Source organism: Gorilla gorilla, chromosome 3 (assembly GCF_029281585.2).
Source record: "Gorilla gorilla gorilla isolate KB3781 chromosome 3, NHGRI_mGorGor1-v2.1_pri, whole genome shotgun sequence".
Taxonomy (NCBI): domain Eukaryota; kingdom Metazoa; phylum Chordata; class Mammalia; order Primates; family Hominidae; genus Gorilla; species Gorilla gorilla.
The window spans coordinates 92,038,247-92,110,335 of NC_073227.2; positions in this window are offsets into that span (position 1 = coordinate 92,038,247).

A 72,089-nucleotide genomic window follows, 5' to 3' on the forward strand; every position below is an offset into this window, starting at 1 on the left:
ATACCATCTTACTCCTGTAAGAATAGCCATTATCAAAAAATCAAAAAACAGTAGATGTTTGTATGGATGTGACGATCAGGGAACACTTCTACACCCCTGGTGGAAATGTAAACTAGTACGGCTGCTATGGAAAAGAGTGTGGAGATTCCTCAAAGAACTAAAAGTAGAACTACCACTTGATCCAGCAATCCCACTGCTGGGTATCTACCCAGAGGAAAAGAAGTCATTATTTGAAAAAGATACTTGCACATGCATATTTATAGCAGCACAATTCACAATTGCAAAATCATGGAACCAACCCAAATGTCCACCATCAAAGAGTGGATAAAGAAACTGTGGTGTACATATATATATATACACATATATATATACACATATACACAATGAAATACTACTCAGCCATAAAAAGGAATGAATTAACAGCATTTGCAATGACCTGGATAGGACTGGAGACTATTATTCTAAGTGAAGTAACTCAGGAATGAAAAACCAAACATTGTATGTTCTCACTGATATGTGGGAGCTAAGCTATGAGGACACAAAGGCATAAGAATGATACAATGGACTTTGGGGACTTGAGGGGGATAGTGGGAGGGGGCAAGGGATGAAAGACAACAAATACGGTGCAGTGTATACTGCTTGGGTGATGGGTGCAACAGGATCTCACAAATCACCACTAAAGAACTTACTCATGTAACCAAATACCACCTGTGCCCCAATAACTTATGGAAAAAATGGATGCATATTTTAGGAAAATCTTGGGCCAAGTGTCAGGGGAATCTCTTTTCTATTCGTTGTTTTCATAAGGCACAATCTATATTTTTAGGAGATTCAAAACTCTAAAAGCCAGATATCTGCCAGATGTGTTTGTAACGGTGCTTTTATTTTCTATTCAACATAGCATTAAATAATTATCCAATATTACTTCCATTGGGCTCTCAGAGCTCTGTTGTAAACTCTCTGAGGAAAGAGATTGTCATGCTTATAATAGAGGAGATAAAAAGGGATGCCAATAGGTAATTCACCCTCAGAATCTGGGATATTATCAAATTATATGGGATACCTGACTTGTGGGGTTCAGTTCTGTGCTTTTATTCAGCATCACAGGGAGGTAGTAGAACCTCGGAGGGCATTGAAAGCTGCTTACCAGGGACCTGACTCCACTACTTGGCAAAGATGGTGCCTAAAATGCCCAACTAAACAGAAGCACTCCCTGCTTTACAGTGACCATAGAGGTGGTCAAATGTAAATTGATGAGAAATCCTTGTAAATGTTTTGGAATAAATAAGCCCCTGAAGCTCTTACATAACATTAGAGAAGGTCCCTCCAGGGGAAAATAAACTGAATTTTGTGCTGGTCAATGGTGTAGAGATTCAGAACAGATTTAAATAGATTTAGATAAATAAGTATATCAGCTCTTGGTTCTGAGAGTTGAGAAATAAATTGCATAACTGCTATGTTTGAAAAAAATGAGTGTAGCAAACATGTCAATAAATAGCTGAATATACACTCAGAAGCTACGACACAAGTAAAACAAATGGGCTTAACTAGACCATAGCTAATTGATCAGGCTTTGCACAACCTCTGGTGAAGAGAATAGTGCCCAGCACACAGATTATATGTTTAATAAAAGCCATCAGCAAGTCCTGTAATTTCTGCTTCCAAGGTGGTCATTATAATAACAATGGCAGTAGATAGCATTTATTGGTCTCTTTCTCTGTGCCAAGGATGCTTATAATCATCTTACATGTGTTATTACCTAATTTAATCCTCACAGATACCCACAAAGCAAAAGGTGTCTGAGACAGGTCTCAATGAATTTAAAAGTTTATTTTGCAAAGGTTAAGGATCATGATACATGACCACAGCCTTGAGCACACATGCCCAAGGTAGTTGGGTTACAGCTTGGTTTTATGTGTTTTAGGGAGACATAAGACATATCAATATGTGAGATATGCATTGGTTCAGTCCAGAAAGGTGGGGCAACTGCAAGTGGGGGAACTTACAAGTCATGGGTGGATTCAAAGATTTCCTGATTGGCAATTGGTTGAAAGGGTTAAGCTCTGCCTGAAGAGTTGAAATCAGCTTGAGATAAGGTAAGGGGGTTGTTGTGGAAGCCAAGATTCTTGTCACGTAGATGAATCCTCCAGGTAGTTGTCTTCAGAGAGAATAGATGTGACTATCTCTTATTGAAGGTGTCAGACTGCTAGAGAGACCTAGTAAAGGAAGGAGATTCTTTACAGAATGCAAAATTTCACCTCCAAGAGACAGCTTTGCAGGACCATTTCAAAATATATGTTTCTTTAAGTATCCTGCTATCTGTCATGTTATGCTATACCAGAGTCAGGTTGGAATTTGGTATCTTATGGTTATAGAGTCTCTTCTGTCTGTCTTAGAATCTCTATTTTAATGTTAATGGTGGTCAGTAGTATGCCTGAACTCCAAAGAGAGGTGAGTATAATGAGGTGCGTATAATGAGTATAATGAGTCTCATTGTTGGCTCCTCTTGGCGTGTCAGTTGGGGGGCTTAGAATTTTATTTTTGGTTAATATATGTTTTAAGGAAGAGTGTATTAATATCTCAATCTTACAGCAGAGAAAATTGAGACTCTGAGAGGATAAGAAACTTGCCCATTTCAAATCCATTCACTCTCCTCCATATCCTTTGTCCCCACCTTAATATGTGCCCAGTCATTTCTTACTTTGATTCCTGCAGTAGCCTCCTAATGGATTCCCTGTATACCCTCTTGCCTCCTTCTCTGCCTGTTTCCAACAGGATATCCAGAGTGAATTTATATTAAGTACAATGGACTCTATCCCCTTCCCAGTCCTTCTGGGATTTCTCATTCCCTTCTTATCTTAGCGGTCAGGATTCTAGTTATAATCTCCAGTGTCATGGCATTCTTCCCCTGTTTGCTAATTTTAAACTGCAATGGTCTTTTGATTCTAGAAACATTGCCTTAGGACCTTTGCATATACTATTGCCTCATTTTATCCTCCTATTCTGGTTAGAATTAGATTCAATGGCAATTGGCAAAAAACTCCAACTAACAGTAGCTTAAACTCGATAGAAGTTTATTTTTCTCACATGAAATTTCTAGTAGATTGTCAATGGCTCTATGATGTCAGGGTCTGGGTTATTCTGCTGTTTGTGGCCTCCTTCATAATCCAAGTTGGCATCATTTCTCTTTCCGGTAGTAAGATGAATGAAGGGACAGAGGAAGCTCATTTAAGGAAGGTTCTAGGTATTGCCAAAGGATATTTCAGCTTGCAACCTATCAGCTGCTGGAGCTAATGGCTTAGTAGCCCTGCTAAGCTGTGAGGGAGGTAATTTTCCTTTATTGTAGTCCATAAAGCACTTGGCTTATCATTTAACAAAAAGAAAATATGGAATTATGGTTACACTTAAATGATGACTATTTTCTTTACTACTTCGAATGTGTTCCTTGCAGCTTTATTTCCATGCTTTTTGGCCTATACAATAACTTCTCACTTCAAAGATAATTCAAGTGTGTTAGTGTATTCTTATAAAAAAGGCACTTTACATAGCAATTAAGTAGAACATGTATTAGCACTACACATGATTCAACTGGCATAATGGCAGTGTGAACAGATATGACCAAGTTGGCATATGTGCAGGCAATGACAACTACCTCATTCCTGTTGCCTGGCTAATAATCAGGATTATTACAGCCATGCCATCCCAATTTTAAAAATATTAAAATGTGAAAAACAAGATATTTAGTTGTTTATTGCCTTTCATTCCTTAGAATAATGCAAACTTCTTAAACACAAAGGCTTTGCTTTATTCACTATTTTATCTCTAGTACCTGGACAGTTGTCTAGAGCATTTATATTCAATAAATATGCCAGACTTGTTGAAAGACTGAATGAAAGACTCCATTATTCCCTACGATAATCTAAGTTTTCTCAGATGAGGGCTCAGAATCTTAATCTAATCAAGGAGCAGCTGTAGATAACACCAACTGAAGTGTAAGTAGACTTTCTGTATCCACAGGTTCTGCCTCTGGAGATGTAACGAACTGTAAATAGAAAATATCTAAGAAAAAAATAAAAAGCTAACAATACAGTAATAAACATATTACAAATAAAACCATACAGTATAACAATTACATAGCAATTACATTGTATTAAGTATTATCAATAATCTAGAGATGATTGAAAGTATACAGGAATGTGTAGGATATATGCAAATACTAGGCTTTGAGCATCCTTGAATGTTGGTATTCTTGGGGGTCCTGGAGCCAATCCCCTGAATATACTGAGGGATGACTTTGTATTCTTAGTTAGCAGCCAGACCTCTAATGAGAGCCAGCGACTCATGTAGCATAAGAGCTCTTGAAATAAACTCTTGCCCCTACTCACAGGGCAGCTCCCCTGACTATGGCTGGGTACAGGAGGCACCACAAGGGGACTGATGTGGGGAAACTGACTAAAAACAAAATCTTCTCCCAACCCAGAAAAACCTCTCCCCAAAGGCAGAAGAGAAAGAAAACAATTTTATTATGAAATAACCAGAATTATTAATAAGCCAGAATATAACATACATCATGCAATTCATTTAAGTGATCAAGAAGACAGAAAGAAATCTCAGCCCCTTCTCCGGCCAAGTAGATACAGCCCATTACATACATGTTCTCAAGATAAACAATAACTAGTCCTCAAGTAAGAGGACTTCAGAGCACCATTTGTCACATATGGTTCATTTGAACTTTATCTGGTAGAGTGAACATCTGCATTAGCTTATTAATTTTGCTTAAAGGAAAAAAACTCATATTTTTCTGAAAGGAGGTAGTTTTGGAGCAAGGCAGCCAATGAAGTTAGGTTTATAATGTGTCACAAAAACTGGAAGATAGGAGTGCTAGCTTTTTGGATAATTGCATTTCAAAGAGATGGTTCTCAGGTTCTTGAGAAATACATTCCTGTGTTGTAAAGCAGGCAAGAGGTTAATTTAACTTTTGAAAGAGACTTACATTTCAAAGAGACAAAGAGAGAATGTACAAGTTTTGTAAAGGAAGTATCCTAAGAAAACGGTGGGGGTTTGTTCTCTTTCTTTATTTTCAACAGGGAGCATTAAACTTCTTACTTTTATATTGTATTTTCCCTTATAGTACTTGAAGGCAAACAGACTAACATCTTAGTTAAACCATGGACCTTTCATTGATCAATCTGACATTGAGCCAAAATGGAATGTTTACCATGTGCCCAGCCTATGGAGTGAAAGTTTAGTAAAAAGTTTTAGGGCAAGAATGAAGGGAAGTAAAGTACACTTGAAAGAAGGCCAAGCAAGCAACTTGAGAGAATCAAGTGTATGGTTTGAGCCTTTTGACTTGGGGAATATGTTGGCATGCTTTCAGGCGGTTATGTCTCTTCTCCCCTGATTCTCTCCTTGGGGTGAGCTGTCTGCATGCAGAGTGGTCTGCCAGCAGTTGGGAGGGGCTGCAGGCACAGTGTGTTTACTGGAGTTGTACACATGCTCAATTGAGGCATTCTTCCCTTACCAGTTGAGTGTTCCTATAAGGTCATATACCAGTTGAACTCCACCATTTTGCCTCTTAGGTGCACATGCTTGAGCCCACTCACCCAACTCCTGAGATCTTATAAGGAAGCTGATTACCAGTTTCTGGTTTTTCTATCTATAGAGAGACTGCCTTTCCCTGGTGCTGGGTGTGACCAATTACTATTGTAGAGAGATACCTTAACAACTGCCTGATCATCACCTGATGGTCACCTGATGGTCACCTGATGTTCCTGGTGCCAGTGGAGGGGGAGCTCTCCTGCTCCTGCCCTGCTCATGTCTACCTGACTACCTACTATAACAGTTTAACTTTAAAACAAAGATAATAACCTCTCTTTCCCAAACAAAACTCCTTCTTGCCTGGGGATAATACTGCCTTTGTAAGACACAAATTAGGCATAAGATTAGATATTATGGTTTAGGAGTTATGCAGTCAGAGACTGCAACACTCCAAACCTCTCCAATTACTCCTACAGATAACATCACTATTATAAAACCTAATATTGGTGCTGGAGATATTTTTCAGACTCTATACTTGATGGATCAGCTGGCATCACCCAGACTGGTAAACTGGCTCAACTAGTTCTACTCTCCTACCTAGGAATAGAAGACAGCAAGAAAAACCCACTTCTGCCCCCTATGATTTCATCTCTGACATGACCAATCAGCACTCTCCACTCCCTTGCCTCCTACCCATCAAATTATATTTAGGAATTATACTCTGAATTTTGGGGGAGGCTGATTTGAATAATAATAAAACTCTAATCTCCCATTCAGCCAGCTCTGCATGAATTGAACTCTTTCTCTATCTAAATTTCCCTGTCTTGATAAATTGGGTCTGTCTGGGCAGTGGGCAAGGAGAAACTATTGGGCAGTTATAGTTCTATTTGAATTCTATATTAACAATCCTAAATCCAATGCACCTTTTAAATTTATACATTCTGGCTTCTGCTTCCCTAGCACTTCTTAAAATTCTTCATTATTAGGAATAGACTTTAATGTTTAATGTTGATTATTAGGAATTGACTTTATCCTAATGCAGGCATTTGGTTTATTTGTGGTACCCTATTTAGGCCTAATGAAAGGAGCTTAAAGCCTTTTTGTTTCAACGGAAATTATTTGTATTTAATTTTATATAGTTCTCCATTTTCCTGGAATCAAAATAAAACTTAAGTATGAGGATCAATTTATAGAATTACTAGAATTATTAGAATTACTTATTTTCTGTGATAATTATAAATGGGCCATAAAAACACCACTACTACAGACTGTTGCATTATTGTTGGGTATATTTATTATTTGTAAATATAAATGTCAGAGGCAGTTAAGAATCTCTTACTTGGATAACTCTGTTTTTAGATATCACTCGGTTATAGGCTCTGGAGCCAAGTGAGCACATGGGCAAGGATCTGAAGATTTATTCTTCTGTCAAAATATATTTCAAAGGGTAAGAGAAGTAAGAATAAGGGTAAATACCAATGACTGGCAAAAGTCCAAGTCTAAAAATACAATGCATGAGCAGAGTCTTTGGAGAACTGGGGCAGTGATTCTCACTGTTGGCTGCACAGTAGAATCAATCATTCCTGTGTCTTACCCCAGATCATTAAATTAGTCTCCCAGGAGTGGGATCCAAGCATTGGTGTTTTCTTTTTCTCTTCTCTCCTCCTGTCCACTGCCCTCCTTTCCCTTCTTTGGGATAAAATTTTCCACATGAGTCTAAGATGCAGCAGAGTTGAGAAACACTCAGCTAGGCTGGAGAAACAGAAAATTGATGTTCATGTAGAGCAAATATTAAAGAAGAATAGAAACAAGCAATGTCTGAGAATAGATAGAAATTGAAATGTTGTTCTTCTAAAACATTCATGAGTCCTTATAGCTTAAGGAAGTGTTCATGACAAAAAAAGTAATGAAATGATTGACCATATTCAGGGAACACATGAAAACCCTTTTTCAGTGTTAAACTACAGCCTCAAGGGATTTTTTGATAGGACCCTTAAAATTGGTTGGAATATGAAAACAATAGCAAACATAGTAAAACTACTACACAAGGACCAGAATGAGAATATTTACTCAATGTGTAATCAGTGCAGAAGTTGTACTCTATTAGAACTTTTTTCTATCTTGATTACTTATGTTCTATTTCTTATAACTCTTGTAACAGAAACTGTTACAGGACCTAATACACTCTCCTTAAAACAACAAGAACTGAATTGACTGCCCAGGGAATCTAATTATTATCAAGTTTATAAGAGAAAGAAAACACCAAAAATATATGCAATATCTACATTGCATTACATTTCCATGAGGTTTTATGGGAAAAGCATAAGTAGCAAATACTAACTTTAGCGTTTAAAAACACTCCGGCTGTCAAGTCCATTAGATGTGACAACTCATGGTAGTGAAAACTTCAGCCCCTTGTCATTACCAGCCTCTAGTCATCCCAGTCAACTGAGAAGAGTTTCTTTTTCTCAGTCTGTCCTAAAGAGAAAAATGGGGAGGAAAGCAAGTTTGATGATTTGTCACTATTGTGAGAAATCCTGTCACCATCATGATAGTTCATTACATGGGGTATTGTAGACAGCTTTGGTTATCTTACCAGCTTCCATTTCAGTGCCCCATTCATTGTACAACAACCATGATATTCAGATAAGATTGGTCCCATGTCTAAACCCTGCCTGGTAACAGCCTATTAGTATAATGAATCCTCTTTTTGCCAGAGTTTAAAATGATCTCCTGCCCACAGTGATTGTTTCAGGAAAGGGTAGGTAACCTAAGTTGAACCAATCAGAGTGAAGGCCCTGATGAGACAGCACTAAGAGATGGTTTATGGGTTGACACATCTCATATTTGATAACAGGCAGAACCAAGAAAATCACAGAGAAAATGGACCTGGAACTCTGATTTTAAAATGTGCGTGACGCCTGTTTACTCTGTATTTTTAGTAATGTGTACTAATAAATTTCTTTTGTTGTTGAAACCAGTTTGAGCTGAGTTTTTGATTAGTTGCAACCAAAAGTATCCTCCCTGATAAAATAGCTACCATTGAATGTGCTAGGCATCGTGTAAAACATCACTTCCTTATGTCACTTAATTTACTTTTCAGAAGCTAATCCCTGCACCGATATTCCATTTCTTTCTGCTTTATCACAATTCTGCAGGAGTTACATCCATTCTTTCTTACAGATTCATTCTTACCCCCTTAACTGTGTTTATCCCAATGCTTCTTACATGGTCAAGTATCTCCCATTAAAAACAAAACACATTAGCTGGGCATGGTGGTGCATGCCTGTAGTTATAGATACTCACTTGGGAGGCTGAAATGGGAGGATCTCTTGAGCCCAGGAGATTGAGGCTGCAGTGAGCTATGATTATGCCACTGCATTACCTGAATGACAGAATAAGACCTTGTCTCTTAAAAAAACAAAAATAAAAACTTCAGCCAACCTCTTATTGTTCATCAGTTGTTACCTTTACTCTCTTTCTCTCTGAAAGTCAATTTTTTTTCCAGGGAATATCTATGTGTGCTATATTCATTTCTTTACCTCCTACTCTTTCCTAGCCAATGATTTTCTTGTTTCTAAAACCAACAAGCATTTTTGCATTGTTTATGTTACTTGACTTTTTAGGAGCAGTTAGCTCTTTTGGTAAATCTCTTCTTCCCAAAATACTGTTCTCAACAGATTTTCATGGCACTACAGTGCTTAATTTCATCTGTTGCTCTCACATTCTATTTATTTATTTATTTTTTGAGATGGAGTCTCGCTCTGTCACCCAGGCTGGAGTGCAGTGGCGCAATCTCTGCTCACTGCAAGCTCCGCCTCCTGGGTTCACGCCATTCTCCTGCCTCAGCCTCCCGAGTAGCTGGGACTACAGGCACCCACCACCATGCCCAGCTAATTGTTTGTATTTTTAGTAGAGACGAGGTTTCACTGTATTAGCCAGGATGTGACATTCTTTTTTGACATTTTTGTAGGCTTATCCTCTTCCATCAGGTTATTAAATATTAGAATTACTTAAATCTCAGTCTTGGCCCTCTGTATTCTAACTCCAGATTATCTGTGGGCGTGGCTTCAGTCATGCTCAATGCTTCTTTTATTCTTTTAAAGAACACAGTACACATGTACCACCCAAGACTTTCTATAGCCAACCAACTCCAGCTTGATATAAACAATTGTCTAATCAACATGTTTGAATTTAACAAAGGAATCTCAAACTTAACCTATCAAAGCTCATAATCTTCTTGTCTCCTAACCTGGCCTTTTGTAGTATCTCTGTGTCACAGATATAGTCAGAATCTAAGTAGCTAGCCAGAATGTTGGAGTTTGCTGTCTCATACTCTCTGTCAAGGCTATCATAAGGTTCTTTCCATTTTACCTCCTAAATACCTCTCCAGTTCATCTGCATTCTCTATCTTTGCCAAAACCGTGCTAGTACAAGTTTCCATTATTTCTTGAGTAGATTTCTGCTGTGGCCTCCCAACACATCTATTCAAGTCTAGCCTGGATACTCTTCAACCTATTTTCCACGTTACTAACAGAATAATCTTTCCTCGTTAATGGCTTTCCATTCCATTTAGCATAACACTTCTTGGTAAGGCGTAAAAGGCCCTTTTTGGTAAGGCTTTAACTATGAGCCTCATTTCACACTATACTCTCTCTTACTTCCTTTACTTCAAGTACCTTGTCTTTCTTCTACGTCTAACATCCTTCTAAGTGCCTCCCTGCCACAGGGCTTTTACACATCCTGTTTCCTCCTAGCGCCTGTATTGTTAAGGCCTACTCATACAAATTAGCTCAAACATCACTTCTTTAGGGGATCCTCATTAGGTAAAAGCCATCTAATACAGGGTGTCATAACACTCACCAACTTTATAGTTTTATATTTTCTTGTACAACCATTTCCCTAATGTCTGACCCTCCTTCTAGATTTCAGGCTTCAAGAAGTCAGGGATTCTCTTTAGGTATGTTAGCTGTTGTACACACAGCTCCTTGCACCATGTCTGGAACACAGAAGTGCTCAATAAATATTTGTTGTGCAAAGTAAATCTTTACAACTCTATGGAATGGGCATTATTATTTTCTTCCTTTTACAGTTAAGGAAATTAAGATTTAGATGGGTTAAAATCTGAAAGTGCAAAGTAAAGACTCAAATCCATTTCTAGTTTGACTTCACTAATTCACAGTGAAAAAACAGGAAAGTCTCAATGTAGAATGACCACTCCGTTTTTCACAGTGGAACTGAGTATGATAATCTAATAAAGTATAAATTTTAAAATATTGGCATTAATGAACCTGCTAAGGATAAGTGCTCTAATGTATATATCCTAGAGATATATCTCTCTAGTCCTTGTAATTAGGATGAAGTTAAGCTAATGGGTTTCCCTTGGGGACTGTTGAGCAGAGGATCATCATAGTTGTTATTATGCATTATATGTTATATAAAAGAAACTGCAGATAAAATAGCTGTAAATATTACTTCTAATTGTATGTGGACCATTAGTTAATTCACCACCAAAACCCCAGCAACCTATCTATCTTTTATGATGAACTTATCTTTATTTATGTTGACATAGAAATAACAAGAAATGAAGTGTGTATGTGTGTGTTATTTGGTTTCAATCAACAAGTCACTTCTCCTCAAAAGCAAAGTTCAACAACAGACTTTCAAGGTGACCAATTAAAAGTTTATACCTACAGACATTTTAATAAAATTAAAGTATGGCAAAACTGTTGACAGAAAATATTCGTATCTCAGAAATGAGTCATTAGATTCTGAGAATATATTTTTGTAGCAGAGGTAGGAGGTGCAGAGTTTTCTTATCATATCCAGATAATTTAAAACTTTTTTTTTACCCTCTGAATAACCTTATATAACATAAAGGGAAACAAGCCAGGCAAATAAGGTGCATTAGTTAAAATCTTTGGAAAAATAAAAATAGGGTCATTTAGGAAACAATAGTCTTTTAGTTCAGAGAGTTGGGTTTTGAGACAGCTCCATTTCTTCTGCGGACTGTTTGCACAGATATAAAATGTCAGAATAGCAGAAGGGAAATTTACAAAAAAGAAATTTTAAACTGAAGGCAAGCACAGCTAAACAGAAAGGTAATGTTGAGTTGTCAATATTATGAACTGTATCGGTGAAGAGTCAAACCCTGTAAAATATTTGAAGAGACTTATTCTGAGCCAAATATGAGTGACCAGTGACCCATGACACAGCTCCCAGGAATTCCTAAGAATATGTGCCCAAGGTGGTTAGACTACAATTAGATTTCATACATTTTAGGGAGACATAAGACATAAATCAATTCATGTAAGATGTACATTGGATTGGTCCAGAAAGGTGGGACAACTGGAAGTGGGGGCTTCCAGGTCACAGGCGGATTCAAAGGTTTTCTGATTGGCAATTGGTTGAAAGACTCATTCTCTAGAAACCTGGAACGAGTAGAAAGGAATGTCTGAGTTACAGTTATCATGCAGATGAAGCCTCCAGGTAGCAGGCTTCAGAGAGAATAGACTGTATATGTTTCTTGCAAGACTTAAAGAGTCTGTGCTATTAATCAAAGTCTGTGTTTATGTTAATGTTTGTTCTGCAGTGCCCGAATTCCAAAAGAAAGGAGGCTGTAATGAGGCGTGTGTGACTCCCCCTTCCCATCATGGCCTCAACTAGTTTTTCAGGTTAACTTCGGAATGACCTTGATGGAGGAAAGAGGCCCATTCAGATGATTGGGTGGATTTAGATTTTTAGTTTTGGTTTACAATTGTTATCTGATTAAACTAGCATGAAATGGATTCATTTTCTGTTCTGCTAATTGCTGCAGTATATGGTGACTGGTTTCCAGTCTAATGGCAAGTACAAAAAATGCCTAGAAATAAATGTTAGCTATTTTTTTTTCTCAAGCATCTTTCAACTGAATATAATGATAAGATGGTAGAGGAAGGTGGCCAACACTTACTTCATTAACTTGTCATTTATTAAAATGCTAAGGAGAAAACTGTTAACCTTTCAACTGATTATACAGAGGACAGTGTTCATGTTAATTAAGTTTGTCCAAGAGGAAGAGAATTCAATCCACTCAGGTGTTAACGAAAAGCACTCTTTTGTCCTTTTTAAAAGAGAAAAAAGTGTGTCTAACAATAGCCTAATTTGCATCTATTCCTGACATTTCATGGAGGACTTCATTATCCTCTGTTGAATTTCAATAATTGAAAGGGGTCTCTAACATACGAATAGGAAATGTGATTCAAGCAAATGGAGCTATTAGAATTTTTGGCATTTGTCCCAAATTTTGTCATCCAGACTACTGTAGGGAAAGGTTTCTACTTTTACACTAATCCCAGAGACTAGAGGCTTATTGAAGTCCAGCAAAACTTCATTACAGAAAGGATGCTGAAAATACAACAGAATTAAAGTACTCAGTTATAGGTAGAAGGAGCAGATAGCAAGAGAAAAAAATAATATTCTAGGTTTTCATTTTTAAAAATAGCAACTTTTAAGATTTATTTTTGGATAAGTGCAGATATGCTTCTATTTTTTATGCCTCTTCAAATCTATATCCACAATTTTGTACAATAAAAATTTCTTTTCATAGTGATGACCTTGAAGTTGTGAAAGACCAAATACTTTGATCGGACAGCTAACAAGATGGCTTTATTCAAGCTATTGCAATAAGAAGAATATTCATTGATGAGAAATGTTAAAGAGAAATTTACTGGTTGGAATTAAATAGGCAAGAAAGACTTTGTTCAAGACTACTGAAATAGGGGAGAAAGGCTGAGTTCTTAGGTGGTGGACTGAGAGCTAGTGGAAAAGTGCTGGATAACCTTAGAGGGAGGTTGATCAATGTGATCAGGCATTTGTGTTTGCTAATTGACACTTATCTAAGATAGGCTCCTATCCTTTCACAGAGACAGGGAGATATGAGTGCATCTTTATTGATAATTACATTTCAAAGGAGTGGTTCACAGCTCTTTGAAAAAGACTTGGGTTGTAAAATAGGCAGGAGGCTGAGAGAAGATTTGTATCTCAAAGGGACACAGAAACATTTTTATAATTGCAAGTATTCTAAAACAAATGCTCTAAGCAAAGGGAGGTCAGGGGCCTATAGTAAGGTAGAAACTTGCCTAAACTTAAATCAAACTGAGGGGAATGTTAAGGTGGTTTTGGTCAGGAGCATCTCTTAAGAGGGAGAAAGGGGTTTTATAAAACAAGGGAGTCATTGAGGGAGTGGGGAGGTGGATCTTATCTAATTCATTGAGAAACAGTAGGAGTTATACTTCTCGCAGAATATGTAAGGGCCATTTCTCAGATCACAAAATGATGGGAGTAGTTTTTAACCTTTCTAAACCAGCTCATTGAGAGAACACAAGGTGAAGTTCAGAATCATTAAGCCAATGCAAAATTTTCTTTGTTTAAAGGATGATTAAATTACCTTTAGTATATTGTGCTTTCTAGGCAGGAATTGTTTAGCAGGATTTCCTCATAGTGGTACCTCATTGACTGGCATATAACAGAGTCAACCCAATCTTCAGAAAATAGTCTGTTGCCTAAGCATTCTATTAATCAAAAATAAGTTTTACTGCAAGGCACAAAGAATTTTTCTGTTTATGGTATTTTTCTTTTACAATTTCTTTTTTGTTGTTAGTGTTGTCTGGTTTTTGTATGTTACTATTCTCTGCTTATTACTCATTCCCTGCTTATTCTTCCAATTTGTATTGTGCCTTATAGATTGTAAAATTTATGCTTATATCATCTCATCTGATACTTGTATCAATACCCTGTAATGTAGTCAAGAGGAAGGCTTGGCTAACTTTTTCTATAAAGGACTAAATAGCAATTTTTTTTTCTCCTTGTGGGGCAGGGCTAACCTATAGGCAGTGTGCCTAGAGTCAGCCTAATTATTTGAGGTTGCCATAAAGTCTCTATAAATTACTCAATTCTGCTGTCGTAGCATGAAAGCAGCCACAGTCAATACATAAATGGATGAACAATAATATATTTCAATAAAATGTTATTTATGGACACTCACTTTTGAATTTCATATAATTTTTCATGATTCATAAAATATTATGATTTTTTTCAACTTTCCTTAACTCATGAGTCATATGAAAACAATGGCCAGGGTTAGCTTATGGGACAAAACTTGCTGAGCCTTGGTCTAGACAGTAATGATAGTTGAAGGTTTGAATATTACCTCCGCTGCTTAGTAACACTGACATCTTGGGTACATTATTTTATTTTGAGTTGCCATTTTCATATTTCATAATGGAGATAATCTCTATATTACAGCTCTGTTGTGAGAATGAAACTAGATGGGAATAAATGAAATAAAATATAAAGTTTCCAGCACTTGTAATTTCTTAGAGTAATATTCTCTTCTTTACGTTTGTGTTATGAATGAGGAACCTAAGTCTCAGAAGTTAAGTGATCTGTCCAAGACCACAGAGTTGTCAGTGGTAAACCTGCCACTTTCAATTCAAGTCATTTTAACATTCAATGGGCTCCTATCAGGCTGCCCTTTTTTCACATGACAACTATTTACAATCATCTCTTCCCCAGTCCTGGGCCTTTCTTGGATGTAACTTGTGCAGCTCATTGCTTCCACTCCCTGTCTTCATCACTCTGTTCTTAGTGTTCTAAAATAAACATTTTTTGTGTGTGTTTGTTTTAAAAAATCCAAATGGTTATCACAAAACTTCGAGACAGGGCCTTGCTAATTCAGCTGCTATTCCCCTAGGCTTCTACCCACTTGAGACCACCAGGTTTCTTAGAGTGGAAAAATGTATTTGTTTCAACTTACTTGTTGTGCTTTTTGTTTTATATCAGGTAAGGATTCTCCTCTAGATTTATAGTGGAGACCAGACAGTGGAAATTTTGAGATATTTAAGATAATCTTATTATAATACAGTACAAAGTCGCACATTATATTAAAAAATGCTAGCTTAATTTTTCAGCAATCTTTTCAATAAAATGTGAAAAAACAGCCCGTTACATCCGGAATGCAAATAGCGGTCAAATGGGGCTGAAATGCGTAGTCTAGCGTTGAATACATTCTAGCTCCCATCTACCCAAGTCAGGATTTAAAATGGCATTATTGCTGAAACCTCTTCCTGATGAATACATTTTCAGAGATGAATAATAATGTTCGGTAATTATAGCATGAAACTGAAATAATGCAGTTGAACTAGTCTTGGAAGAATGAAATGTTAGTAAATGGTCTGTTAGTACGGTATTTCCCCTAATTTCCTCCTTTCTCCTTTCCTTGTTTCAGACTTTGTTTCCCTGAAAGCCAGGAGACTACTGGGAAACCTATCAGAAATATGAGTTGACCAAGGCTAGCTTGTTTTTAGGGGCAAAAAAATACTATTTTAATTGCAATCAATCCAAATACAGACAGGAATTCTAAAACATGGTTTTTCACAATGTGGTCCTAAGAATACTAAGTTAGCCAAATAGAATAGATATTACACAAACAATATGCTCTGTGGTCTGATATTAGGGAATTCTAGTTTAAACAAAGTTAAATATAGGTCTTCCTAGAACTTTTTTTGTACTTCCTTTTTTAAAAAAATTTAATTTTTAATGGATATGTAATAGTTCTCCATATTAATGGGATATGTGTGATATTGAGACAGCCAGGTGGGAGGGGGTACCAGGAAAAACTCCAACCAGCCTGCACACTGGAGTGGAGCCTTGGGAAGTTTGCACTGTTTGCAGCCAGGAGGAGCCTGGCCCCTCCTCTTCCCTAGTGGAACCAGGGATTCAAGCTGCAAGGCACAAAGCACTCTAGATGAACTCTGGCCTTGAGGAGGACCCCTGTTTCCTCTTTTTTCCCCCCCTTTTCACCCAATAAAACCCTGCTTTACTCACCCTTCAAACCATCTGCAAGTATAAATTTTCATGGCTGTGGAATGAAAAAGGACCCGGTTTTTAGCTGAACTAAGGAAGAATCCTGCAACAATATTTTGATGCAAGCACACAATATGTAATTATCAAATCAGGATAATTAGGATAATTAGAATTGATCGTTTCTTTGTGTTAGGAACATTTCAGTTTCATTCTTCTAGTTACTTTGAAATATACAATAAATTATTGTTAACTATATCACCCTATTGTGCCACCAAACACTAGATTTTTTTGAGATAGAGTCTCTCTCTGTCACATAGGCTGGAGTGGGCACCCACTGCTGGCATGATCTCAGCTTACCGCAACGTCCGCCTCCTGGGTTCAAGCGATTCTCCTGACTCAGCCTTCTGAGTAGCTGGGATTAAAGATGCATGACACCACACTCAGCTAATTTTTGTATTTTTAGTAGAGACAGGGTCTCACCATGTTGGTCAGGCTAGTCTTGAACTCCTGACCTCAAGTCATCCTCCTGTCTCGGCCTCCCAAGGTGCTGGGATTACAGGCATGAGCCACTGCACCCAGCTGAAACACTAGATCTTATTCCTCCTACCTAACTGTATTCTTGTACCTATTAACCAACCCCTTCTTATCCCCCCTTTCCCACTACTTTACCTACTGTCTCATAACCACCACTCTACTTCAAAACTTTTAATATTTTAAAATGCATTGTGAATCTCTAATGTTATTGGCAGTGAATCTGTAAGAGTCTGCAGCAAACTCCATCCTTGCTTCCTCAGAGGAAATAATTCAGCTGAGGGGCAGAAGTAGGTGTAAGGCAGAGGGAGAGACTCAGGCAAGTTTTAGAGCAGGAGTGAAAGTTTATTAAAAAGTCTTAGAGCAGGAGCAAAAGGGAGTAAAGGACACTTGGAAGAGAGCCAAGTGAGTGGCTTGAGAGAGTCAAGTGCCCTGCCCTGTTCGGCCCTTGAGTTGGTGTTTATACATTGGCATGGTTCCGGGGTTTGTGTGTCTTCTCCCTTGATTCTTCCCTTGTGGCAGGCTGTCCACATGCTCAGCGGCCTGTCAGCACTTGGGAGGGGCCACATGCGTAGTGTGTTTACTGACGTTGTGCATGTGCTTACATGAGGTGTTTTTCCCTTACCAGTTGAGCCTTCTGCCATTTTGCCCCTTAATGTACATGCTTGACCCCACTTGCCCAACTCCTAAGATCTTATCATAAAGCTGCCGATCAACAGCTTCAGATGTTTTCTATCTAATGAGAAACTCTCTTTCCCTGGTGACAGCGGTGACCAGTTATCATTTTAGAAATACAGTTTAACAACTGTCTAACTATCACCTGATAGTTGCCTGACATTTCTGGGGTAGTCCTCTCCTGCCCTGCTCATGTCTGCCTGACAACCTACTGTAACACTAAGACAGAGGTGTTTTAGGAAGCACTTTTTTTTTAAATAGGAACTTATATTTAAAAGGGCCATCTCCAAGAAGATACAATGCTCAGAACAATTTTTAGGAGGTGGTAAGAGTATGCATGCTCCTTCCTAGCATTTTTCTACAGACAAAATAAAGTTAAATGAGCACTTATGTATTCAAATGCATATGCACGCTCTGTGTATATGTATAATTAGAGAGGCAACTTTGTCAACCCTCAATTAGTTTATGGGATGATTTAGAGTCCTTTGTAACACTGGTAGGTAGTATCACTAGCATCTTCCCTCTGACTATGTCTTTGAGTCATGGATCATCTGCTTTTTAATAGCACAGAATCCTTAAGTCATGGAGCTAAGAGCAATTTCTCAGATTCAGTGTATTTGGGCAGTGGGGTCCAAATGTCAATCTAAGTATATGCCATTGTTTTTTCAGTCATGTTTCTGTTTTGAACTGTATTTGTTGTTGAGATATGGTCATTATTTTAAATAAGTAAAATCCACTGAAGTCTTTAATGCCAAAAAAGTGTTTAGTTTTCATAAACGTTTTATGTGGGTTTGAAAAGAATATACTGATTGCTGTGTTCTATGTATGACCATTTGATCAAGATTTTAATTGGGTTGTTCAAATTTTTATATCTTTACTATCATTTTAATCTTTGTTTTGTCTATGAATGTGCCAAATGGGTGAATATTCTCCCCATTTTCCTAGTTGATTTGAAAATTTCTTTATGAAGTACTATTAACTTTTGCTTTATATGTGACTTTAATCATTATTACAATACATAGTTTTATAATTGTTATATCTTAATGATGGAATAAACATTTTATCAAATGCATTGAACTTTTTACTTCTAAGAAAACTTTTGCTTGCTCTTTTATCAGATATTAATATAGCGTTAGTGTTTTCCTGTGATATGCTTTCTCATTAATCTACTTTCAAATTTTCTATGATCTTGTTTTATCAGTATATCTGCAATAAATAGAATATTGCTGAATTTCTCTTTGGTCAATATTCCTTTAATTTCTGTTTGATCAATATTCCTTTAATTGTTGAGTTTAATCCATATACAATTTACTGTGGGTTTTGATCATGTAAATTTTATTATAAAATTATTATTTAATTTTTATATATTATTATATATATTATATATATTATATATATTATTATATATATATTATATATATTATTATATATATATTATATATATTATAATATATATATTATATATATTATTATATATATATTATAAAATTATTTTTTATTTCTATTTGTCCTATATTTTCTACTCCATACTTTTTATAATTGCCTTATTGAGATATAACTGACCTACAATAAACCAAATGTATTTAAAACATATAATTAGATAAGGATTGACCTATGTATATACTCATGAAGCCATCACAAAAATAAAAATAATAAACATCTCTCTTTCAAAAGTTCCCATTAGCCCTTTAACAATCCTTTTCTCCTACTTCTCCACACCTTCTCCACAGGCTACCCACTAGTCTCATTTTTGTAACTAAAGATCAATGGGCATTTTTAATATTTTATATACACAAAGTTTTTACAGTACATCCTTTCTTTGGCTTCTTTCACTAGTATAATTAATTTGAGGTTCATCCATGTTGCAATGTTTTTTCTATTTTAATGTTGGTCATTATTTCATTGTGTGGCTATACTATAATTTGTTCATCCATTTACCTCTTGATAGATATTTTGGTTTGTTTCAAGTTTTTGGGCTATAACAAATAAGGTTCCTATGCATATTGTTCTACAAGTCTTGGTATGGACATATGTTTACATTTTTCTTGGGTAAAATACCTCAAAGTGGAACAGTTGCATCATATGATAGATGTTTAACTTTCTAAGAAACTGCCAAATTGTTTTTCAAGGTGGTTGTACCACTCTCCATTTTCACCAGCAGTAGATGAGGGTTCCACATTAGCACAAGGATTTGTGTGGCCAGATTTCTTAGTTTTAGACATTTTAACAGGTGTGTTATTGTATCTCGTTGTGGGCTTAAATTGCATTTCCCTAATGATGAGTGAGGTTGAACATTTTTTCACATGCTTATTTGCCATTTGTCTTCTTTGGTGAAATGTCTATTCAAATCTTTTGCCCATTGTTGTAGAGGATTGTTTAGTTACTTATTACTGAGATTTGAGAGGTTTTTCTTTTAAAAAAATATATTCTAAATAAAAGTTATTTTTAATATATATTATTTTTAATCTTTTCTCCTAGTTTGTGGCCTGTCTTTTCACTCCCTTAACAGCATCTTTCTAAAAACAAATGTTTTACATTTTGATAGGTTCCACTTGATCCATCTTTTCTTTAATGAAAAAGCTAAGAAATCTTTGTCTATATGTTTCCTTTTCTATTCTGTTAATACAGAATGTTACGTATTGAAATTATAATGGTAAACCTTGCATTACTGAGATAAACCCCACTTGGTCAGATATATTATCCTTGTTGTAAATTTTGGATTCAATTTGGTAATATTTTGTTAAATGTTTTTGCATCCATATTCATGAGAGATATTTTTCTGTAATGTCTTTTTTCTGGTTTTAGTATCAGCATAATGCTGGCTTCCAAAATGAGTTAGGTAAGTCCTCCCTCCTTTTCCACTTTCTAGAAAGGTCTGTGTAATATTGGTAATATTCCTTCCTTTAATGTTTGGTAGAATTTACAGTGAAGTGACTTGCGTTAAGAACTGATTTTGTGTTTTTGGAAAGTTTATAAATTCAAGTTAAATGTCTTTAATAGGTACACTTCTTCTTGAGTTAGTATTAGCAGTCACTGTCTTATAACAAATTTCTTCATTTAATCCAAATTATTAGGTTTATTCTATAAAGGCTGTCATAATATTACCTTATTATTCTTTTTAATATCTGTAGCATCAGCAACTGTATCAACTGTCATTCCTGATATTGCCAATTTGTATCTTCTTTTGCTTTTCACTGATTATTCTGGCTAGAGATTTATTAATTTTATTTATCTTCTCCAAGAGCCATCTTTTGGTTTCTTTCATAATTTTTTATTTTCTAAAGCAGTGGTTTCTGCTTTATCTTTATATTCCCTTTCTGATTCTTAATTTGGCTTAATGTGTCATTCTTTTTAAGATCCAAGCTGAGGTAATTTATTCAAGAGCTCCCCTCTTTTCTTCTAGAAGAATTCATCACTAAGTGTGGAAATTTAGGTTGATATTTTTTCTTTCAGTACTTTAAAGATATTGCTCTATCCCCTTTTGGTTTGCATTGTTTCTGACATGAAGTCATCTTGTTTTTGACCCTCTGTATGTATTATATATATTTTTCTCTTATTATGTTTAAGATTGTAATTTTTTTGTCACTGGTTTTAAGAAAGTTGATTACAGTGTGCTTTGGTGTGGTTTTCCTCATTCTCCTTGGGCTTAGAGTTGACTAAGATTTTTGATATATTTATAGCTTTCATCAAATTTGGAAAATTTTTAGTCATATCTTCAAATATTTCTGGCCCCCTCTCCAATTTAGGGATCTTCAGTTTCTTACATATTATGTTGCTTTAATTTATCCCATAGGTAATTGATGCTTTGTTCATTTTTTTCACTCTTTTTCTTTCTGTGTTTCATTTCAGATGATTCCATTGCTATGTCTTCAACTTCAGTAATCATTTCTTCTGTAATATTTAATCTGCTGTTAATCCTATATATATCTTTTTCATTTCAGCCAATTGAGTTTTCATCTATAAGTTTGACTTGAGTCTTCAAAAAATTATATTATCTTAATCCGATTCATCTTTCTCTGCCTTCATGAATATGTGACATATACTTACAATAACTGTTTTAATGTCCTTGTCTATTAATTACATCATTGGTACCATTTTTGAGTTGGGTTTTGTAGATCAACTTCTTTTATCATTATGGATCATATTTTTCTACTTTTTGTATACATTATAATGTTTTATTGGGGGTTAGACGTAGTAATTTGATCTTGTCAGTTGCTGGATACATTCCTGTTCTTATAAGTAGAACAGGAATTCAGCTTTGTGTCGGACACAACTATGTTGCCAGGAAACATTTGGTCCTTCTGGGTCTTGCTTTTAAGTTTAAGTGGGATAGGACAGTATTTTGTTTGGGCTAATTTTACCCTACTATTGAGGCAAAATTGTTTTGAGTATTCTACTGGACCCTTCATGAGTAATGAGGTTTTGTGTGCTATTGTGGCAGAACTTTTCATAAGCTCCTCTAAAGACAGGGTCCTTGTCAGATGGCCGTGAAAATTTAGGCTCACAGACCATTTGAAAAGTGAGTAGGGCAGGGTTTATTGGGTGAAAAGAAAGAAAAAGGGGAAACAGAGACTCTTAGTGAAGTGAGAGAGTGTCCTTCCTGCCAGTGGGCTTCCTGATTCACAGACTGAATCCCAGGTTCCACCCAGGAAGAGGAGGGGCCAGGATCAACCTGGCTGCAAACAGTGCAAACTTCTGTGGCTCCACCCCAGTGTGCATTCCTCCCAGTGCGTAGTCTGGCTAAAGTTTTGCCAGGGAGACTTTTCCATCTGGCTGTCTCAATATCTGCCGTGAACAGGATTTTTTTCGGCCCCACCTGAACCCCAGGCATTTTTCCTGCCTTTAGGTGTTTTCTTCCAGTGCATATGCTGATCAATACACAGTTGAAGAATCAAGGTACACCCTCTGCAGATTTCAAGGACTCTCTCTGTGTGGCACCGTTTTTTTTTTTTTGTCCTCTTTATTGTGACGTGTAGCTGCTTTGTCTCTCCATGCTGAATTTGAAAAATTATTAGATAGAGGCTAGAGTTCAAGTTAGATAACTAGACTTAAATATAAAGTTAGGCAGTATAAACAAAGATAGTATATTTAAAGCTATGGGATGGCATGACATTAGCAGGGGAGTTAGTGTTGACAGAGAGGACTAAGACACTGAACCCTGTGGGACTGCAACATTGAGTCTGAGGCAAGAGGTGGAACCATCAGAGAAGACAGAAATACAATTATTTTGACTTCTTAATATTTTCCATACTTTCCCCTTAAGTTACATTTATAAGAAAACATTGTATTCTAAATAATTATTTATAAAAATACTTTATTCTGAATATTCAGAAATTTTACATAGTCTATTGAATCAGATATTTACATGTATAGTTTATCATATGGCCAGCAGTATAAGTCTTCTTTCATATTAATTAGTATTAACAATTTTAGATTGAGAAAGAGGCAGAAATTGTCTCTACAATAAACAGTAAATTAAAGGCATGTCATCTTTAGATCTAGTTTTGTTTTTTCTTTTATTTCAGTTTTGCATTATAGCTATTCCTAAGGAAGTGAACCCATAATGTGATCTGAGGATCACATTCACCTGCATCAGAATTACCCGCAATTGCTTGGTAAGCATGCCGAATACTAGAATCTATCCTAGATTTGGAAAATCCATGAGTTTTCATTTTTATCATCATCTTCCGCTGATTCTTAGGTACTGTCAAGTTGGAGAACTTGTGCTTCATTCTGCCAGTGGTTCTGAACTTTTATTGTGCACTGAAATCACTTGGGACTTTACAAAAATACTGATGCCTATCCTCTACCCATAGAGATTTTGATTTAATTGATTTGGATTGGGGCTGGGATGCCTGTATTTGTAGGCCTTTCAAGCAATTCTAATGTGCAGCCAGAATTGAGAACCACTGTGTTACGGTGGAGTATGAGGACATGGCAAATTTGTACAAATCCTTCAGGTCATCAAGGAAATCTGAATGGTTTCTTTAAACAGGCAATGTAGCTGAATGCAGAAAAAGTGAGTGAAGGAAAACCCAGCTATTTTCATAGATCAGGTACTTAATAGATCAAATACAGACAGTTAGACTCGTATGGGATAATTTGTTATAAAAAGTAATGTTAAGAATGACAGCTGAGGTAAAAAGATGCTATCATCTCAAATGAACTCAAAGGTTTCTGTACGTGGGTTTTAAAGCTGGAACATCAGTGGATGCTAGTTTTACTGATCTTAAGGTGGGGTTTGCTTTCTTTACCCTATTTTGTAATATCTGCTGTGTGAATGGCTTAGGGATTAGAGACTTTTTTTTTTTTAATACCAGAGAGCATCAATGCTCTATGCACCCTGGTTAAGACAGAGGCAAATGTATATAGATTTAGTCAATGAACAAAGTTCTGTTTGCTACTACCTGTGATGCTGTGGCCTCTTCCTGTTATATAGCATTTCCTTTGACTAAATGGTCATTTGTAGTATATAAAATCTTGCTAACAATATGTCACTGACCCACTTCCCAGTATAGACTAGCATAGCGTTTTTAGACATACAACTTTAAGGAGGAGTGTATTCTTTCAATGTCAGACATTTCCTTAAAATGTTTTAGGCATTTGTTGTAATGGAGTATGGAAGACACACACACACGTAAATAACTGTCATGAAAGAAGTTTATACTCACAGATTGCTAGAAACTGAAGGCAGGGCATGCCATGCAGGACCACATGGGGAAGCACAAGGGCCAATAAAGTGTCAGAGGGAGTAAGGGGAAAATGTGGGCGAGAGTCTTTATTGTGGTTTCCACAGCACAGGCAAAGCAGGGTAAGCAGACTTAATATTGGGTAATTTGAATAATTTAATTAGGCTGTGAAGTACAAAGGCTGCCCCTAGTTGCCTGATGCCTGGCCTTTGCGTGATTGCAGGAGGGGGATAGTGGCTTGAAGAGTAAGAGCTAGATAAAGGAGTTTGTTGGGGTTTTGGCTTTGGTTTAGGCAGGAAAGATGTACTTGAGGTGACTCCTTTACTATCTCTAGGAATTGGCTAGCTCTGGGAGGGGCAGTGTCTCCAGGATCAGCAAGACCAGAGATGTCAAAATATCAGAAAATGCAAAACATAAAAACCATAATTAACACAGATATAAGCTCAGTTGCTCCATACAGAATTCCAGGGTACCACCATAGGGCCCAGTCCTTTTTCTTCAAACCTCAGTCATTGCCCCATGAAGGGCCAGCCTATCCAGACACACTGTACCTGCATTTGGTTTATGGTGGTGTGAGCTGATCTCCAGTTGTGTTCATGGGATCTTTTGGGGTCAAGTAGCTTTCATTTTCAGCCCTTGAAAGCAAACTATGTCTTTTGCTTCCCTCCTGGACAATGAGAATATTGTAAAACGGCTATCTGGGCAGTTGTTGGGGAAGGATCCTTCATATCTGATGGGCAGATTCTCCTTTTTAAATATTTTAAGTAGAAGCCTTTTTATTATATCTTTTTTGGAAAATAGAGTTTGAATAAGTTCAAGGATTCATGAAAAGTTTGTTTACTCACTGTGAGAGGAACATCAATCTGTTACTGTATCACCTGGGTGAATCACTTCCCCAGTATCATTTGTGTAATTTCAAGTTTTCTCCAGAAGAAAATAAAATGCAAGTTAATTTTTTGGGTCTCTCTCTCTCACACACACACACACATACACACACACACACACATACACACACCACCTTTTCCTTTTTAAAATTTTGAGATAATTGTTGATTCACATGTGGTTATAAGAAATAACATGGAGAGAGGAGCCAAGATGGCCGAATAGGAACAGCTCCGGTCTACAGCTCCCAGCGTGAGTGACGCAGAAGACGGGTGATTTCTGCATTTCCATCTGAGGTACCGGGTTCATCTCACTAAGGAGTGCCAGACAGTGGGCGCAGGCCAGTGGGTGCGCGCACCGTGCGCGAGCCGAAGCAGGGCGAGGCATTGCCTCACCTGGGAAGCACAAGGGGTCAGGGAGTTCCCTTTCTGAGTCAAAGAAAGGGGTGACGGACGCACCTGGAAAATCGGGTCACTCCCACCCGAATATTGCGCTTTTCAGACTGGCTTAAAAAACGGCGCACCAAGAGACTATATCCCACACCTGGCTCGGAGGGTCCTACACCCACGGAATCTTGCTGATTGCTAGCACAGCAGTCTGAGATCAAACTGCAAGGCGGCAGCGAGGCTGGGGGAGGGGCGCCCACCATTGCCCAGGCTTGCTTAGGTAAACAAAGCAGCCCGGAAGCTCGAACTCCGTGGAGCCCACCACAGCTCAAGGAGGCCTGCCTGCCTCTGTAGGCTCCACCTCTGGGGGCAGGGCACAGACAAACAAAAAGACAGCAGTAACCTCTGCAGACTTAAATGTCCCTGTGTGACAGCTTTGAAGAGAGCAGTGGTTCTCCCAGCACGCAGCTGGAGATCTGAGAACAGGCAGACTGCCTCCTCAAGTGGGTCCCTGACCCCTGACCCCCGAGCAGCCTAACTGGGAGGCACCCCCCAGCAGGGGCACACTGACACCTCACATGGCAGGGTATTCCAACAGACCTGCAGCTGAGGGTCCTGTCTGTTAGAAGGAAAACTAACAAACAGAAAGGACATCCACACCAAAAACCCATCTGTACATCACCATCATCAAAGAGCAAAAGTAGATAAAACCACAAAGATGGGGAAAAACCAGAACAGAAAAACTGGAAACTCTAAAACGCAGAGCACCTCTCCTCCTCCAAAGGAACGCAGGTCCTCACCAGCAACGGAACAAAGCTGGATGGAGAATGATTTTGACGAGCTGAGAGAAGGCTTCAGACGATCAAATTACTCTGAGCTACGGGAGGACATTCAAACCAAAGGCAAAGAAGTTGAAAACTTTGAAAAACATTTAGAAGAATGTATAACTAGAATAACCAATACAGAGAAGTGCTTAAAAGAGCTGATGGATCTGAAAACCAAGGCTCGAGAACTACGTGAAGAATGCAGAAGCCTCAGGAGCCGATGCGATCAACTGGAAGAAAGGGTATCAGCAATGGAAGATGAAATGAATGAAATGAAGCAAGAAGGGAAGTTTAGAGAAAAAAGAATAAAAAGAAATGAGCAAAGCCTCCAAGAAATATGGGACTATGTGAAAAGACCAAATCTACGTCTGATTGGTGTACCTGAAAGTGATGCGGAGAATAGAACCAAGTTGGAAAACACTCTGCAGGATATTATCCAGGAGAACTTCCCCAATCTAGCAAGGCAGGGCAACGTTCAGATTCAGGAAATACAGAGAACGCCACAAAGATACTCCTCGAGAAGAGCAACTCCAAGACACATAATTGTCAGATTCACCAAAGTTGAAATGAAGGAAAAAATGTTAAGGGCAGCCAGAGAGAAAGGTCGGGTTACCCTCGAAGGGAAGCCCATGAGACTAACAGCGGATCTCTCGGCAGAAACCCTACAAGCCAGAAGAGAGTGGGGGCCAATATTCAACATTCTTAAAGAAAAGAATTTTCAACTCAGAATTTCATATCCAGCCAAACTAAGCTTCATAAGTGAAGGAGAAATAAAATACTTTACAGACAAGCAAATGCTGAGAGATTTTGTCACCACCAGGCCTGCCCTAAAAGAGCTCCTGAAGGAAGCGCTAAACATGGAAAGGAACAACCGGTACCAGCCGCTGCAAAATCATGCCAAAATGTAAAGACCATCGAGACTAGGAAGAAACTGCATCAACTAATGAGCAAAATCACCAGCTAACATCATAATGACAGGATCAAATTCACACATAACAATATTAACTTTAAGTGTAAATGGACTAAATTCTCCAATTAAAAGACACAGACTGGCAAGTTGGATAAAGAGTCAAGACCCATCAGTGTGCTGTATTCAGGAAACCCATCTCACATGCAGAGACACACATAGGCTCAAAATAAAAGGATGGAGGAAGATCTACCAAGCAAATGGAAAACAAAAAAAGGCAGGGGTTGCAATCCTAGTCTCTGATAAAACAGACTTTAAACCAACAAAGATCAGAAGAGACAAAGAAGGCCATTACATAATGGTAAAGGGATCAATTCAACAAGACTAGCTAACTATCCTAAATATATATGCACCCAATACAGGAGCACCCAGATTCATAAAGCAAGTCCTGAGTGACCTACAAAGAGACTTAGACTCCCACACATTAATAATGGGAGACTTTAACACCCCACTGTCAACATTAGACAGATCAATGAGACAGAAAGTCAACAAGGATACCCAGGAATTGAACTCAGCTCTGCACCAAGCGGACCTAATAGACATCTACAGAACTCTCCACCCCAAATCAACAGAATATACATTTTTTTCAGCACCACACCACACCTATTCCAAAATTGACCACATAGTTGGAAGTAAAGCTCTCCTCAGCAAATGTAAAAGAACAGAAATTATAACAAACTATCTCTCAGACCACAGTGCAATCAAACTAGAACTCAGGATTAAAAATCTCACTCAAAGCCGCTCAACTACATGGAAACTGAACAACCTGCTCCTGAATGACTACTGGGTACATAACGAAATGAAGGCAGAAATAAAGATGTTCTTTGAAACCAACGAGAACAAAGACACAACATACCAGAATCTCTGGGACGCATTCAAAGCAGTGTGTAGAGGGAAATTTATAGCACTAAATGCCCACAAGAGAAAGCAGGAAAGATCCAAAATTGACACCCTAACATCACAATTAAAAGAATTAGAAAAGCAAGAGCAAACACATTCAAAAGCTAGCAGAAGGCAAGAAATAACTAAAATCAGAGCAGAACTGAAGGAAATAGAGACACAAAAAACCCTTCAAAAAATCAATGAATCCAGGAGCTGGTTTTTTGAAAGGTTCAACAAAATTGATAGACCACTAGCAAGACTAATAAAGAAAAAAAGAGAGAAGAATCAAATAGACACAATAAAAAATGATAAAGGGGATATCACCACCGATCCCACAGAAATACAAACTACCATCAGAGAATACTACAAACACCTCTATGCAAATAAACTAGAAAATCTAGAAGAAATGGATAAATTCCTCGACACATACACTCTCCCAAGACTAAACCAGGAAGAAGTTGAATCTCTGAATAGACCAATAACAGGAGCTGAAATTGTGGCAATAATCAATAGTCTACCAACCAAAAAGAGTCCAGGACCAGATGGATTCACAGCCGAATTCTACCAGAGGTACAAGGAGGAACTGGTACCATTCCTTCTGAAACTATTCCAATCAATAGAAAAAGAGGGAATCATCCCTAACTCATTTTATGAGGCCAGCATCATTCTGATACCAAAGCCGGGCAGAGACACAACCAAAAAAGAGAATTTTAGACCAATATCCTTGATGAACATTGATGCAAAAATCCTCAATAAAATACTGGCAAACCGAATCCAGCAGCACATCAAAAAGCTTATCCACCATGATCAAGTGGGCTTCATCCCTGGGATGCAAGGCTGGTTCAATATATGCAAATCAATAAATGTAATCCAGCATATAAACAGAGCCAGAGACAAAAACCACATGTTTATCTCAATAGATGCAGAAAAAGCCTTTGACAAAATTCAACAACCCTTCATGCTAAAAACTCTCAATAAATTAGGTATTGATGAGACGTATTTCAAAATAATAAGAGCTATCTATGACAAACCCACAGCCAATATCATACTGAATGGGCAAAAACTGGAAGCACTCCCTTTGAAAACTGGCACAAGACAGGGATGCCCTCTCTCACCGCTCCTATTCAACATAGTGTTGGAAGTTCTGGCCAAGGCAATCAGGCAGGAGAAGGAAATAAAGGGTATTCAATTTGGAAAAGAGGAAGTCAAATTGTCCCTGTTGGCAGGCGACATGATTGTTTATCTAGAAAACCCCATCGTCTCAGCCCAAAATCTCCTTAAGCTGATAAGCAACTTCAGCAAAGTCTCAGGATACAAAATCAATGTACAAAAATCACAAGCATTCTTATACACCAACAACAGACAAACAGAGAGCCAAATCATGAGTGAACTCCCATTCACAATTGCTTCAAAGAGAATAAAATACCTAGGAATCCAACTTACAAGGGATGTGAAGGACCTCTTCAAGGAGAACTACAAACCACTGCTCAAGGAAATAAAAGAGGATACAAACAAATGGAAGAACATTCCATGCTCATGGGTAGGAAGAATCAATATCATGAAAATGGCCATACTGCCCAACGTAATTTACAGATTCAACGCCATCCCCATCAAGCTACCAATGACTTTCTTCACAGAATTGGAAAAACTACTTTAAAGTTCATATGGAACCAAAAAAGAGCCCGCATCGCCAAGTCAATCCTAAGCCAAAAGAACAAAGCTGGAGGCATCACACTACCTGACTTCAAACTATACTACAAGGCTATAGTAACCAAAACAGCATGGTACTGGTACCAAAACAGAGATATAGATCAATGGAACAGAACAGAGCCCTCAGAAATAACGCCGCATACCTACAACTATCTGATCTTTGACAAACCTGAGAAAAACAAGCAATGGGGAAAGGATTCCCTATTTAATAAATGGTGCTGGGAAAACTGGCTAGCCATATGTAGAAAGCTGAAACTGGATCCCTTCCTTACACCTTATACAAAAATCAATTCAAGATGGATTAAAGATTTAAACATTAGACCTAAAACCACAAAAACCCAAGAAGAAAACCTAGGCATTACCATTCAGGACATAGGCGTGGGCAAGGACTTCATGTCCAAAACACCAAAAGCAATGGCAATAAAAGACAAAATTGACAAATGGAATCTAATTAAACTAAAGAGCTTCTGCACAGCAAAAGAAACTACCATCAGAGTGAACAGGCAACCTACAACATGGGAGAAAATTTTCGCAACCTACTCATCTGACAAAGGGCTAATATCCAGAATCTACAATGAACTCAAACAAATCTACAAGAAAAAAACAAACAACCCCATCAAAAAGTGGGCGAAGGACATGAACAGACACTTCTCAAAAGAAGACATTTATGCAGCCAAAAAACACATGAAAAAATGCTCATCATCACTGGCCATCAGAGAAATGCAAATCAAAACCACTATGAGATATCATCTCACACCAGTTAGAATGGCAATCATTAAAAAGTCAGGAAACAACAGGTGCTGGAGAGGATGTGGAGAAATAGGAACACTTTTACACTGTTGGTGGGACTGTAAACTAGTTGAACCATTGTGGAAGTCAGTGTGGTGATTCCTCAGGGATCTAGAACTAGAAATACCATTTGACCCAGCCATCCCATTACTGGGTATATACCCAAAGGACTATAAATCATGCTGCTATAAAGACACATGCACACGTATGTTTATTGCGGCATTATTCACAATAGCAAAGACTTGGAACCAACCCAAATGTCCAACAATGATAGACTGGATTAAGAAAATGTGGCACATATACACCATGGAATACTATGCAGCCATAAAAAATGATGAGTTCATGTCCTTTGTAGGGACATGGATGAAATTGGAAACCATCATTCTCAGTAAACTATCGCAAGAACAAAAAACCAAACACCGCATATTCTCACTCATAGGTAGGAACTGAACAATGAGATCACATGGACACAGGAAGGGGAATATCACACTCTGGGGACTGTGGTGGGGTGGGGGGAGCGGGGAGGGATAGCATTGGGAGATATACCTGATGCTAGATGATGAGTTAGTGGGTGCAGCGCACCAGCATGGCACATGTATACATATGTAACTAACCTGCACAATGTGCACATGTACCCTAAAACTTAAAGTATAATAAATAAAAAAGAAAGAAAGAAATAACATGGAGAGATCCTTTACCCAGTTTTCTCCAATGTTAGCAGCTTCCAAAACTATAGTATAATAACACAATCAGGATATTGACACTGATACAGTCAAAATACAGAGCATTTTTCTCACCAGAGGATTCCTTATGTGCCTTTTTAATATAACCACACCCATCTCCACTCTTACCCCAACCCCTCCTTTTTCAACAGTGCAATCACAAATTTCGGTAAGTGGAATCATACAGCCTGTATGCTTTGGTATTGGTTTTTTTACTTAGTATAATTCTCTGAAGATTCATCCAGAAGTGTGTATCCATAGTTCTTTGTTGCTGAGTACCATCCAATGGTATGGATATACCACAGTTTTTTTATCCATTAAAAGACATTTGGGTTGTTTCCAGTTTGGGGCTGTTGTGAGTAAGCTGTTATAAATATTTGTGTACAAGTCTTTGTGTGAACATGCTTTTTCTTAGATAAATGCCCAGGAGTGGAATTTTGGGGCTGCGTATTAATACTATAAGAACTTAAAAGTTATAGTAAAATTGATCAACAGGGAGGCCATTGGTGAGCCTTGTAAGAGCTGTTTTGGTGGAGAGTTGGAGACAGAAACCTGATTGGATGAGTTCAGGAAAGATTAGCAAGAGAGAAATTGGAGACAGTTAATAGAGTAACTCTTTTGAATGGTTTTGTTGTAAGAGAGCTTAGAAATGGGACAGTAGTTGGAGAGGTCTGAGAGAAATAGTAGCATGTTGATATGCTAATGCAAAGGGTGAGTAAGAGGGAACAAACCATGTTGGAGGTAATGGGGATATAGAGCTATGGGGAAGAATGCTAGTTTTTTAATCAATGAGAGAAAGTAGAATGCAGTGCCAAAATAGAGGCTCAGCATTTGGAAATGAACACTTTATAGAAAGGGGAGATGTTGAAAATTTTTTCTCATAATGTTGGTTTGATAATTTCCTCCACTCTGCTTTCTCTGTTCTTTTTTGAACTATTAGGCAAACATATCTCCTTTGTTGATCTTTCAACTTCTTGTTTTTTCCTCCTATAGTTCTCTTTAATATTGTTTTTTGCTGGAGTTTTCTCACTTGGGCAATAAGAATAGTCAGATCACTATTGAAGTATTATAAAGGCCTTTTCTTATTGTAATGTGTGTGTGTTAGCTTTAGGCAACAAGGTTTAATAAGCAGAAAGACTCAGGCATAAAATAAATATTTCCTTTCCTCTTTGTTTTATATATCTATTGGGAAATCAAGTATATGAATGAATTAATTACCTTAATCTAATAACCCTAACACTGTTTAATATTTTAGGAGAATAAGAGATTATTTTTATTTCCTTATAGTATTGTAAATATTAAAATAATTGTTTATATCAGAGAGAGAAAATATATTGTTTTCAAATTTAATCTTTTAAATTTATCTTTTGAAATAAAATTATCATTTTTTGGAATACGTGTCTACGGTAAAAAAAGATTCAAAAGATATAAAAGTATATAGAGCAAAAAGCAAGATTGCCTCCTAAGCCCATCCCCCAGCTAGCAAGTTTCTTTCTCTAGAGGCAATTAAGGTTATTATTTTTTATTAATTGTCCTAATTTTTAATTTCAGAATTAGTTAAGCTATTATGTCATAGTTCCAACTTTTAAAATATAAATCTAGATAAACGGAATGCAAAAAAAGAGGATGCTCTATTAGAAAATGCTTTGTAGAAGTAATAATGATCATTAAGCTAAAAATGAACAAGCCCATGGTACTTAATGGCAAATATTAATTTCATGATTGATTATTAGTTGTTAGTCATATTTCCTTGATGTTATTATCTTCTGGGCTATAAAAAGATATTGCCTGTTAATGTGTTAGAATATATGCTTTTTTATATGTAAAAAGACAAGAACTTAAAGCTTGTTACTTTCACAATAAATGATTACAGTGTTCCTAATAGGAAAAGGTAAGTTATTTAAAGAAATTTATTCCTTTGATTTTTTATGCAAGTAAAAGAGCTAAAGCAAAATGGATAAACTTCACTAAGCCATTTTTGTTCATATGGCTCTTTTTTTAAAGGCAATTTTTGGTAGTGTGAAGCGAAAATGTTATTTATGACATTTGTTAAAGGTATAATATTTGAAGGGGCCATAGTTGTAGGAGCTAATGCAAGGGGCTCTTGCAGTGGTTGGTGGGGAGAGAGATTGGGCTCAACTTCAACAAGTGAAGATTTGTAACCAAGTAGCAGGGTGGAGGTCAGTGGATGGAAAATTACTAAAAAGAAATGTCAAGATAAGGGATTTCTGGCTAAACTAATTTGAAAGAATTATTGCTATAGGGAGGCCAGGAAAATAGGATATTGAGGGTGGTCAAATACCAAGGGTGGGGGATTTTTGCTAAACTGGAGGATTTTTGCTAAACTGACTTAATAAGATTCTTCTCAAACTAGATTCTGCAAAGATAGAAAGGAAAACCCAAGGTTAGGCCCAGTCAAAAAGGACTCAGAAGCCTGACTAATGTTTTGGGTGAAAGAGAGTCTTTGTCATGGCAAGTAGCAGAAATTTATGCAAATTTGCTTTTGTTTTCCTTCAGTTTGGGGTTCAAATCCAAAAAATTGTTGCCCAGACAAGCGTTGTATGGTTTTCCCATTTTCTTCTAGTGGTAACAGAGTTTCTGGTCTTACCTTTTTAACCCCCATTGAGGTGATTTTTCATATATGGCATGGATAAGGGTCTGGTTTTATTCCTCTGTAGGTGGAAATCCAGTTTGCCAACATCACTGATTGAAGCTACTGTACCTTTCTATTGCATATTCTTGGTACCTTTGTTAAAAATCAGTTGACTATACATGTGTGGGTTCATTTCTGGGCTCTCTATTCTGTTTCCCTGATAGCTGTGTCTATTTTTGTGCCAATACCATGCTGTTTTAGTTATCACAGCTTTTGAAATCAGATAGTGTGTTAACTCCAGCTTTGTTCTTTTTTCTTACAAGTATCTCAGTTGTTTGGGTGTTTTAGTGTGATTTTATATCAATTAAGATTTTTTTTTCCATTTCTATGAAAGTGGACATTACAATTCTGATAGAGATTGCATTGACTCTCTAGATCATTTTGGGTAGTACAAACATTTTAGCAATATTAATTCTTCCAATCCATGAACATGGGCTATTGTTCCATTTATTTGTGAATTCTTCCATTTCTTTCATCAATGTTTTATAGTTTTCAGTGTACAGGTCTTTCATCTTCTTGGTTACATTTACACAAGTATTTTATTATTTTTCACAACTATTGTGAATGACATTGTTTTCTTGATTTCTTTGTCAGATAGTTCATTGACAGTGTATAGAGGTACCTAATTTTTGTATGTTGATTTTGTATCCTGCAGCTTTACTGTCTTCATTTATATATTCTAACAGTTTTCTGGTGGAGTCTCACACTTTTTATAAAATCATGTAGTCAGAAAACAGTAAAAATGTCAGTCCTTCTTTTCCTATTTGGATGTTTTTTATTTCTTTTTGTTACCTAATTGCTCTTAGAAGGATTTCCAATACTATGTTGAGTAGAAGTGGCCAGAATGGGCATCCTTGTTTTTTTCCAAATCTTAGGGGACAGGCTTTTAATTTTTTATTCTTGAGTATAATTTTAGCTGCGGGCTGCTCATAAATGGCCTTTATTGTGTTGAGGTACATTTATTCTATGCCTAATTTGGTGAGAGCTTTTATCATGAAAAACTGTTGAATTTTGCTAAATAATTTTTCTGCAGTTGATAAAATGGACACATTTTTGTATTTCACTCTGTTAATGTGAGGTATCACAATTTTTGATTTGTATATGTTGAAGCATCCTTGCATCCAAGATATAAATCCTACCTGATCATGGTGGATGATCCTTTTAATATGTTGTTAAATTCAGTTTGGTAGTGTTTTGTTGAGAATTTTTGCATCTATGTTCATCAAGGGTATTGACCTACTAGTTTATTTTCTTATAATGTCCTTGTCTGGTTTCGATATCAGGATAATGTTAGCCTCATAAAAAGTTTGGAAATATTTCCTCCTCTGCAATTTTTGGAAAGGTCTTGGGAAGGACTGGTATTAATTCTTCTTTAAATGTTTGGTAAGATTCACTTAAGAAGCCTTGAGGTCCTAGGCTTTTCTGTGTTGAGAGACTTTTTATAACTGATTCAATCTCCTTACTCATTATTGTTATGTTCAAATTTTCTATTTCTTAATGATTCATCCTTGGTAGGTTGTATTTGTCTAGGAATTCATTTCTTCTTCGTTATCTAATATATTGGAATACAATTGTTCATAGTAGTTTCTTATGATCCTTTGTATTTCTGAGGTATCAGTTGTAATGACTAACCTTTCATTTCTAATTTTATTTATTTGAGTCTCCTCTCTTCTTCCTTTAGTAGTCTATCTTAAGTTTTGTCAATTTTGTTTATCTTTAAAAAAAAAAACCTCTTACTTTCATTAATCCTTTGCCCTTTGTTTTTCTAGTCTCATTTATTTTTTATTTTTTATTTTTTTGAGATGGAGTCCCATTCTGTCACCTAGGCTGGAGTGCAGTTGTGCCATCTCCACTCGCTGCAACCTCCGTCTCTGGGTTCAAGGAATTCTCCTGCCTCAGCCTCCAGAGTAGCTGGATTACAGGTATGTGTTGCTGTGCCTGTCTAATTTTTGTATTTTTAGTAGAGATGGGGTTTCACCATGTTGGCCAAGCTAGTCTCAAACTTCTGACTTCAGGTGATCCATTCATCTTGGCCTCTCAAAGTTCTATGATTGCAGGCATGAGCCACTGTGCCCAGCCTCTAGTTTCTATTTCATTTATATATGCTGTAATCATTATTATTTCCTTCCTTTTGCTAACTTTGGACTTAGTTTGTTATTGTTTTTCTAGTTCATTGAGCTGTAACATTGGGCTGTTAATGTGAGATATTTCTCTTTTGTTGTAGAAATTTATTGCTATAAATGTTCCTCTTATAACTGCGTTTGTTGTATCCCATATATTTTGGTATTTTTTTCATTCTTGTTTGTCTCAAGGTATTTTTAAATTTCCATTTAAATTTCTTCATTTACCCGTTGAATGTTCAAGAGTATGTTGTTTAATTTACATGTATTTGTGAATTTCTGAAGGCCCTGCTGTTGTTCTACCATTGTGGTCAGTAAGGATGCTTGATACAATTTCTTCTTTAATTTTTTGAGGCTTGTTTTGTGCCCTAATATGTGATCTATCATGGACTATGTTCCATGTACAAGTGAGAAGAATATTTATTCTGTTGTTGTTGGATGAATGTTTTCTTTCTTTTTTTTTTTTTTTATTATACTTTAAGTTTTAGGGTACATGTGCACAACGTGGTGGGGAGGGGGGAGGGATAGCATTAGGAGATATACCTAATATAAATCACAAGTTAATGGGTGCAGCACACCAACATGGCACATGCATGAATGTTTTCTAAATTTTTCTTTCTTTTTTTGAGACGGGATCTCATGCTGTCTCCCAGGCTGAAATGCAGTCATGTGATCTTGGCTCACTGAAACCTCTGCCTCCCAGGCGCAAGCCATCTTTTCACCTCAGACTCCTGAGTAGCTGACGCTACAGGCATGCACCACCACACCTGGCTAATTTTTGTATTTTTTTAGAGACAGGGTTTTGTCATGTTGCCCAGGCTGGTCTCAAACTCATGAGCCTCAATGATCTGCCTGCCTTGGCCTCCCAAAGTGCTGGTATTACAGATGTAATACCAGCACTACACCAGGCCCTCTGAATGTTTGTTAGGTCCGTTTGCTCTAAAGTGTTGTTCAAGTTCTATGTTCCCTTATTAATTTTCTCTCTGGATGATCTGACAATTGTTGAAAATGGGTGTTGATGTCCTCTACTATTATTGTATGCAGTCCATCTCTCCCTTCACATGATTTAATATTTGTTTTATGTACATAGATGCTCTGATGTTGGGATATAATAATGTTATATTTCCTTTTATCTACCCATTGAATATTCAATGGGTCTATAAAGATGCTAAAATCACAATACAAGTGCTCACCAAGACACTCCTTAAGAGTTTTAGACATTATTGATAGTGATGAAGGCATTCATTTTGCTTCTCCAAATATATAATGCTGGATTCTTTAATCAGTCATTCAACAAAACTTTCACCACTCTTACTGGCCTCACACTATAGGTATTATAGAGTGTCACAATGATTTACTTAAATAAGTTCAATTGATTTAAATCAAACGACACATTTTAGTAATCAGTTAGACATCAAGGGTGGATTGTAATAAACAGTCAAACTTCACTTTTGATGTTTGTGTGCTAACAGTTTTCAAGCCTCACCATTCTCTCTTCTCCTTTTGTTCCACATTTGAACAATCTGATAAGAAAGCCCAGGTACTCCTTCCTTTTATGTTGGCAGGAAGTTCAAATCCAGCAAATCACATTTGCAGTAACCCATACCCCATCCCCATCTTTTAACCATAACACTTCAAATTAGTCTCCTCTCCCTGACCTCTAATGTCATTTTTAGGCAGGCTTGAGAACCTGTCTCATCCTCCCCAGAAAGCCTCATTATGTGAGTAATAAAATGTTTATACCCTTTTGGGGTATGTGTGATGTATGTGAGTGTGGATCCATTCATCCTCTTCTCAGTGAGAACAATATATACATATTTAAGTAATCAAATATATTTTTGCCTAGGGTATGAGACCCTTTCTGAGTTTTCTTGGTTAATTTTAAAAGAAATTAGATATGTTGTCAGAAAGTGCATAATAAAAGCATATTTTTGTTTATACAGGAGTATTCTGGCTGATTCTTGAATATATCTTTCTTAAAAATGTCAGATTTTGGTTCAAAATATATCATTTATTTGCTTCATCTTTATATGGATACAGCATGTTCTCACTCAAATAAGCCAATCACAGGCATTACTGAAAATGCTAAAATCATCCATAGCCAATGAGATATAATGGGCTAAGTTAAACTTACATGAAGAAAGTTTTCTTTCCAAATTAGTATATTTAAAATCAATCATGTCCTTGTAAATATGATGTGGAAAGGTTTTTTTATATAATGAAAATTATAAAGTGATTAAGACTAAATATGATGTTTGTTTAGGTGATTTCCCCTGAATATATTCTTACTGAAAAATCATTAAGTTCTAAATTTCAAGTATCCAACAGTTTCTGAAGACCGGTGAAAATGAAAGACGTAGAGAATGAACTTCCTGGCTGTTATTAAAATGTAGAACTTGTCTTTTGCCAAATCAAAATAAATACAAAGTGAAAACGACTGCTTTATTTCTGGGTTTGCTTAAAAATTATTGCATACTGTGGGAAGGCATCATTTAGCCTTCATTTTTAGGTCCTAGCAGAAACCAAATTAACATTGTCATGAGGGAGAATCTAAAAGAATATTCTGAACCATTTCTGGTTAGGGGTGCTTTGCTTACTTACTTCAGTGTAAGAGTTCAGCAAAGTTATTCATAGGCTATGTAAGCCATGGACACACACACAAAAATGTATCCATGTTTCAAAATAGCAAAACCTGTCCTTTTCTTTCATACATAAGCTATTGGAAAAAATGGAATTTATTGCTTTATGCACCTTTAAAGAGTAAAAACTGAAAAACAACAGAAATCTTTTCTCCTATCCATGAAATTTTTTTTATATTTAAATGAGGTTTTCCTATAGTTTTTAAAAGTCTTCATCTTGATTTTTCTGGTTGTTCAGTGAGACTTATCTGTTGAACTTCAGATTATTTCTCCAAGCTGCTCCATCTCCCATTTTTGTGGCTCTACTCCTTTAAAATCTACAATTGACCCTTCATGGGTGTGAACTGTGCAGGTCTACTTCTAAGCAGACATTTTCCAATAAATACAATTGGCCCTCAGTGTCCACACTGACCACCCCACCCCCACTCCATTCTGTCTCTTCAGTCAAAGATGGATAGAAAATACAGTATTCTTGGGATGAGAAGCCTGTGTATATGAATGGCCAACTTTTGCATATTCACAGGCTCTGCAGGGCCTACTGCAGGACTTGAGTGTGTGCAGATTTTGGTATATGTGGGGTATCCTGGAACCAATCCCCATGGCTACCACGGGACAACTGTAACTGTAGCAATTTACATGAATCATCTTTCTTAGATATACGTACTTGTACGTTTTCTAAAGAGTTCTAGGAGCTTCCATATGCTATTGATTAGCTTATGGCTGATAAATTATATTAAATCCCTAGAATAGGTGGACAAGTCATTTTCTATTCAGCATTTACTATAAATATAATGGAATAATTTTTTTCTCCAAAACACTCTCCTTCTAGCTTGAGCCTTGTACAACTTTCGGTAGAATATTTTCATATCTCTTTTTTTGAACTAAATTGAATTCCTCTGATGATCTCATTGTAAGATGCTAATATTTTGCAAACTTGAAGCAAGATTAAATGAAAAAGAATGTCATAGTATTCTAGGTATTATTGACTTGTATTCTCCTGAACAATGATAACTACCACAGAAGCTTCCATTAACCACTGACAATTATTTTTTACTTCAAATCAGGTTATTTCGAGATATGAATTTTTGAGTTTTTAGAAAACATTTAAATTCAAATAATGTGGCATAGGTACTTGGAATAACCAAAAACATAAATGTGAAATGAAAATGATTTGCTTAATCTTTTGGTGTTTATTTTTTGCAGTGAGAACACTTAGGGTTGACTTGCTTATCAATTTTCAAGTATATAATGTATTATTAATTATAGTTACCATGCTATACATTAGATCTCCAGAAGTTATTCATTCCACATAACTGAAATTGTACCCTTGGATCAACATCTTCCCATTTTCTCCACACCCCATCCCAACCCCTGGCAACTGCTATTGTACTCTGCTTTTATAAGTTTGTTTTTTTAAGACTCCATATATAAGTGAGAGCATGCAGTATTTGTCTTTCTGTCCCTGGCTTATTTTACTTGGCATAATTTCCTCTAGATTTATCCATGTTGTCACAAATGGCAGGAATCCTCTTCTCTTTTTTAAAGCTGAACAATGGTACAGTATGCATGTGTGTGTGTGTGTGTGTGTGTATTTCACATTTTACTTATCCATTTACTTGTTGATTATTCGTTCTCTTTGCTATTGAGTTGAGTTTCTTATATATTTTGTAAATTAATATCAGATGTATAGTTTGCAAATATATTCTACCATTTTGTAAGTTTTCTCTTCACTCTATTAGTTGATTCTTTTGGTGTGTAGACGTTTTTTAATTTGATGCGATCCGCTTGTCTATTTGCCTTTGTTGTCTGTGCTTTTGGGATCACATCCAAAAAAATCATTGCTCATGCCAGTGTCACAAAGCTTTTCCACAATTATTTATTCTAGTATTTTACGTTTTCAGGTCTTACCTTCAAGTCTTTAATCCATTTTGAGTTGACTATTATATATGGTATGAGATAAGGGTCTGATTTCATTTTTCTCCATGTGTATATTCAGCTATCCAAACAACATTTGTTAAACAGACTATTCTTTCTCTATTATGTGTTTCTTACCACCCCATAGGCTACACCGTGACCTTAGCAACCTTATGTGTTCTTAGCAACTTGTTGAGGATCAATTGACCATAAACATGTGTATTTATTTCTGAGATCAATCTTTTCCACTGATTTATGTATCTGTTTTTATGCCATTACTGTACTCTTTTGACAGCTATAACTTTGAAATATATTTTGAAATCAGGAAGCATGATACCTCCAGAATTGTTACTGCTTAAGATAAGTTTGGCTATTTGGGGTCTTTTGTGGTTCCATATGAATTTTATGATTATTTTTCTATTTATCTGAAAAGTGACATTGGAATTTTAATAGAGATTGCATTGAATCTGTATGTAGATCACTCTGAGTGTATGAACATTTTAACAATATTAATTCTTCCAAATCATTAGCATGAAATATCTTTCCATTTATTTGTATCTTCTTCAATTTCTTTCATCAATGCTTTATAGTTTTCAGTGTAGAGATTTTTCACCTCCTTGGTTAAACTTACTTCTATGTATTTATTATTTTTTGATGCTATTGTAAATGGCATTGTTGAGTTCCTTTTTGGATAGTTTGTTGTTGTCTAGAAATACTACTTATTTTCGTATGTTGATATTATATTCTTCAACTTTACTGAATTCATTTATTAATTCTAACTGTTTTTTGGTGGTGCTCTTAGGTTTTTCTATAAATAAGGCCATTTCATTTTCCAACAGAAAAAACTTTACAACTTTCTCTCTGATTTGGATGGCTTTTATTTCTTTTTCTTGCCAAATTTCTCTGACAAGGACTTCCAGTATTATGTTGAACAGAAGTGGAAAGGGTTTGTATGGAAAGGGTTTGTATCTGTCTTAGTCTGTTTGTGCTGCTCTAACAAAGTACCTGAGTGAAACTAGGCAGTTATAAATAATATGAATTTATTTCTGACTCTTCTGGAGGATGAGAAGTCCAAAATCAAAGCACTGGTAGGTTTGGTATCTGGTGAAGACCCAGTCTCCTTTCAAGGTGGTGCCTTTTTGCTAAGTCCCCCAGAGATGATACATGCTGTGTCTTCACATAGACGAAGGGATGGAAAAGGCATAATTAGTTTCCTCCAGCCCTTTTCTAAGGCACTAATCCACTCATGTGGGTGGAGCCCTCCTGACTTAATCACTTCCTCAAAGGCCACACCTCCTAATACCACCACAGTGGGGATTAAATTTCATCACATAAATTTGGGGGAACATTCAGACATAGAAGCATGACTTGTTCTTGATATTAGAGGAAAAGCTTTTCATCGAGTATAATGTTAGCTGGGGGCTTGTCATATATGCTTTACAGTGTTGAGTTATATTCCTTCTATACTTAATTTGTTGAGAGTTTTTTTAATCACTAAAGGATACTGAATTTTGTCAAACTACTTTTCTGCATTTATTTAATCATATAATTTTTGTCCTTAATTCTGTTAATGTGTGTACAACATTATTGACTTATATATGTAGTGAACTATCCTTGCATCCCAGGGATAAATCCCACTAGATTATGGTGTATGATCCTCTGAGTGTGATGGTAAATTTGGTTGGCTAGTATTTCCTTGAGATTTTTTTCATCTATGCTAATCAGAGGTGTTGGCTTGAAATTTTCTTGCTTGTAGTATCCTTGTCTGGCTTTGGTATTAAGGAAAGGCTGGCCTCATAAAATGAGTTTGGAAGTGTTTCCTCTTCTTCATTTTTTGGGAAGAGTTTGAGACACATTAATTCTTCTTTATAATTTTAGTAGAATTAAGCAGTAAATCCATGTGATTCTGTGCTTTCCTTTGATGGAAGACTTGTAACTACTGATTCAACCTTCTCACTTATTATTGGTCTTATTTATTATTATATAATAAGTAGGATTTTATTATCCAATTTGTTGACACATAATTATTCAGAGCAGTCTCTTGTAATCCTTTGGATTTCTTTTGAATCCATTGTAATGTCTCCTCTTTCATTACTGATTTTGTATGTTTCCTTTTTTTTTTAGTCTAGCCTAAAATTTGTCTATTTTGTTTAATTAAAAAAAAACCTCTTAGTTTCATTGATCTTTTCTCTTATTTTTCTGGCCTCTAATTTATTTATTCTCTGATTCTGTTATTTTCTTCCTTTTACTAATGTTGGGCTTGGTTTGCTTTTCTTTTTCTAGTTATTTGAGGTGTAATGTTAGGTTGTTTATTTGGGTTTTTTTTCCCTTTCATGTGGACATTTATTCATATGAACTTCCCTCTTAGAACTACTTTGGCTGCATCTCATAAGTTTTGGTAGTTGTGTTTTCATTTTCATTTGTCTCAATATGTCTTTAATTTCCCTTTTTATTTCTTCTTTGTCTCTTTGGTTGCTCAAGAGTGTATTGCTTAGTTTCCACATGTGAATTTTCTAGTTATCCTCTTGTTACTAGTTTCTAGTTTTATACCATTGTGGTCAGAAAAAATACTTGATACAATTTCAGTCTTCTTAAATTGCGTAAAACCTGTGGCATAACTTATTATCTGAACTGGAGTATTTTCTCTGTGCACTTGAGTTAAATGTGTATTTTGCTGCTGTTGGATAGAATGTTTTATATATGTCTGTTAGGTTCATTTGGTCTATAGTGTTATTGGGGTCTGTTATATTCTTATTGATCTTCTGTCTGGATGATCTATCCGTTGTTGAATGTGGGGTATTCAAGTCCCTACTATGACAGTATTGTTGTCTATTTCTTCATATATGTTAAAATTGGCTGTATGTATTTTGATGCTCTAGCACTGGGTGCAGATATATTTTAATTGCTGTATTCTCCTGATTAATGGACACTTTTACCATCATGTAGTTACCTTTATCTCTTGTGACAGCATTTGACTTGTATTCTTTTTTCTGATATAAGTGTAGCCACTTTTAATCTCTTTTGATTATTATTTGCATGAAACATCTTTTTCTCTCCCTTTACTTTCTGCCTATGTGTGTCTTTAAATTAAAATGAGTATCTTATAGGCAGCATATGGCTGGATTTTTTTAAATCCATTTAGCCACTCTATGTCTCTTGATTAAAACATGGACTTTATTAGTATGTCAGGCAAATCTATAACATATTAGGAAATAATTGTAAATCAAAGAAAAGATAAATACAATTAAAAACAGAATGTTCTACAGTTAAAAAGAATGAGGAGACTCTTTAAGGAGAGGAACTCTCTCACTAAACTATAGTTTGCAGTAGGAATAATATTATTCTCTTGAGGAAACAAGACTATAACCATTGAAGTAATAAATATACAACGGAATGTTTTTTGCATATGTGCCAACTTCCTTCTTTAAATATGTTGTTCACCCAAGCACAGAAAGTTTTACTTTAAAGATTTTACATTTACAATTCATAAACAAGAAATTCTCTGTAGCACATTCTCTGGTAAGTCAGTGATATTTCAGAGCTGCTTAAATAATACTTTCTTACTGTTGGTGGTGGATTTCTTGCTTCCATGTGACTGGGGAGGGTAAGAAATTTTTCTCTAATTACCAGTTACACTCTCCACCTGGATTTGATCTGAATTGGCCAATTCCTTCCCAGTTATGAAACAGGTTAGATACATGTGACCTGAAGTAATATGGAATTTATGTAACACTATAGTCTTCAGAATGTAGATGGTTTCTTAGAGATTATTTTAATAGTAACAGTATGAGATTGGCTGAGTATAACCCTAGTTAAAAATATGGAAAACTCTGTAACTCTATTAACCATTCTAATTATATTACTTATAGGACATTAACATAAATAATTTCTCTAATATATTATTTTTAATGAATCTATGCAAATGATTGGTAAATGTTCTGTTTCTGTGTTATTCTACGTATAGTATTTAGTCCCATAAGAATACACTTTTCAAAATCTACCTATAAAGTAGATATAGATATAGATTTTAGTCTAATACTATAGAACATTTCCGAGTGCTCTTGGAAATGTAATGAAAGAGTAAGGAAGTATAGTTTTCACTAAAAGGCTATAGCACAGAACATAAATTATTTATTTGTTTATACACCTGAGGAAGATGGCCTTTTCTACAAATTCCGTAATTTATTAGTCAAAACAAGCTTACCATCAGCTGTCTTTTAAAAGCCTTTTCCTTTTAGACACAAAGGAGTGAAAATTCTAGGTTCATTATGAACTCATTTTATTAGTGAATAAGGAAATCTTAATTTAATATATAAAAATCAAGAAATTCATTAATGATATGAGAGAGAGAGAAAACACCAATAAACAAAAAATTCTTTGTCTTCATTTGAGGTTACTATCTCCTTTGTCTTCAATTAAGGTTATTATTCAGTTCTTTATTCTGAAAATTGGCATTTCTGGGAAGTAGATACCACCAGAAGATGAAGAAAACTATATATATAATAAATATATATATACTATAAATATATAAAAAGATATACAAATGTATATGTGTGTAAACACATATGTACATATATGTATATGCATGTTTATGTGTATATAGGTAAGAATCATGCCAGCTAAAAATTATTAAAAAAAAGTAATTAGAAAAGTACTATTTTTGAAAATTCTTATGAAAGAATTGATTCAGCAATGGATAAAAAATCAGTGTTAAAACTATTAAGTGAAATGTTGATAGAAGGTGAACACTTGCATATTTCAAGAATATCACCCCCCCAGAAACTGATGTTATTTACTACTAACAGCCTCCTTCACTAAGAGAAATTTTTAGGAATATACTTTAGAAAAAGGAAAATGATCCCAGGAAGATTTGAGTTTCAGAAAAAAAAAAAAAAAATGCCTTTTCTCTGCCTTTTCCTGCCCCACTAACCTAGAAAAAAGATAAAGGAAAGTGCGTAAAAAGACAAACATGTAAATGTGGCAATTATTTTGAACAATTCTGACAACTGGATTCAAACAATCTGAATTAATTTTAATGAAGGTTTCCCAAAGTATTTTATAGGGTATCTAGTCCATTTGAACTTTTAAACTGCTAAAGCAAATTTCTTAATTTTCAAATTGTCGACGAAAAGAGTCAAACTCTGTAAGATATTTAAAGAGATTTATTCTGAGCCAAATATGAGTGACCATGGCCTGTGACACAGCCCTCAGGAGATCCTGAGAATATGTGCCTAAGGTGGTTGGGGCACAGCTTGGTTTTATACATTTTTGGGAGACATAAAACATCAGTCAAATACATTTAGGATGTCTACTGGTTTGGTTAGGTTCAGAAAGGCAGGACAACTTGAAGTGGGAAGGCGGGGTGCGGGGGTTCCAGGTTATAGGTAGATTTAAACATTTTCTGGTTGACAACTGGTTGAGTTAATCTAAAGACTTGGGATCAACAGAAAGGAAATACCTGGGTTAAAATAAGGGTTTGTGGAGGTCAAAGTTCTTATTATGCAGCTGAAGACTTCAGGTAACAGGCTTCAGAGAGAATGCACTGTAAATGTTTCTTATCAGACCTAAGGTCTGTGTTGATGTTAATACTGGAGGATGTAATGAGGCATGTCTGATCCCGACTTCCTGTCATGGTCTAAACCAGTCTTTAGTTAAATTTTAGAGTGCCTTGGCCTAGGAGGAAGTTCATTCAGATAGTTGGAGGCCTTAGAATTTTATTTTTGGTTACATTCTCCTCCTTCTGGCAAGATTTGCCAGAGACAACATCAATGGCCAGCAAATCTTTATTTTGTCTCGTAACGTTGCTAGTGTGGCATGGCTGCTGCTCCAGGTCCATCCTGTTATATGGTGGGACTTCCCATGGCCAAGGGTCTTAGAGTCTAAAGGCTTTTAGCCAATTAAATGTTCTAGGCCAGATAGGAATAGATGTAGACAGGCATTTACTACCTCTTAAAATTATTATTTTAAGTAAAAAGCCAACAAACAAAAACTAAAGGCAAAAACTGACTTATCCTTAACTTCTATGCATTGAGCTACAGTAATCTTGGTATCAGTACAGACTTATAGCAATGAGCTGTACAAAAACATAAGCACTCTTTTGAAAAAGACATTTAAAACAATATGTCTACCTCTACAACTCATATCTGGGAGTATTATACCCAGGAGGCTTTGTCACAAAGTATCATTATCCTGCCAGTAAATATTTTCTTTTAATTCTACAGGAAGCAGAAAATTCTTTATGGTTGGGTTGAATGCAAAAGTGCCACAGAATAGCTTAGATGGAAAAATCTCTTCTTTTGCGAGCTGTTTAGGCGTCTTTGTACCCCTCCTTGATTTGGACCTTGACCTAATTCTATTCCTCAAAACCAGCCTTTACAATCTCATGCACCCATCTATTCTGTGACAGTCCCTAAGCCCAAAGGGAGGGTGCTTGTAAGGTTTTCGCAGCAGGGATGCTGCTAAACAGTGGGATGCCAAATGAGGGAGACTTGAATCTCTGACCTTTAGAATACAATGATTTTTTTGTTTCCTTGGAAGTAAAACAAGGATAAATAAACAATATTAATATTTTGACAATCAAAAGAATATGTGTGTGTCAGAAACAGAAAAAGGAACTTATTCTATTAGGGCACCAATTAAAGATATGAACAAAAATTATAATCGGGTACTTTCTAGAGATTATTGTAGCTAAGAAATAATTTATGATTCAATCTGCACTCAAAAAAACAAAAGTTAGGGCTGAAATCTAGTATCAAGTGTTACACTTTATCTTTGAAACAATTTTTCTTTCTGTAGCCCTCCTTTTCTATTAAAGAGAAATTATAATAGGACCAATTTGTGTGCAAAATAAGTTTTAGGCTTATTATACTTAGCCTGATTATTTGCATAAAATGCAGCAAGAATTGATTGGCCATATAGGCTTCTTTTAGGTTGGCTTTGCTGGAACTTTACCTAAAAATGATATTTTGGTCAAAGTCTTGGTAAAACAATCAGTGTCTCCAATTGTTCTGTTTTAAAATCTCTTATTAAACTTATGCAAATATTTATATTGTCATAAAATCACAATCCAAATTTTTGCAGAACTCAGAGAGAAAGGTAAATTTGCTTATAAAAAATATACTTCACCCAAATAACTCTAAAGAAAAAGAGTTTTTTGAGCCTTCTTTAATCAGAGCAGCAGCCTTCCGAACAAGAGTTTGTTCACCTTGGAACTGCCATTTACATGCTAAACAGCTCTTGTTACAGGAGAGCTGCTATCAGGCGCTGTAGAATTTAGCAGCTCTTTGCATAGTTAGAGACAGTCCTTGTTAGGGACAAAATGCCTCAGGAAAGCTTCTTGGTGCTGCCCACCCCTCCCCCTAATACTCTGCAACTCTTCTCCATGCTGCCCACCCTTCCCCCAAGCCTCTTTACATTCCTAAGCCCTTATCTAGGCGCTGCAGTGAAGCCAGCAGACTTCACTTATCAGGCCTTTCTGCGATAAGCAAACTCCAATTACAAACCAACCTGACCGCACAGGGGGAGGTCTTGGGAAGCATAAACAAAGTTTACCTACACCCTCCTGTAAGTTCCTGTTCGTCTAGCTGCTACTATAAATGTCTCAAGATGATATGAGGCAAAGTTAACCAGCAAACAATCCCAGGATGTGGCCATACCAAAGAACTCCCTCAAACTCCCCTCCTCAATATAAACTCCTTGTTCTGTAAGCTTGGGGCTGCTTCCTCTGACTGTTAAGGGGGCAGCCGGCAGGTTAACAAAAACGTGCTTGCCTGACTTTGGGTCTATTTTTCCTTTCTCTCTCGGCTAACCTTACAGTCCTTGGGAGAAAAAAAAAGGTTTCCTGCTCATGAGTCTACTCCTTGTAGTCCCAGGTAGCAAGATCCTATGTAAACCATTTTTATTTTATCATGGAACTCTTTTGGGCACCATTATTTTCATTAGCACAGGAGTAGCTTCAGTTAACGTTCCATAGCAAGATTAATAAATACCCCTCAAGTGGAAATTCTCTAGTCTAGTAGTTGTCATTGGGAAATACTCGCAGTCTTTTGCCATAACCCCCAATACATGCTCCACAAAGGGCTATGAGGTAGAGAATTTGTCCTGACTAGTACTGTACTTCAGCTTCTACCCTATATTCTGTGAGCTCAGGCAATCTTACTAGTTCCCATTTAGTGTGTCCAATTAACATTTCTCAAAAAGCAGATTTCCATGCCTTTAGTTTTATAGTACTAGATAGAGAAAACATCTCCCTGTCAGATACAAAACCCATTTTTATAAGACATTTAGGTAAAGGGGTTACAATCACCTTACATAAACCCTGTTCAAACATCTTAAATATCATAATTTTATTAACATGCATATTTTTATGTCTTGGTCTCAGGAACTTTTTTTTCCTACCCCCTAGAATATTTTGCCTTTTCTGGTGAAAAAGGGTTTGGGTTCCCAGCAGGGAGTTGCATCTGTAGGACCCATGAGGGACAGCAAATTTGATAAGGCTTCTCAAACAGTTGTATGAGTCCATGGGGCGGAGGGGGGAGGTGGGCACCCATGTACAAGGGGCCCTCTTAACCCCCAAATTTGCCATGGCCTGGGTAATAGGCATATTCAGTGGGAGGATATCCCAGTCATCATAAAGCCAGTGCCACATGGCTCACAAATGAGGCCTGTTAACTGCTTCATCTGGGGTGTTCCACTTGGAATTTTACAGGGCAGTCTCCTTCTCAAGGAAAACAGATTTTACAGTGGCATTTATCTGGTCCACTAGGCTGGTTGGAATAACCAAGAATAACCTCCTGTGCATTTGGATCACATACACTCATCAGTCATTGTTAAATACTGAGCTGTGGGTCCTGCATCAACCCAAACAATCTCTTAAATTCTGCAGCATTTAAAATTAAGAATTTTGTCCTTAAAGTGGTTATTTTTACAATCCACTATGGTATAGATTTTTCAAGAAGCTGATGACACCAATTTAAAAATGGAAAAATTCTTTTACATTATACCTTCTGTTTTTGATAGTTACTTGGTTTTGCCCTTCCCCCTTCTTGGTAACCACAGGTCTCAGAGGTAACTATTGTTGCCCTGGCTTAATTTTTCTTTTCATCCATTTAGTTTTAGCTGTATCATTTTTCCTTCATTTTAAAGTGACTCTTAGTTTCTTAACTAGAAAAAAATACATTTTTTTTAGCAAAATTGATATCTTTGTGTTTTATAAACCTCATCAAAAACCACCTTACTCTCCTACTATTTTAACTTAGTAAACCAAATCTCAGTGGAAAAAAATACAAAAACAAGATTACTTAATTTACCATAACATGACTTTTAAGATTTTAAATTATTGGAGAGAATTTTGAGATCAAATTTACCAAATTAATTTTATCAAAGATTGCCAAGGTCATGTGAATTAAAAGGCATCCGAGTTAGCCCTATTAGCCTACCAGTCTAATAAGCACTTACTTTTTTTTTTAAGTCAATTGATTAGCTCTTTCATATAGTTCAGTAGTGAAATACTACTTCCACATGACATATTATAAAGATAGAGCTATAATAGGTATGCAGAATAAAAAAGGCAGGTCTAAAAGATATTTAATTTGCCTGTTTTCAAAAAATATTATCTCCCTTACTTTAGATTATTAATTTTAAAAAGTTACAATAGCCAACCAAAGGTGAAGGAGAGTTACCATACAAGGCCTTTTTAAAAGAGAGGAGCTGAGGGGTGGGTGTGGTGGCTCACACCCGTAATAGCAGCACTGTGGGAGGCCAAGGTGGGCAGGTCATCTTAGGTCAGGAGTTCAACATCAGGCTGGGCAACATGGTGAAATCCCATCTCTACCAAAAATACAAAAATTAGCTGGGCGTGGTGGTGGCCACCTGTAGTCTCAGTTACTCGGGAGGCTGAGGCAGGAGAATTGCTTGAATCGAGGAGGAGGAGTTTGCAGTTAGCCAAGATTGTACCATTGCACTCCAGGCTGCAAGAATGAAACTCCATCTCAAAAAATAAAATAAAATAAAATAAAAAAGGAGCTGAAGCAGCAGGGTGGACCAGAGATATTAATCTGAATAATGTCAAAAAGAAACAGATTATAGAATTTAAAAATTAAAAACTTCTTGCATTAAAAGTAACTCAATATTTTTAATAAGATCTTGTTTTAACTAATTCTGTCATTTTGATTTGTGTATTTTTAATATCAAAGACCCATCTCTAGAAAGTCTATGATAATTTCTTTTAATTATAGCCAACTGAACTATACTACCATTTAAAAAAAAATACCTTTTACTAACCTTTTTATGACTTACATAGAACATCCACGACATGCTTGGACTCTCTGTTTTGTCCTAAATATCCCTCTTTCTTGAAGAACCAGTCATCTTATTTTAGGACAAAAAATCATTGTACAAGATTCTCATATAAAATCACTTTCCTTTTAACCTTCCTGGCCAAAAATGCCTCTTTACATCTATAACTTTCTTTACCTCCCTCTTATTTCCTTGTTCTTTTTACCTTGTTTTGTATGTAACCTCTAAATAACTTTTGAGTTAGACAAAAAATATTCACCTTTCAATAAGAACACACATTTTAAAAAAATGTTTTTTTATAATTTTTAAATGGGAAATTACCCAGACATTTAAATAGTATCTATTAATATAACCTTAGTATCTAAATTATATGGCAAATTTGTTTATAATAATTTATTTTATTACATTTACTTTATTACTTCATTTAATAGTTTACCTAGATTATTTATGAAAGTTAACTCCCTGTTAACCATTTTGTTTTTTTGAGACAGAGTTTTACTCTTGTTGCCTAGGCTGGAGTGCAATGGCATGATCTTGGCTCGCTGCAACCTCTGCCTCACTGGTTCAAGCGATTCTTCTCCCTCAGCCCCCCAAGTAGCTGGGATTACAGGTGCTCACCATCAGGCCTGGCTAATTTTTTGTATTTTTCGTAGAGATGGGGTTTTACTATATTGGCCATGCTGGTCTCAAACTCTTGACCTCAGGCAATCCACCCACCTCGGCCTCTCAAAGTGCTGGGATTACAGGCATGAGCCACCATGCCTGGCTGTTAACCATTTTTATAACCTATATATAACCATTTTTATAACCTACAAATTTCAGGTGTTTATCTAAATAGACTTATGGTTAAGTAGAAGGGTATTTTTTTTTTACCAATAACTCAGGATTTAGCTGTTTTCAGTTAACTAACAGTATTAAACGCTTTATTTATTAAAAATTACACCAGCAAAGATCATTCTAATTTGGGCTGGGTTTATAGTTTTATAACCCTTATGGCAAATTTTGACACCTTATAGTATTCTGCAGGGATAAGTATGAAACCATTGATTGATCAATAAATGCAAACAAAAATGCTAACAATTCTTAAGGCATTTCTAATATTATTTTACCAATAATTTTAAAGCCAGCTTATTTATTAAAGATTTTACTTAAGTTATATGAACTTAAAAAAGCATTTGACTTAGTCTTTTTTCTAATGAAGTATTTAAGCATTTTTATTTTTCTTTAAGCCAATTAATTAGAGCTATTTTATATATATTTAGTAGTGAAACTTTATGTATACAACACATAAATACATAGACATATTAGGCATGCTGATAGAAGTACATCTTATAGATTCATAAAACCTCTTTTTATTTCTTATTGTAGACTTCCAGATTCTCCATAACCTGTTTCATTACCCTAGGCAGTTGTCAGCTATGTAGCCCTAAATTTGCATATTAAAGGAAAAACTCTTAGGTGAAAAATCATGTAGCAAAATTTACATCTCAAATTACAGAGAGAAAGTCAGCTGGAGGAAAATTAAAATGGATGTAATTTTCAAGTTAAACATAAAATTTAGAAATCTATAATAGGATTGTACAAGGACACCAATTGTTTTGTACAGGTAGTTCTAATTTTACTCTCTATCATTTAACTGGACATCTGAGCTCTGCAGAGAACTCACACTGTGTATTGGGTCTCCAAATAGAGAATTATTATAAGGCTAGACCATCCTTTTACAGTTTCCCTTCCCCTTTTTTTTAATGAAGACATTTCTCTAAGTGTCTAAGCTACACTCTTTCTTACTTTAAACATCCAAGTGTAAAAAATCAGACAACACATTACAAATGCAAGCAGGTTAAAATCTGAGAGGAAACTTGTGTGTTTTCTCTTGGGATTCCATAAAGAAAAAGAAGTTTCTCCCCAAAAAAGTGTCTGGTGCCTTCTCTGTTTTATTTAAGGAATTTCAGGCTGTTAGAAACTATTTAAGAAAAGCTTTCTGAAGAACAAGGTCATAGGAGAGAAAATAAAAACCAAAAAACATAAAGGCCTTATATATATGTGTGTGTACATATATATATACACACATATATATATATATATACACACACATATATATACACACATATATATATACACATATATATGTGTGTGTGTATATATATATGTATATGTATGTGTGTATATATATATGTATATATATGTGTGTATATATATGTATATATATGTATGTATATATATATACACATACATGTTGGGAACAGGCCACCAAATCTGGCCATAAGCTGGCTGACATAGAGAACAATTATACTTATGGGGCATATTTATCAATCTTGGCTGGCAATAATGCCTGGATGTAATCACTCTATGACCCAGTTACACATGCTTTCTGATCTCAGTATTTACCATAATAAATCTGCTCTTATAATTAAGGCATACCACCCTCAAAAACCTATTTGTAAACAAAATTGAACCTTGCCAGAAAAAATGAATGTTCTTGTTTGGGACGATTGCATTACAGAGCAGGCAGAGGTGCTGCGCAATGATTCCTATGGAATTGTTATTATTTGGTCTAGAAGGACATCATTATTATTTGGGCTAGAAGGACACTCTACAAACTTTGTCTTTGGATATTTCAAAATTAAAAGAACAAATATTTAAAGCATCCCAGGCACACCTGACTTTAATGCCAGGAAGTGGAGTGTTTGAAGGAGCTGCAGACAGATTAGCAGCAGTTTTACCCATTAAAATGGATAAAAACGCTTGGAGCTCTGCGATTTCAATGGTGATTGTGCTTTGAATCTCTGTTGTTTGTCTTTGCATAGTCTGCAGATGTGGATACTGACCCCTGTGAGAAGTAGCTCACTGTGACAAAGCTGCCTTTGCTTTTATCACTTTGCAAAACAAAGAAGGGGGACATGTTAGGAACAGGACCCCCCCCCCCAAATCTGGCCATAAACTGGCCCCAAAACTGGCCATAAACAAAATGTCTGCAGCACTGTGATATGTTCATGATGGCCATGATGCCCATGCTGAAGGTTATGGGTTTACCAGAATGAGGGCAAGGAGCACCTGGCCCACCCAGGGTGGAAAACCACTTAAGGGTGTTCCTGAACCACAAACAATAGCATGAGTGATTTGTGCCTTAAGGACATGTTAACTAGCCAGACCCATCCTTTGTTTCACCCTATCCCTTTATTTCCCATAAGGAATACTTTTAGTAAATCTATAATCAGTAGAAACAATGCTTATCACTAGCTTGCTGTCAATAAATATGTAGGTAAATCTCTGTTTGAGGCTCTCAGCTCTGAAGGCTGTGAGACCCCTGATTTCCCACTCCACACCCTATATTTCTGTGTGTGTGTCTTTAATTCCTCTAGCGCCGCTGGGTTAGGGTCTCCACGACTGAGCTGGTCTTGGCATATACACACATACATACACAGACACACACTCACACACAAACATACATACACACAATCATCCTATAGCTTTTACTTCAGAACTGTAGCCATAAGATATTAATACAGATTCATAGACTTGCAAATAAAAAATAAAAAAAAAACAAGATTAAAACTGTGGGTTTTATCTCAGTAGAAAAGAAACAGCCAATTTATAGGAGGCAAAAAGTAAAATAGAGAAAAAGAGAATTTAGGAACTCTATAGTTGCAGGATGACCTTAAGCCTCCTTTTCCTTGATGTAAATGTGGATAAAGACCATGATATGTACATTTAACACAAACACTTGCAAATAGAGGTGCCATAAGGCCAACAGAGTGCCCCAAAGAGGGTTATTCTCCCTTTTTTTCTCCTCATTCTTAGTGTTTCTCACTTTTTTTTAAGGGAATAACTGAGCTGTGGCCTAGGGTTTTAGTGTGCTGGGTCAAGGTATGCTGGTTGTGGGTAGGACTCCACAATGTGTGACCACTGAGTCATGCCTGCCCTCTTATGTGTTTCAGTTTCTCTTTCCAGAGGTCTAAGCACCTCCAGGAGGGCTCAAAGCACAGAGTGACCAGCTCCTATTTGTGATTCCTAGACAAGCCATTTTAAACTTTAAATTTTGTTGGGGGCTCCCAGTAGGACTGCTGCCTCATGGGGGTCAACCCCCCAGACACTCCCACTCGACCCCTGGTCACTCAGGTGTGACTTTCAGCTTGGAGGAGCAAAATGCCTTTTCTCTTCAGAGCTTAGAAAACTCGGTCTCTCATTTATATATGAAAATGACAGTTCAATTTCTCATGCAAATGCACACACGAGCCAAACTGAGATTAATATTGGGAGATACAGCAATAGAGAAGACCCTTTAGAATGCATCTGTGAACTGGAATGAGAATCCTAAACAACAACTTCTCAGGAAACAAAAAAACTAGCTCAGAATAAACCAAGGACCATCAATCAAAGGGAAGTTTGGGGCTCAGGAGGACTCACCAGTTCCACCAGAGGAGAAGGTCAAAGTTAGGGAGGCTTTCAATGGGCCCCTGATGTTACTTTAGCTCCAAGTTTGGGCAACTTCTTCAGGATTCCAAGTGTTTTCTGAGGCCCCACATGTTTGGCCACCAAATTATTGTTGATGAAAAGAGTCAAACTCTGTAAAATATTTGTGAGGATTTATTCTGAGCCAAATATAAGTGACCTATGACCTATATTTATTCTGAGCGACACACAAGTGACCTGTGACACAGCACTCAAGAGGTCCTGAGAACGTGTGCCTCGGGTGGTTGGGACATAGCTTGGTTTTATACATTTTTGGGAGACAAGAGACATCAATTAAGTACATTTAAAATGTATATTGGTTTGGCTCAGTTCAGAAAGCAGAATGACTCAATGTAACTGGGAAGGGATGGTTTCCAGGTTATTGGTAGGTTTAAAAATTTTCTGGTTGACAATTGGTTGAGTTAATCTAAAGACTTGGGATCAATAGAAAGGAAATGTGTAGGGTAAGATGAGAGATTGTGGGGATCAAAGTTCTTATGCAGATGAAGGCTTCAGGTAAAGGGTTCAGAGGGAATAGATTGTAAATGTTTCTTATCAGACTTAAGGTCTGTGTTGATGTTAATGCTAGAGGGTATAACTAGGCATGTCTGACTCCAACTTCCTGTCTTGGCCTGATCCAGTCTTTAGGGTTAAATTTTAGGGTGCTCTGACCTAGGAGGAAGTCCATTTAGATGGTTGGGAGGCCTTAGAATTTTATTTTTGGTTTACAAAATAGACACTATCAGATTTTTTAAAATCCATTAAAGCCAAAGGTATCCTATTGAAACTAAAAATTTCACACAATTTAGTTTTATACTCAAACTTTTTCAAACACTTTGTTTAAATGATCATGTAGTTTAATATAAACACATTAACTTTTGATGCTCTTTTAAGGTTATTTAAAAAGTAAGTACTCATCTAAGCCCAAATAAAGAAAACAACCATCATCACCTCCATTTGAGAGGACTGAAAGATGAATTGCTGTCTAAATAATTAGAAAAGTAGTATTTTTGAAAATTTATATGAAACACGGAACAGTCAGTTTTAATTCAAGTCAAAGGGAAAGTAACAGTCTGAGAAGGGGTTGGGCCACAGGAATATACTTACCACATAAATGTTTAAGAGCAGAGTGTGAGGTTGCCATCGACTGAATGTTTATTTCCTCTAAAAATTCTTATGTAGTAGCCCTAATCTCCAAAGTCTGAAGATGGGGCCTTTGGTAGGTAATTAAGTCTTGAGGGTGGAACCCACATAATCAGATTGTGCCCTTATAAGGAAGAGACCTAAGGGAGCTTGCTTCCTCTCTCTGTTCTCCACCATGTGAGAATACAGTGAGAAGATGGCCATCTGTAAACCAAGATGAAAGCCCTCACAAGAACTTGACCATGCTGGCAGCCTGACCTGAGACTTCTCAGATTCTGGAACTCTAAGAAGTAAATATCTGTTGTTTAAGCCTCCCAGTGTATGGTAATTGTTATAGCAGCCCTAACAGATTAAGTCAGAGGGAGAGAAGGGGGATTGGATCAGATTAACAAAAAGTACAAAGCAGTGTGAGAATGAAAGTTGGAAAGTTAATGATTGAGACTCAGTGGTTCCTGAGATACACAAGAAGTATACGGTACTGTAAGATTAGCACTGAAACTCTTAGAGGAGAAGACAGGCAGTGTGTCCATTGCTGTGGTTCAGGAGTCTTTGCATGATAGAAAAAGGATCAATGGGGCCAGGCGTGGTGGCTCACACCTATAATCCCAGCACTTTGGGAGGCCGATGTGGGTGGATCACTTGAGGTCAGGCGTTTGAGACCAGCCTGGCCAACATGGTGAAACCCTGTCTCTACTAAAAATACAAAAATTAGCTGGGTGTGGTGGTGCACTCCTGTAATCCCAGATACTCAGGTGGCTGCAACACAAGAATTGCTTGAGCCCAGGAAGTGGAGGTTGCAGTGAGCTGAGATGGTACCACTGCACTCCAGCCTCGGTAATAGATGAAGACTCCATCCAAAAAAAAAAAAGCAGTTGTGGGGATGATCAACGGGATAGCCAACTCTTGTCATTCTCACTTCCAGGTGGAAGAGCAATTGTTCTTGATCAGCAACACAATTTCTAGATCTAGTTTATCCTACAAAATGTCCTGTTGCTTAGTTTCCTTCAATTTACCCACACAACATAATCATAGCTCTTCATTAAAAAATATATATGTGTGTGTGTGTGTGTGTGTGTGTGTGGTTTAGGGAAATCTTTTTGCTTTTTTTTTAAAAAAAGCAAAATTTATTTAAAAACCACATTTTTTTATGTCTGAGTTTCAGTATATTGCCACTGCAATTAGATGTTTTTTGTATTTTTATAGTTGAACTTTTGAAAATGCTTCATTTTCTTTGGCATTAAAGTCTAATTTTGTACACTAAATTTAGATGAGTAAGTATTAGCAAAGAAAATGTAACTTCCTTAATTTAATTGTTTGTATGAGGTATTATTCAACCATTTGTTAGTTGGGGCCTTTGGGAGGTTATTAAGCCTTGAGGATGGAGCTGTCATAATCAAATTGTGTCCTTATAAGAAAAGACTTGAGAGCTTGTTTCCTCTCTGCTCTCCACCATGTGAGAATATAGTGAGAAGACGACCATCCGTAAACCAGGAAGAAAGCCCTCACCAAGAATTTGACCATGCTGGCAGCCTAACCTGGGACTTCTCAGCCTTGAGAAACTCCATTTCCTTTCTCAAGGCTTATTTAAACTGTGACATTTAATAATGTACTTGGACTAAATAAAATGAATGAGAGTAGAGATAACCAAAAGAAATATCTTAAAGTTTTCAGTTAGGATACCTTTTCTGCTGATTTTAAAATTCACTTTGAAACATTCTGTTTTAGAATTATGTCTTTTTTGAGTAAATTCCAAATCTGTCTGGTTTTTCTCTGCTGTTTTTTCCCCAAAGATGTCAGTACATTTATATCATATTGTGGCCATAAGAAATGTTTCTCATATTTAAAACTGAGCCCTTCATGGTCTATACTCTTGAGAGGCTGGTGTGTTGCAGTAATTGGCTTTGTCTGAGGTGCTCATAGTCATAGCTATCACTTTCCCACTTATATCATCAGCTTTAAATATTGGTGAACAGCAGCAACATTGAATTGTTTATCCTTTCTCTCCTTGGCAATGAAAAATGTACTCCCTCACTGAATACCAAATATAATACTTAATTAAGTCCAATATCATATTTTATTTCCTATAGCTGTTGAATATTATTTCTTTATATCTCATTATCCTCAGAGATCTTGGTGACATAGAAATGAGATCATGAAGAAGAAATGAGTTTTTTGGAAAATTTAATTTATCAAGAAATCTTTCTAAAATGACACTTTCTAGGGAATCAAATAGATGAAATATGACTTAAATACATATAGAACTATATATGATAAAAAAAGCTGTTGAAATTAAATTCTGAATAAGATAGATGAATCTGTGGCAGAAGTAAATAAGTATGAAATACATACAGTGATTTACTCCTTATTCTTATTAAATATTGCAGTTGTGGAAAGCAGAAGGGCTGACATTGATCATTTAAAGTGAAGGATAATTAGTGGCTATAGGGGACTTGGGTTGGGAGTGGCTGTTGATTTGCTGTGGTCAATTTGCTATAAAATTTTTAAAAAAGTCTCCATAGAGGCTGATTCTGACACAGGAGGAAAAAAGACATTACGTGAACCAGCAGGCATAAATACTGTTCAACAGGACCCTTAATATTTGGTAATGTCATACCCCAAAAGAGATCTGCAATCAGATGGTAAGCAGACTTGACCTAAAGTTTGATTTTAAGATCAGGTTGTTTTTATCTTTCCACCTCACAGGATGCTTTATGTAGTAATAATATTTTAATGACAAAATAATCATAGTAAGCATTAGAATTTTTAATTTATTGCTTACTAGCCACAATTTAATATGTTAAGCTCTTTATGTGAATTATCTCATTTAATTCTAACAGCAGTCTTATGAGGCTGGCAATTTTATTACTGACCTACTTACTATCAGAGAAATTGAAAGACAAGATAACATGGCTAGTAAAACCATGATTTGTCTCCAGTGAGCTGACTCTAGATCACATGTTCTTGATCTCTTTTACATTTTTATAATTGAAATTTTAGTTTGTATTGAGACAATTGTAGATTCACATGCAGTTTAAAGAGATAGTACAGAGAAATCATTTGTGCACTTAGCCCAGTTTTTCCCAATGGTAACATTTTGCAAAATTATAGTATAATATTACAATAAGTACATTGACATTTATACAATCCACCAGTCTTACTCAGATTTCCTCAGTTTTTTTTTTTGTACTCATGTGTGTGGGTGTGTGTTTTGTACTCCATATGATTTTATTATCTAAGTTCATGTATTTGCCACCACAGTCAAGATACTGGACAATTCTCACACCACAAAAATTCTGCATGTTAACCTTTTATAAACACATTCATCTCCCTCTTATCCTTCCCTCATTCCTATCCCCGGGCAACCACTAATCTTCCCTCTATTTCTAAAGTTCTGTCATTAAAAGAAAATTTTTATATAAGTGTAATTATATAGTATGTACACTTTTGTAATTGACCTTTTTCACTGGAAAGTCATTCATGTTGATGAGTTTATCAACAATTCCATAATTTATTCACTTTTATTGTGATTTCATATTGCATGGTGTGAATGTACCACAGTTTAAGTATTTACCTGTTGAAGGACATCTGCGTTATTTACGGTTTTTGGCTATTACAAATAAAGCTACTTTCAACACTTCAGCTTGTTGTATGAAGCAAATTTCCTTTAGCTTACATAGTAATTTAATGTTGAGTATTATAAGAAACTTCGAAATTGTATTAATCAGGGTCTTCCCGGACAAACCTAGGACTGTGCTGCTTATTCTCGTGGCCCAATAACAAGATGCGGATAAACTGGGAAAGAAGGGAGTTTATTTCTGTATCCGGGTATAGGGAGAAGGCTTGGAAAATATTGCCAGACCAAGTCAAAATTACAAAGTTTTTCAGAGCTTATGTACCCTCTACGCTATATGTTTATGTGTAGGTGTGCATTCGTCAAAAGACATAAGCGGTTAACTTCTAATCTGTAACTAAGATCTGAGTCCTGAAGATGTTCCTCTGGAGCCTCAGTAAATTTACTTAATCTAAATGGGTCTAGGTGCTGGGGTGATTACCCTTATCTTGTCTCTTGCTAAATCATGGAGGTTTGGGGAGTTCCTTCAGACCCCAATAAACTTGTCTGTGGAGGTCTGGGGAGTTTCTTCAGACCCCCAATAAAACTTGTTTAATCCTAAATGGGTCCTGTTAAGAATTCCTTCATTATCTTGTCATGCTTCAAGACCTAGGAAGGGCCTGGGCAAAACTCTCAGTGGGCTTTTGTTACATTCCAGCATTTGTATAAGGGCACTGGCTTCTTCAGTGCTTAACTTCACCACTCAGTCAGAAGCTGATGCCATAACTCTTGGTCTAAGGTTGAAAACCTGAAAACTGGAGGGAGTGGTGTTGGCACAAGTCCTGGAGTCCAGAGGCCAGAAAACTTAGATCTAGATTTTCGATGTCGAAGGGCAGGAGAAGAAAGTTGTCCCAGCTTCAAGAGAAAGAGAGCAAATTCATGTTTTTCCTGTTGTTTGTTCTCTGTGGGACCCAAACTGATTGGATGGTGCCTGCCCACATTAACGGCAGATCTTTTCTGTTCAGTCCACTGACTCATATAGCAGTTTTCTCTAGAAACACACTCACAGACTTTACCCAGAAATAATGCTTTACCAGCTATCTAGGTATCCCTTAATCCAGTCAAGTTGACACCTAAAATTAAGCATTACATAAACATTTTTTCCTGAGTGGCAGAACCATTTTATGTTTCTACAAGCAATATGTGAGTGATTCAGTTTCTTTGGATCCTCGATAGTATTTGGTGTTGTCATCACTTTTTTTTTTAGTTGTTCTGATAAGTATATAGAAATATCTTACTGTGGTTTTAATTTACACTTTCCTAATGGTTGATGACATGGAACAATTTTTAATGTGCATATTTGCCTCCTGTATATCATATTTAGTGAAATGTCTATCACATCTTTTTCCAACATTCTAATTGGATTCTTTTCTTACTGTTGAATTTTGAGAGCTTTAAGAAATATTACAAATACTAGTCCTTTGCCAGATATGTGGTTTGCAAATATTTTCTCTGTGTCTCCAGCTTGTCGTTTCATCATTTCATGTTCACAGAGCAGAAGTTTTTAATTTTGGTGAGATCCAATTTATCAATGTTTTCTTTTATAGATTGTGCTTTTGGTGTCAAAACGAAGAACACTTTGCCTAGAGCTACATCCTGAAGTTTTTCTTTTATATATTTTGAAAAAGATTCATAGTTTATATATTTTACATTTAAGTCTATATTGGCCGGGCGTGGTGGCTCACGCCTGTAATCCCCAGCACTTTGGGAGCCCAAGGAGGGAGGATCACGAGGTCAGGAGATGGAGACCATCCTGGCTAACATAGTGAAACCCCGTCTCTACTAAAAATACAAAAAAAGTAGCCAGGCGTGGTGGCGGGCACCTGTAGTCCCAGCTACTCGGGAGGCTGAGGCAGGAGAATGGCCTGAACCCAGGAGGCAGAGCTTGCAGTGAGCCAAGATTGCGCCACTGCACTCCAGCCTGGGCGACAGAGCGAGACTTCGTCTCAAAAAAAAAAAAGTCTATATATTTGTTACTTTCTTGCTTATTTTCAGATGCCCATTTTTTCTAGTATCATTTGTTGAAACAAATAAGTGTATATATATATATATATATATATATATATTTTTTTTTTTTTTTTTTTTTTTTTTTTTTTTTTTTTTGAGACGGAGTCTTGCTCTGTTGCCCAGGCTGGAGTGCGGTGGCGCCATCTCAGCTCACTGCAAGCTCTGCTTCCTGGGTTCACGCCGTTCTCCTGCCTCAGCCTCCCGAGTATCTGGGACTACAGGCACCCGCCAGCAAGCCTGGCTAATTTTTTGTATTTTTAGTAGAGACGGGGTTTCACCGTGTTAGCCAGGATGGTCTCGATCTCCTGACCTTGTGATCTGTCTGCCTCGGCCTCCCAAAGTGCTGGGATTACAGGCGTGAGCCACTGCGCCTGGCCGGTTATTTTTAAATAATTGTTTTGTAAATATTACTGGACTATTTTAGTTTCAATAAACGTGATACATATTCTCTTTGAAATGGTACAGGGCTTTTCTCTGTTGCCATTTTCAGTGTGACTACAGAATGTGGGGCCTACATGACACAGAGAAAAATCACCCTTGCCAGAATGACTGAGTTATGACCCATAATGTTTACATCAATGCATCTTTTATTTCTGTCCAAAGTAGTCAAGATACATCTTCTCCTGTGCTCATTTTCTTTACAGTTTATGTCATGACCACTCTTCATTCCTTTGGGAAACCTCCTCCCAAGTACATGTTTAGATCATGTGATTTATCCATGTCTGCTCTTAGCTTGGTGAACATTATATGCAAAAACCATTTTGCTTTTATTATAGTATGCAGTTTTGTCTGTTTTAAAGTACTATACTTCTCTTTAAACAGAAGTCATTCCAAATACTGTTGCAATGATTTGAAGTTACAAGCTTCAAATAGGAAAAATAAATGACTCTCTACATCTTATTTATGAGTTCCCTGCATGCCTGCTCCACTAACAAAAGCTTTCACCCATATATGTATTAGTTGAATTTTGTTGTAAGTGAATCAGTTAATTTTTATTCTTACTTGACAGAGTAGATGATTCAATTCATGCAAGTCAGAATGTCAAATTGTTCTGGCAATCTAAAAAAAGGCTGATTTCAATGACAGGAACTCTATGAATACGTGAGTTCTTTGTCTTATGGAATATCACCGTCATGACATATTGCTAAGGTCTTTGAAACACATTTATAAACTTGATTCTGTTAGAATTTTGGCATGGGCCAAAATTAAAAGCAAATTTGTTTTGCTGATTTCTCCTGTGCAGATTACTTACAATCTGATTCACTCATGAATTGTTCTTTTTATCCTCGACTTGTTAAGTACAAAGCAGTCTCTGAAGCAGAAATAAATTGTCAAAAATTAAAGGCCAAGCAAGGGAATCAGTAACTTGTCCTTTAGGTTTGGAAAAGCCCCAGGCAAGTTACTTCAAGCCTTTAAGTCATTATCTTGGTGTTTAACATGCCTTGATGATCACTGATGATCTCCCATGTGACATAATGTTCTTTGTGCATAAAGATTAGCCCATATGTGGTAATGCAGCTCTTTTCAAAGTTATCTTCTTTGTAGCAACAGTTTCTATAAAACCCTTTGATATCCTCAATCAGAAAGTAAGTGCTTGCCTTCAGGTAACATAAAGGTATCTTAGCAACAGGAGGAGAAATTACTGCTTACTGCAGTGATTTGTGAAAAAAAATCAGTCTATATTTTGAATGAACTAAGTATATTTGTCAAGTAGAGTCCAGTCAAGGTGGTTTCAATTTCTACTCATTGCTAATTTAATTATTCATTGAGGATCTCTTCTTTGTTTCATCTCACATTTCTCTCTTCCTTGAAAAAGAAAATGAATTTATAGATTCAGTCCTAGATTTGTAAGAGTGTCTCAAAGATGCGTTGAAATTCTTTTCCTATTCATTGTAACATATATCCTGATTCTACCTTTTTCACGTCTCAGATTTACTGTAATCTACAGAAGAAAAGCTCCATTTACAAACTAGTTTACAAATAGTACCTTCCAGAATGTTTAATAGAATGTAATGTCAGATGTAATAAACTATAATAGAATGTGACAAAAGAATATGAGATTAACAGCTTTTCAAATACTAAAGAAATTAAAAGATAAAGGGAAAACAATAGCTTTGTCAGGAAAGCCAAAATAAAAATATAACTATAACCAGGCATTATGTTTGTAACCCTATTAACTTAAATATAGTTAGCAATGAGCAAAGGAAATGGTGGTGGTGGGTCATGTTTCAAAAACCAGCAAAATAAGAGAAACACACAGTATTCAACCAAGGAAAATAGACTGTTAGCTCATTAGTAGCATAAGGGCTCCCCCCCCTTTTTTTTTGGCTAATCAGATTTATTTCTCTTTTTTTTCCATTATATTATGGCAAAAGTATACAGTGTTACTATAGGTTTTAAGAGAAAACATGACATATATAATTTTTTAGCCATTGTATTTTCTATATGTATAATGTATCAGTAGAAGAAAACAACGGAGAAAGAGGGGTAGGTAGTAAGGCAGATAAATTATTTTTCCCTTTTATAAATGTATACTAATTTACATATTTATGGGGTGCATGCAAGTGTTTGTTACATGCATAGACTAAGTAATGATCAAGTCAGGGTATTTGGGGTACTCATCAACTTGAGTGTTTATGTGTTGGTAATGTTTCATTTCTTCTGGTTACCTTGAAATATACATAATACTGTAGCTAAGTATATTCACTCTAGTCTGCAATCAAACATTAGAACTTATTTATTCTAACTAACTGTATGTTTGTATCCATAACCAACCTCTCTCCATTCCCAACTAACCCCCTACCCAGTCTCTGGTGTGGATTGGGTCTACAGGATCAAGGTTTTTATCTCATAAATGAGTGAGAACATGCAATATTTGTCTTTCTGTGCCTGGTTTATTTCATTTAATGACTTCCAGTTCCACTCATGTTGCTGGAAATGACATGATTTGATTCCTAATTTATGGCCAAATAGTGTTTCATTGTGTATGTATACCACACTCTCTTTGCCATTTATCTGTTGATGGGCACTAAACTTGATTCTATCTCTTAGTTATTGTGAATAGTGCTGCCATAAACATATGAGTGTGGGTATCCTTTTTTTTTATTCTTTTAATTTTTTAGGTTTTTTAAAAAAATGTTTTATCAGACCTGTCAGGGATGAAAGGTATCTTTTAGATATACCGATTATTTTTGCTTGGGTAGATAACACAGTAGGGGGATTGCTAGATCTTATGGTAGCTCTAATTTTAGTTTTCTGAAAAATCTCTATACTGTTTTCCATAGTGATTGTACTAATTTACATTTACACAAACAGTGTACAAGAGTTCCCCTTCCTTTCCTCCTTATCCTCACTTGTTATTTTTTGTTTTTTTAATAATAGTTATTCCAACTGGGGTGAGATAATATCTCATTGTGGTTTTGACTTGCATTTCCATGATGATTCATGACTTAAACATTTTGAAAATTTACTTGTTGGCCATCTGTATGTCTTCTTTTGAGAAATGTCTATTCACGTCCTTTGCCTATTTTTAATGGGATTTTTTTTCTTTTCTTTTCTTTTTTTTTCACTGTTAAGATGTTTGAGTTCATTGTATATTCTGGATATTAGTCTCTTGTCAGATGAGTACTTTGCAAATATCTTTTCCCATTCAAGACATTGTCTCTTCATTCTGTTTGTTTCTTTTGCTGTGCAGAGCTTTATAGTTTAATATAGTCCCTTTTTGCTAAGGATTGCTTCAGCTATTCAGGCTATTTTTTTGTTCCATATACATTTCAGGTTTTTTTTTTTTCTATTTGTGTGAAAAATGATGTCGATACTTTTATAGGGATTGTATTACATTTGTAGATTGCTTTGGGTAATATGGTCACTTTAATGATATTCTCCTGATCCATGAGCATGGGATGTCTTTTCATTTGTCCTCTTCAGTTTTTTCATCAGTATTCTGTAATTTTCCTTTTAGAGATATTCCACTGCCATGGTTAAATGTATTCCTAGGTATTTTATTTTATTTTTTGCAGCTATTGTAATGTGATTGCTTTCTTTTTCAGTTATCTCATTATTGGCATACAAAAGTTTACTGATTTTTATGTATTAAATTTGTATCCTGTTAATTTACTGAATTTGTTCATCAGTTGTAAGAGTTTTCTGGAGGAATCCTTTGGTTTTCCTAGATATAAGATTATGACATCTGCAAAGAGTGACAATTTGACTTCCTGTTTTCAATTTGAATACATTTTCTTTCCTTCCTTCCTTCCTTCGTTCCTTCCTTCCTTCTCTCCCTTCCTTCCTTCTCTCCCTTCCTTCCTTCCTTTGTTCCTTCCTTCCTTCTCTCCCTTCCTTCCTTCTCTCCCTTCCTTCCTTCCTTTCCTTCCTTCCTTCCTCCCTCCCTTCTTTCCTTTCTTCTCTCTCTTCCTTCCTTCCTTCTTCCCTCCCTCCCTTCCTCCCTCCCTTCCTTCCTTGTCTTCCTTCCTTGTTTTCCTTCCTTGCCTTCGTTCCTTCCTTGTCTTCCTTCCTTCCTTCCTTGTTTTTCTTCCTTGCCTTCCTTCCTTCCTTGTTTTTCTTCCTTGCTTTTCTTCCTTGCCTTCCTTCCTTCCTTCCTTCCTTCCTTGCTTCCTTGCTTTCGTTTCTTTTTTGCCTGTTAGTTCTGGCCAGGGCTTCCAGTACTATGCTGAATAGGAGAAGTGAAAGTGGGCATCCTTGTCTTGTTCCAGTTCTTAGATAAAAGACTTTCAACTTTTCACCATTTAGTATGATGTTAGCTGTTGGTTTGTCATATATGGTCTTTATCAGTTTGAAGTGTGGTCCTTCTTTGCCTAGTTTGTTGAAGGGTTTTATCATAAGGCAGTGTTGAATTTTGTCAAATGCTTTTTCTCTATCTATTAAGATGATCATATGGTTTTTGTCCTTCATTCTGTTGATGTGATGTATCATGCTTATTGATTTGTGTATGTTGAATCATCCTTGCATCTCTAGTACAAGTTCTACTTGTTCATGGTGTATTGTCTTTTTGATGTGGTTTGGATTTGGTTTGCTAGATCCATTGTGCCTATGTTCATCAGGGATATTGACTGAGGTTTTCTTTATTTCTTGTGTCCTTATCTAATTTTGGTATCAGGGTAATACTGGATGTAGAATGAGTTAGGGACAAGTCCCTTCTATTCAGTTTTTTGGAATCGTTTGAGTAGGATTGGTATTAGTTTTCCTCTGTATGTTTGGTAGAATTGCACAGTGAATCCATCTGGTCCTGGGCTTTCCTTTGTTGGGAGACTTTTATTACTGATTCAATCTTGCTACCCATTGTTGGTCTGTTCAGGTTTTCTAGTTCTTTGTGATTCAATATTGGTAGGTTGTATGTTTCCAGGAATGTAACCATTGCCTCTAGGTCTTCCAGTTTGTTAGCATGTAATTGTTCATAATAATCTCTGTGCTCTCACAATGGCACCTGCTGCAGCTGCTTAGGTCATAAGGATGTGAGTGAGCAGCTCAAGTTTCCTGTCTGGTGCAATGCTCTCCTGATTTGGGGTCTCCAAATGAGTGCCTTTGCTAGTGTCAGGGTTCATGTAGGTAGAAGAGCTCTCTCATGGTTTGGATTGCAGCAGTCTGTGGTGGGCATGTGGATCAATGAAGTTCCCTCACTTACTGCTTTCCCATAATACAGACCCCATCTGGGCTCCCAGCAAATCTTGGCTGAGCTGGCTGCTGGCTTCCTCCTCATTCTGTGCCTCAGGTGTTTCTCATACTTCTCTGTTGGACTCTAGTGTTCTCACTAAGATGCTCTCTTCGAGATACGATAAACTAATGGCAATTTTGGGTCTTCTTTCTGGAAAGGGCAAGTGTCTGATGGCTCTAGTCAGCCACCTTGAACTGGAATCCCAGGGGCTTTTGGTACTAGACAAATCTCTTCATTTACAGGCAGGGGAAGGGGGGCTAAGAGAGAACATGGGAAGCAAGAATCAAAGCCAGAACTTGAGTTCTCATTTTCTGATTCCAAATCAGGTGCTTGCTACCTACCATGTGGCTTATTTAAACTGAATTTTAATTTTATCCATCTTCATATTTGTTTTACTCCCTGACTGGGGTATGTTAGTGGTATGTGTGAATATCCCAATTGTTGTGTATGCACATGGCCTATTAGTCTTCTGTAATTTGCATGACTAAGTAAGATATTCATTGTTTGGACAAGAGAAAAAAAAGGAAAGGAAATATGGAATGTGGGCCTTTGTACCATTTTTTTCTTACTACTAAATTTTAGAATAAATTTGTCCATGTTGTAGACAAAGGCATAAGAACTCTAGAGATAATAAAATATAGCTCCTGGGTATGAAAGGAATAGATAGCTTTCTCCGATTTTAAAGATTATCATGTTTAGTTAGAAACTGAAATACTGTAGGAAAAGGCATTAAGTGCTAAAAATATAGGTGATTAAAAGCAGATCCAAAGAGTGAGGAATAGCTCTTTCAAGTTATGTGTGCTTCTTTCATCAAGAAACACGGGGCAAACTTCAAGAAATAATTTATACGTATGCTCCTGGACTTGAATTTGCATACAACCAACAACCTTAGCAGTAAATTACATCTTGCTGCTGACTTTTAAAAGCCCTTAATGTAGTAATAAATCCACACTAGGATATAGAGTTTCAGTTAGAGAAAAATAGAGGTCTCCCTTTGTTTAGGGTTTGTGCTGATTCCTTTTCTTTCCTTCCTTCCTTCCCTCCTTCCTTCCTTCTTTCCTTCCTTCCTCCCTTCCTTCCATTCAGAGATTTTTGTTTCCAGTATATTTTGATTTTTGATCATCTCAATTCAGCTCATAAAATTAAAGTGAAGCCATAACAAAAATGACCAATTTGTTGGCAATTTTATAGGTATTTGGAATTTTGAGATATAGTCTGTGGCTGTATTGAATATGAATACCAAGTGATTTACTACATCTCTTGAACTATTTGACGGTAATCATATAAATGAAGACATCTTTCTTTAGAACTACCAGAAAATACCTTTGTATCTATCTCGCAGAAATTAATATCTATAATTAAATTTTTGAAGTCTGAGGTTCCATCTAGCTTCTCCTTATAAAGTAAGTGTGTGACTTTAGCAAGTAGTTTAGCTTATTTGAACCATAGTTTCTTAACTGTAAAATCGAAGTAATAGTAAAAATATTTGTAGTTAGAAATAACCTGTGTCTGAAGCAATTTACAATTATATTAGATGAAAATAGCCTTGGATTTGGAGTCACAGTGCCTGCAGTCAGGTCCTGGCTTCTCCATAAACTCTATTTTTTGAAAAACCTGATTTTCTGAACTTCTATTTTGAATTTTACTTGTGATAAACTATACAGTATTGCTGTGAGGAGCTACATATATGTATACATATATTTATATGTAAAAGCTTTTTTTAAACTGTCATGCAAATGTGAATTTCTTCTATTATTAAGTACTGAGGCTTTATAAACACACACACACACACACACGCATATATGTCCACACTGATATACCTTAAAGTGTTGTATAGAATTCTAATCATGGACTCCTGTACACTTCAGCAGGTATTTAATTGCTCAAAATGCCCTTGATGCTCTTTTTTGAATGGAATCTAGAGCCAGTGTGCAAGCAAAACAAGATCATTTTATTACTTTATAGTTACACTTTATAACAGACATTAAACACTGACAAGCCAAATCTAAAATATTAGACTTCTCTCACATAAACATTCCAAAGCTCATTCTGGAAGTGAAGCTACAAGAATATAAAACTACACATGATTTGGGGAAGTTCATTTAAAATCCTTTAGCTTCGGGAGGTTGAGGCAGGCAGATCAGGAGGTCAGGAGATCGAGACTGTCCTGGTTAACACGGTGAAACCCGGTCTTTACTAAAAATACAAAAAATTAGCCGGGCGCAGTGGCAGGTGCCTGTAGTCCCAGCTACTCGGGAGGCTGAGGCAGGAGAATGGCCTGAACCCGGGAGGCAGAGCTTGCAGTGAGCCGAGATCGCGCCACTGCACTCCAGCCTGGGCGACAGAGCAAGACTCTGTCTCAAAAAAAATAATAATAATAAATAAAAAATAAAAAAAATCCTTTAACTTCAAAGCTAAAGTCCATTAAGGAAAGAAAAAATTTGATTTTAGTAAAAATATACTTTTCATAGAGGCAGCTTGGGATAAGAAAGGGCAACAGAGCGTGATTTACAAATGAATAGATAAATGCATCAGACATTCCCAGGTAAAGACAAAAGACAAAAAAAAAAAAAAAATGAGTTTACATTCATTATCCTAACTGGCCCTGATTGTAGAATACGAGTTGAGTTTGAGGGTTAATTCAGGTTCTGCAAGGAAAGATGTGATTGTTACCTTATATTTTATGGATTAGGAACCTTATGCTCAAAAGGCTCAAGTTAGTTTGCGTTGGGTTTCACAGCCAGCAAGTAGAAAAGTCAGGATTCAGAACTGTGCTCTCTGACCTGCTACAGACATGTATGTGATACTGTTTGAGTAGATATATTGTGTCAATTGAGTAGAATGACAAGTCTCAATCATTGTAGGAAATTTATTTGCCAAAGTTATGGGCTCGCTCAGGAAGACAGGTCTATGCCTTTCTCTGAAGATGATTTTGAGGGCTCCAAATTTAAAGGGGAAAGGGCAGGATATTGAGAAGTACACAGTTTTCATGTAAGAGGGGGCTTAGGGAAAAGTAGTCATTCATGCCTTTGTCTGGCTCAGAGAATCGCATTTTTTACATAAGATGACACAAACAAAAGGGTCAGAGGGAAAATGTGGAAATCTGCATTTTACATAAGATAACACAGACAAAATGGAGTAGGGGAACAATCAGACGTGCATTTGTGTCTGGTGGGCTGGGGTGACTGCACCTGTAAAGATAAGCTATCAATTTGCATTGCCATGGTGAAGTTTTAACAGCTCACTAGGAATTTCCTTGTGGGGAAAATATGGGGGAGGCTTGTAGCTTTTCGTCTTGTAGCCATCTCATTTAGGAACCAAAAGGGGGAAGCAGGTTTGAGTGACCCAGTTCCCAGCTTGACATTTCCCTTTGGTTAAATGAGTTTGTGGTCCCCAAATTTAATTTTCTTTCACAATTGAATGCTGCAGGTTAAAAATAAAGTGGTCTATAAAAATAAAATATTGTTGAGCTGAACTTTCTTCTTCCAAGTAGGAAAGATACCCACCAATGCCCTCATATGCATGTAGAAGGAAACAAGCACTCCCTTTACATGTCAGTTCTCAGGCATGTTACTTTTATAACTAGACGTAAGAAAAAGAACTAACTGTCTGTAGGGTGCTCCCTGTATAGTTGGCAATAACTGTGTTTGTACATGCAGTTTTGCTACTGGTCAAAAATCCTATCAGGATTTGATGAGAATCAAAGAGCTCATTTCGTAAGGAAAAGGGTCTTAATTTTCTCCTCCGTCCCTGCTTTTCATGACCGTATGTACATTTGAGTGGCAGTTTCATAAGAACAAACCAAGGACATGAAGGAAAAGATACTTTGGCCAGATGTGAATTGTTGGGTTAGAAAGAACCAGGCACATTTCTAAGTAAATAAAATATTTGAATATTACAGCAATTGATTATATTGTTGTACTCTCCTTTGCTACTCAAAATTTAAACTTCTCTATACATGCCCAGTTTTTTATAAAAATAGTATTGGGTTTATAAAATTTAAATAGAAAAGTAGACTCTCATAGGAGCAAGGTATGAAAATGATAATTGTTATCTTTGAACAACATTTAATTCTGCGATACATTTTATTATAATAATTTTTATTTTAATTTTACAATACATATTGTTGAACACCAATTTATTT